Raw genomic sequence first — 68,325 nt, forward strand, 5'->3', positions numbered from 1 at the left:
GGGAACAGCTCTTAAAGGGATTGTGCACAGGCTGACCTGCTCCACAGCCAGTGTAGAAGCAGTCATTTGAAAAGAACCTAGACTTTATATAAAAGAGATTCATTTCCTAATTTTAAAGCACTGGGCTGAGGAGCAGGGGCTTGATGGGATACTCTTTAGAAACTGATGCTGGTGGGTGCCATCTTTCTGCTTTTGTTCCGCTTTGCTAAAGCCAGAGGACACCATCTTTGTACTCACACTCCCTCTGCTGTGCTTCAGAATGCTGGTATCTCCTGGAGGGGAGCTTCTACACACATCTGGTGTTCTGGTTTTTTATACTTGGTGACTTAGTTTTTGTGGCAGTCACCCAGGGGATGCCCCTTGATAACCTGGCTCCAGAGACCAAGGGCTTGCATTCCTGGGTCTGATGGGGCTATAACAAGCAGAGAGACAGTTCTTGGAAGTCTGTCATTCCCAGGGCACTGCACAGGTTGCATAATGAAACACACCACCAGTCTTTTTGTTAAAGAGGTCTATTTTCTTGTCCAGATGTGGTCTGAGGGGCAGGTTTCTAGTCTGACACACATATAGGGACCTAAGAGACTCTGTAGGACCTACAGAGGTGCATTCAGGGAACATCAACAGGTGGATGCAATCTTTGTGCTCTCTGTGTCTCACTTCAGCTCACTGGTATCTTATAGAAAGAACTCATAACCTTCTCTGATTCTCTGGCTTTTGTAGCTGCTGCCCATGGGATATCCCTTGATTGCCTAGCTCTAGAGGCCAGGGGGACTTGCATTCTTGGATATCATGGGACTAACATAGAAGCTATCACCCTCCAGGGCACCACACAGCTGACTTACATATAACCCCAGGTTTTCTGTGAAAGAGGCCTAAGTGCTAGTCCTGGAGCTTTGGCTTTAAGGGCAGGCTTCAGGTTTGGCACACATCTAGAGGGTATGAATGTGCTCTCAGGGAACACAGGCCAGGGGACACCATTTTTGCACTTTCCCTCTGCCTTGTTACAGCTCAACAGTATCTCCCAAAAAGGAGCTCATACACACATCTGGAGTCTTGATTTTTGTGAATGCTGCTCTGGGGATACCTCCAGATTATCTGGCTCTTGAAGGCTAGTGGGGCTTAGGCTTGTAGGCTTGTGGTCCTAAGCCCCACTAGGACTACATATATTTGCATACTTTAAAAGCTACTGCTTGAGGGTCTGGCTTCCAATCAGCCTAGATTCTAGGTGCTGAAAGCTTCCCCTTTGGGATACTAACTGGTCTCAGGCACTGTCAACTACTGGCAGCTATTAAAAAAAAAAAGGTTGCCTGGACGATCAAGATCAAAACTCTAACAGACAAACATAACATTAAAACACGTAGAACAATTGAAACAACTCTCAATAAATAATTAATTTAAAAGTTTTAAATGGTAATACCAACTTTCCAGGAGTAGTAGACCTTTTTAACCTCTATCATCATGTAACCAATAAAAATTATAGTTTCTAACAAAATAATCCAGATTTAAAGTACCATAAAGAAAGGGAATTCAGGCTCAGCAGAATTTTTAACAACAGAAACATGTATGTTATTTCCAGGAACAAATACTGTTTTGGTAGTCAAGATGTTCCTTTGGTACTACTGAGACTATTAAACAAAATCAATTATTTTTGACATCTATTATAACACAAGAAGTGACAGAGTAGTAACTTGTAGTTTAAGTCAACTTAATTTATAGGATGGTTTCAGGATCAAAAGATTTCTAAAGAGGAAATTCTCATGCTTCCTGTTTACTTAACAATATTCTTTCTCCCTTCTCACATCAAAGAACAGTTACCTTTATCTAGGAACCATCAATTTCAGCTCATTCTCAAAGACAATAAACTTGCATTTGAAAGTAACCATGATCCTTCATTAACTGTTATTATGAAGCCTAACAACATTCATATCCAGCCCCAGTCAATATTTTAAAGTTATTTGTACACATTTCATATACAGATTTTCCTTAAATTATTTTTCATAAGTTAGATCATCTAAAGCTTCCATAAAATAATGCTGTCATGTCACTTCACCTTATGTGGAAAATGAAATGTAATTATCTAAATACCTCCCAACTAAAAATTTTTAAGTTCCTATAACAGATACAATTTAATGTCTGCTCTACCTCTACAGGCAATGCCTTAATGCATGACCAAAACATTTTTTATTCAACAGTTTAGAACACTGCTTTCTTAACTTTTCATACCATGACAAAGATATAAAACTAGCATTACTGAACACGGGGGTAAATAACAGGCTGCCTAAGGACAGAGCTGACTGTCCAGGCCTCTAGCTGTCTCTGGGCCCACACAGACCCCTCAAAAGCTGAATAGACTGAACCCTAAATCTCCCTGTATAAGCCATCACTTATGCCAATATTTTACCTACTGTACTATTTCTCCTAATAACTGAGTTAGACTGAGGGTGAGGAGACCATGACAAAATAAAGGCCAGAGTTAAATTTCTAAGAATTCAACCTTTGAAAATATCGACACAAACTCCTGTTCTCTCATAATCTGCCCCTTCAATGAAATTTCTTTACATCTACTCAATTTCCCTCTTTTCTTTTCCTTTATTTTGGCTTGAGCCATTTCAGTAATGCATTCACACTACCCAAGATTCCTTAAGCAGATCTGACCCAACCACAGCTGTGCCAATTCTTTAACCTCGTATCTACCATCCCCTCAAACAAGCCGTAAACATTACATTAGGAGGCTCCTCTAGAAGTTCATGAACATTGATGAAATATCCCCAATCTTATAAACAAATAAACAAAAAACCCCACCTACCTAAAGCCATATTATTCTCATAATCCAGCTGTTTAAAGAACAGAATTTCTTCCCAAATCCTCACCTCCCATTAATTCCCTGACTCTGGCCAACTTTACCTCTAATATCACCAACTTTTCATTCTGTAGGATAGTGTTTTTCAAAGTGTAATAATTTGTTAAAATGTAGATTTGGGGCCTGTTCTCAATTTTGCTGAATCAAGATAACCTGGAGTGGTGTCTCTACTAAGTAACCAGGTTTGGGAATAGCTGTTTTAAGTTACTGGTGGACTTCTGGTTGCCAAATCCAGTCATCATTCTCATTGACCCTTTGTAGCACTTGAAAATGCTTATTCTATCCTTGAAATTCCTCTTTCTGATATCCTCACTCTTTATCTACCTGTCAAATAACTCCATGTTTTCTCTTATTTTTCCAAATTCAAAATATGTGTCCCTTCAGATTCTATCCCTAATGTTCTTCCTTTTATACTCCCTAAGAAGAAGCAAACATCTTCTCTCACAACTTGATTACCTCTTTGCAAGTAATTCCTAATTTTTTACCTGTACTCCAAAATATTTTCAAGGTGTTTGTCACTGTATTTCCAACTGCTGAATATCTCCACTTGATAATCTTACTAACACCATAAAAATGTATGTTAAAATTTCAAATCTTTTCAGACAAATCAGACTCTATTCTTGACTTCTCTATGTCTATTTAAATTACCTACATACAAATATATTGTATTTATGTATGTGTGTGTCTGTGTGTGTAAAAACAGAGTGCACATGCACACACACATTGTCAGGAAGAAGTTATTTTAAGTTACTTTAAAACACATTAATCTGTACATATCTGGTAGGATATATTCTAAGGAAGAAAACAATTTTAAATTGAGTAAATCATAATATTGATGGTAGTGATGGTATTGTTGTTTTGAGACTATTGCCTGTGTGTAGTGGAAAAAAGTAAATAAAAGAAAGAACAAGATCTGTCAAGATGGCAGAGCACAAAGACCCTGAGCTCACCTCTCTCCTCTCACAAGCAAACAAACATCACAACTATTTGCAGAACAACCATCAATGAAAAAGACTGGAACTTACCAGAAAAGATCTTCTAAAACTAAGATATAAAGAAGAAACCACAAAAAAGATCGGCAGAAGGGGCGGATTTGTGACAGAGTCAAGTCGCATTCCCCCAGTGGGCAACCCACAAGCTGAAGAATAATCACACTGCAGAAGTTTGCCCACAGGAATGAGAGGTCTGAGCCCCATGTCAAACACCCCAAACCCAGGAGTCCTGCAGAAGGAAGATAAGCCCCCAAAGCATGTGGCTTTGAAGGATAGTGGGACTTAATTCTGGGAGTTCCAGAGGACCAAGAGAAATAGAGATTTCACTCTTAAAGGGCACACACAAAATCACACACTCCAGGACAAAAGGCAAAAGTATTAATTTGTTATTAGCTTGGGTCAGACCTACTTGCTGCTGTTGGAGTCTCTTGGAGAGTCAGGAGGCAACTGCATCTCAACTTGGGCACACAGACACTGGTGGCAGCCATTCTTGGGAGCTCCTTCTAACACATGGACATTAGTACTGGTGGGCAACATTGTAGAGTCATCCAACTACATTAGCCCCCAGGAACCAGCCCTGCCCTGATCCAAAAACCTATAGGCGCCAGTGGGATGCTTTAGGCCAAGCAGCTAACTGGGCAGGGACACAGCCCCACCCTTCAGCAGACAGGTTGCCTTAAGACCTCCTGAGATCACAGCTGCCTCTGGTCATAGCTCTGGCCACCAGAGGGCCCAGCTCCATCTACCAGTGGGAAGGCACCAGCACCAGAATCCCCTGGGTCTCAGCCGTGGTGCCAGGAAGACTGCTATAGCCTCTGGACCAGCCTCACCTACCAGGAGGCAGATATCAGACTTGAGAAAATTACAGTCCTGCAGGTTATGGACCCAGCCTGCCCATCAGCAGGTCAGACCCTACCCTGGGACCATCTGGGCAACAGCCCTGCCCACTAGCAGGCCAGCATAAGGTTTGGGACACTCTGGACACCATACTGTGTCAGGAACTGGTCCCCACCACCAGCAATATGATAGCAGCACTGGGACCCTAGGCCCTGCAACCAGACTCCAGGACCTGACTCTGCCTGCCAGTAGTCCAGTGTTAACCCCAGGGCCTGGCTTCACCCACTGGTGGGAAGGCAACAGCCCTGGAGTCTCCTGGTCCCTAACTCTGCCAAACAGTGAGCCAGTGCTATCCTTGAGGCTATCTGCAGTTCTGCAGTCAGCTACCTGTGACCCAGCTCCACCAACCAGCAGCCGGCAGCCTGTCTACAAGGCAGGACTTGGCAAACAACTGGACTGGGGACCAACCTAGCCTAAAGACTGCCCACATGGTCAGCCTGCCAAAACAGAAGGACCTATGCAGCCTTCACAAGGGGAACCCTAGAGCATACAGTTCAAGTGATGGGAGGGGAGTGCACTGCTGGAACTCATACAAATACAGACTTCTCCAAGGTCAGGAAACATAACCTACAAGATATATAAAAATACAAATAGCAACTTAGGCAAAATGAGGTGACAGAGGAACATGTTCCAGATGAAGGAACAAGATAAAAGCCCAGAAGAACTAAGTGAAGTGGGGTTAGGTAACCTACTCAAGAAAGATTTCAGTGTAGTCATCATAAAGATGATCAAAGAACTTGAGAGAAGAATAGATATACAGAGTGAGAAGTTAGAAGTTTTTAACAGAGTTAGAAAATATAAAGAACCACCATAGATGAAAAACACAATAATTGAAACGAAAACTACATTACAAGGAACCAATAGTAGACTAAATGATACAGAAGAATGGATCAGCAAAATAGAAGACAAAGTAGCAGAAACTACTGATGCTTAATAGAAAAAAGAATAAAAAAAAAATAAGGACAGTTTAAGAGACCTCTGGGACAACATCAGGCACGCCAATATTTGCACTATAGGGGTCCCAAAAAGAGAAGAGAGAAAGATGCTAAGAACATATTTAAAGACTTAATAGCTGAAAACTTCCCTGCCTTAGGAAAGGAAACAGACATCCAAGTCCAGAAAGCACAGAGTCTGTTACAGTATTAACTCAGAGGAACACACCAAGACACACTGTAATTAAAATGGTAAAATTAAAGATGAAGAGAAAATATGAAAAGGACCAAGGAAAAAGCAACAAATAATACATAAGGAAACTCCCACAAGGCTATGCTGACTTCAACAGAAACTCTGCCGGCCAGAAGGGAGGGGCATGATATATTTAAAGTGATGAAAGGAAAGAAACTATAAGGCTCTTAACCTGGCAAGGCTCTTATTCAGATTCGATAGATCAAAAGCGTTACAGAAAAGAAAAAGCTAAAAGAATTCATCACCATCAAACCAGCTTTACAAGAAATGTTAAAGGAACATCTGTATGTGAAAAAGAAACAGCCACAACTAGAAACATGAAAATTAAGAAATGAAAAAGCTAATCAGTAAAGGCAAACATACAGTAAAAGTAGGAAATCACCCACACACAAAGCTAGTAAGCAAGTTAAAAGACAAAAGTAGTAAAATCATCTATATCCACAATAAGCAGTTAAGGGATATACAAAACAATTAGATATAAAAATATGATATAAAAATAATAATTGTGATGGGAAGAGAGTACAAATGCATGGTTATTAAAATGCACTTGAAATTAAGAGACAGCAACTTAAAATAATTACACACACACACACAGACTACTAGAAAAAGCCTCATGGTAACCACAAACCAAAAATCTATAATAGATACACATACACAAAAAGAAAAAGGAATCCAAAGATAACACTAGACATAAAATCATAAAAGAAGAAAACAAAAGAAAAAAGGAAAAAAAGATCCATAAAACAACTGCAAAACAATTAACAAAATGGCAATAAGAACACACATATCAGTAATTACTGTAAGTATAAATGGGCTAAATGTACCAATCAAAAGACACAGAGTGGCTGAATGAATACAAAATAAGACCTGTTTATACGCTGCTTACAGGAGATTCACTTCAGATCTAAAGATACACACTACAGACCGAAAGTGATAGAAAACGGCATTTTGTGAAAGAAAACAGAAATCAAAAGGAAGCCAGGGTAGCAGTATTTCTATCAGACAAAATTTACTTTATAATATAAGACTATCACAGGTGACAAAGAAGGACACTAAATAATGATCAAGGGACCTATCCAAGAAGAAGGTATAACAATTGTATATATATATCCATCCTAACTGGGAGCACTTAAATACATAAAGCAAATACTAACAAATATAAAAGGAGAAAATAACAGTATCACAATAATAGTAGGAGACTTTAACACCTCTCTTACATGAATGGACAGATCATTCAGACAGAAAATCAATAAGCAAACACTGGTCTTAAACGACATTAGACCAAATGGATTTAATATATGTAAACAGAACATCCCATCTAAAAGCAGCAGAATACATATTCTTTCAAATGCACATGGGCATTTCCAAAACAGATCACATGCTAAGCCACAAAACAAGCATAAGTAAATTTAAGAAACTGAAATTATATCAAACATCTTTTCCGACCATAATGCTATGAAACTAGAAATCAACTACAAGAAGCTGCAAAAAACACACACATGAAGGTTAAACATTATGCTACTAAACAACAAATAGGCCACTGAAGAAATTAAAGAGGAAATAAAAAATTACCTCGATACAAATGAAAACAAAAACATGATCCAAAACCCATAGGTTTACATCCCATAGGATGCAGCTTAAGCAGTTGTAAGAAGGAATTTTACAGTGATACAAGCTTACATCAGGAAACAAGAAAAATCTCAAATAAACAATCTAAACTTACACCTAAAAGAAGTAAAGAAAGAAGAATGAACAAAATTCAAAGTTAGTAGAAGGAAAGAAGCCAGAAATGAATGAAATAGAGACTAAGAAAAAAAAAAAAAAAGAGAAAAGATCAATGAAATGAAAAGCTGGCTCTCTGAAAAGATAAACAAAATTGACAATCCTTTAACCAGACTCACCAAGAAAAAAGGGGAGATGGCCCAAATCAATAAAATCAGAAATAAAAAGAAGTTACAACCAACACGACAGAAATACAAAAGATCATAAGGGACTACCACAAACAACTAAATGCCAATAAAAAGGACAATCTAGAAGAAATGGACAAATTCTTGTAAATGTACAATCTCTCAAGACTGAACCAGGCAGAAACAGAAAATATAAATAGACCAACTACCAGTAATGAAACTGAATCAGTAATTTAAAACCTCCCAACAGACAAAAGTCCAGGAACAGATGACTTCAGAAGAGAATTCTACCAAAAATTTAGATAAGAGTCAACACCTATCCTTCTCAAGCTATTCTGAAAAATTGGAGAGGAAGGAACACTTCTGAACTCATTCTATGAGGCCAGCATTACCCTGATAACAAAACCAAATATATCTCAAAAAAAGGAAATTACAGGCCAGAATCACTAATGAACATGGATGCAAAAAACCTCAACAAAGTATCAGCAAACTGAATCAAACAGTATATTAAAAGGATCATACAACCTTGATCAAATGGGATTTTACAGGGATACAAGGATGGTTCAATATCCACAAATCAATCCATGTGATACACTACGTTAACGAATTGAAGAATAAAAATAACATGATCATCACAATAGCTTCAAAAAACCCTTTTTGACAAAATTCAATATACATTTATAACACACACTCTCAACATAATGAGTGTAGATGGGACATACCTCAACATAATAAAGGCCATTTAAGACAAACCCACAGCCAACAACACAACAGTGAAAAGCTGAAAGCATTTCCTTTGAGATCAGGAACAAGACAAGGATGCTCACTCTTGCTACTTTTATTCAATATAGTATTGGAACTCCTAGCAACAGCAATTAGACAATAAATAAAAATTTTCCAAATTAGAAAGGAAGAAGCAAAACTCACTGCTTGCAGGTGAAATGATACTACACATAGAAAATCCTAAAGACACGACCAGAAAACTACTAGAGCTCATCAATGATTTCAGCCAAGTTGCAGGATACAAAATTAACTTACAGAAATTGATTGCATTTCTATACAGTATCATGAAACTATCAGAAAGAAAAATTAAGGAAACAATCCCACTTATCATTTGCATCAAAAAGAATAATATATCTAAGCTCACAGTGAAAAAGAATGCGACAATGAATATATGTATGTTCATGTATAACTGAAAAATTGTGCTCTACATTGGAAATTGACACATTGTAAACTGACTATAACTCAACAAAAATATGTAAAAAAAAACCAAAACAGAATAATATATCTAGGAATAAACTTACTTAAAGAGGTGAAAGACCTGTATTTGGAAAGCTATGAGACACTGATGAAAGAAACTGAAGATGACACAAACAAATGGAAAGATATACTATGTTCTTGGACTGGGAGAATTAGTATTGTTAAAATGAACATAATACCCAAGGCAATCTGCAGATTCAGTACAATCTCTATCAAAATACCAATGGCATTTTTCACAGAAGAAACAATTTTAAAATGTTTATGGAAACACAAAAGACCCCAAAGAGCCAAAACAATCTTGAGAAAGAACAGGTTGGAGGAGTCAACACTCCTTGACTTCATACCACAAAGCTACAGTCATCAAAACAGTATGGTACTGGCACACACAAAAAAGACATATATCAATGGAACAGGACAAAGAGCCTAAAAATTAACCCACAACTTTATGGCTAACCTGTGACAAAGAAGGAAACAATACACAATGGAGAAAAAAATAGTCTCTTCAACAAACTGTTGGGAAAACTGGACAGCTACATGTAAAAGAATGAAACTAGAACATTCTCTAACATCATATACAAAAATAAACTCAAAATGGGATAAAGAACTAAATGTAAGACCAGAAACCATAAAACTACAGGAAAAACACAGGTAGAACACTCTCTAATGTACACTGTAGTAATTTTTTTTTTAATCTGCCTCCCTAAGTAAAGGAAATAAAAGGAAAAATAAACAAATGGGACTTAATTAAACTCAAAAGCTTTTTCACACCAAAGGAAATGATTTACAAAATGAAAAGACAATCTACATAATGGGAGAAAATATTTGCAAATGATCTGACTGATAAAGTGTTAATATCCAAAATCTATTAACAGCTCATCCAACTCAACATCAAAAAACAAACAACTCAACTAAAAAATGAGCAGAAGAACTAAACAGACATTTTTTCTAAAGAGAATATGCACATGGCCAACAGACACATGAAAAGATGCTCAACATTGCTAATCATCAGGGAAATGCAAATCAAAACCACAATGTGCTATTATCCCACACCTGTCAAAATGGCTATCATCAAAAAGAAGACAATTAACAAATGTTGGTGAGGATGCTGAGAAAAGGGAACCCTCATAAACTGTTGATGGGAATGTAAATTGGTGCAGCCACTGCAGAAAACAGTTTGGAGGTATGCACCCCAATGCCACTCTTGTGTATATATATGAAAAAAACACAAAAATACTAATTCAAAAACATACACACCCCCCAATGTTAACAGCAGTATTATTTATAATTGCCAAGATACAGAAGCAACCTAAATGGCCATCAATAGATGAATGGATAAAGAAAATGTGGCATGTATATATATATATAATGGAATATTACTCAGCAATAAAAAAGAATGATATTTGCTGTTTGTAACAACATGGACAGATCTGGAAGGTACTATGTTAAGTGAAATAAGTCAGAAAAAGACAAAAACTGTATAATATCACTTATATGTGGAGTCTAAAAAATAAAACAAACTAGGAAATAAAACAAAAAAGGAGACTGATAGATATAGAGAACAAACTAGTGGTTACCAGTGGGGAGAGGGAAGTGGGGGAAGGGCAATACAGAGGCAGGGGATTAAGAGATACAACTATTATGTATAAAATAAGCTTCAAGGATATAGTATATAACACAGAGAATGTAGCCATATATTGTATAATAACTGTAAGTGGAGCATAACCCTTACAAATTGTGACTCATCATATTTTACACATGTAACATATAATACTATACATCAATTATACTTCAATAAAAATAAATTTTTTAAGTAAGTAAGAAATTGTGTTGGTATCAATAGGAATCAAGATTTTAGTGTGAGAGAAACTAGATTCAAATGTAAGATTTAAGAGTTTAAACTAAAAACCCAGTAGACCTGAATGTGAAATGGAACTATCAATGTGAACTAAATATATTATTTTATCTTAAATTAATATAATTATTTCCAAGCTCTTTTCTCTAGAAAGGCCTAAGGAAAAATAACCAACTCATGAATAGGTACCCTTAGCATCCAGATTATGGTTTCTAAACATGACTTTCCATGAAAAATGAGGCTTCTTGAGAGAAATGGCCAATTCCATGATTGGGGCAACAAATGCACAAGATGAGGCAAGAACATTGTCATAAGAGAAAGAAAGAAAGCCAACAAAGACTACTGGGATATAGACTATAGGAATTGCCTATATCAAAAGATATAGGCACCAACATGACAATGCTACATGAGACAAGGACACTACTCACAACTTCAATTCACACTGAACTGGAAAATCATAGCCAGTGGGGAAAAAAAGAAAATGAAATTAGATAATAAATATTGGGACTGAATAAACTTTTTGTTATTCACATATGACATAACTGTGTATGAAGAAAATCCAAAAAGCTATACACATTAAGTCAATCAATTTAAGAAGGTCACTGGCTATAAAGCCAATCTTAAAAGGTCACTGTATGCCTATATACCAGCAACAAATAAATAGAAAATAAAATATACAAAATGATACTACTTAAATTAGCATCAGAAACACCAACTTGCAGAAAAATACTAAGATATGTTTAGCAAAGGCTTCCATTGGTGAAAGAGAACTTAAACTTAGATGCAATTAGTTTCATGGGTTTTGAACAACTTTAGAAGTAGAGGTTTAAAAATAGCACACAAGTAATAAAATATCTAGGAATAAATCTAACCAAGGAGGTGAAAGACTTATACATGGAAAACTATACACCACTGATGAAGGATATTAAAGAAGACTTTAAAAAATGGAAAGATATTCCATATTCCTTGATTGGAGGAATTAGTATTGTTAAAATGGTCACAGTTCCCAAGGCAATCTACAGATTTAATGCAATCCCTAACAAATTACCCACGACATATTTCACAGAACTAGAACAGATCATAACAAAATTTATATGGAACCACAAAAGACCTAGAATTGCCAAAGCATTACTGAAGAAGAAGAAAGAGGCGGGAGGAATAACTCTCTCAGACTTCAGACAATACTACAGAGCTACAGTCATCAAGACAGCATGGTATTGGTACAAAAACAGACATATGGACCAATGGAACAGAACAGAGAGCCCAGAAATGAACCCACAAACTTTTGGTCAACTCATCTTTGACAAAGGAGGCAAGAATATACAATGGAATAAAGATAGCCTCTTCAGCAAATGGTGTTGGGAAAACTGGACAGCAACATGTAAAGAAATGAAGCTAGAACACTCCCTTAAACCATACACAAAAATAAACTCAAAATGGATCAAAGACTTAAACATAAGACAAGATACAATAAACCTCCTAGAAGAAAATATAGGCAAAACATTATCTGACATACATCTCAAAAATGTTCTCCTAGGGCAGTCTATCCAAGCAACAGAAATAAAAGCAAGAATAAACAAACGGGACCTAATCAAACTTACAAGCTTCTGCACAGCAAAGGAAACCATAAGCAAAACAAAGTGACAACCTATGGAATGGGAGAAAATTTTTGCAAACAATGAAACTGACAAAGGCTTGATTTCCAGAATATATGACTTAATAAGAAAAAAACAAACAACCCAATCCAAAAATGGGCAGAAGACCTAAACAAGCAATTCTCCAAGGAAGACATACAAATGATCAATAGGCACATGAAAAAAATGTTCAGTATCACTAATTATCAGAGAAATGCAAATCAAAACTACAATGAGGTTATCACCTCACACCAGCCAGAATGGCCATCATTCAAAAGTCCACAAATGACAAATGCTGGAGAGGCTGTGGAGAAAAGGCAACCCTCCTACACTGCTGGTGGGAATGCAGTTTGGTGCAACCACTTTGGAAAACAGTATGCAGATACCTCAAAAGACTAGGAATAGACTTACCATATGACCCAGGAATCCCGCTCCTGGGCATATATCCAGAAGGAACCCTACTTCAAAAAGACGCCTGTACCCCAATGTTCATAGCAGCACTATTTACAATAGCCAAGACATGGAAACAGCCTAAATATCTATCGGCAGATGACTGGATAAAGAAGATGTGCTATATTTATACAATAGAATACTATTCAGCCATAAAAACCGACAACATAATGCCATTTGCAGTAACATGGACGTCCCTGGAGAATATCATTGTAAGTGAAGTAAGCCAGAAAGAGAAAGAAAAATACCATATGAGATCACTCATATGTGGAATCTAAAAAAAAAAAATGAACATAAATACAAAACAGAAACAGACTCACAGAGATAGAATACAAACCTGTGGTTGCCAAGGGGGCGTGGGGTGGGAAGGACAGACTTGGATTTCAAAATTTGTATACGGACAGGAATATGCAGAATAGATAAACAAGATTATACTGTATAGCACAGGGAAATATATACAAGATCTTGTGGTAGCTCATAGCGAAAAAAAAATGTAACAACGAATATATGTATGCTCATGTGTAACTGAAAAATTGTGCTCTACACTGGAATTTGACTTAACAGTGTAAAATGACTATAACTCAATAAAAAATCTTTAAAAAAAAGTAGAGGTTTAAAAGTCTAAATTTAGAAGTTTGCTTTTCTTCAAGCAAAATATATTGCATAACCCCAAATACATAATTGGTCCTTGTGTCAGTCAAAAGCAAAATACTCATGAATGTGAAGAGCCATGAGAAGATGAAAAATTTTGTATTTTCAAAGTCAATTCACTATCAAAGAGAGGCAAACTAATAAAGACTGGAAATTCACTATAGGAGGAAACAACCCAGAAAAGAGACCTAAAAGATTTAAGCAGGAAAACACTAATTTAGAGAAATAAGGAATAAACATCTGATTGATGGAAACAGAACTTATTAATAGTATATTTATGTTGATCCACATAAAATTACACATATTTGATCATTTTTAACCTACCTCTCCTCCTAAAATGGCAATTTCACATGCTTCAACCTATTAATAAGTATAGAATCTAGTCTAATCTGGAAAGACATACATGTCTTCAATGTTCATCAACTAAACCCTATCATACTTTTAGAACAGACAAAAAACAAACCCTCCTAACAAAAATACCTACATTAGTCTCATCAGAGATTATAATAGTTTATTTGGGTTGAAGTGAGACTTCTTAATTTAATAAAAATCCTAGGTAAGAGGGGCAAAGTTTGAGAGCTAATGTTTAATTCATCTGTGGTTGAAATTAAGGAAGAGACTGAAGAAGCTAAAGTATGGTACTCACAATTTCACTAAAGATATATATCCTAACTAAAGAATAACTAAACTTTCTCTTTTCACCTAATCACTGTATAAACAAATACAAATATAAAGCTAAATAATCTTTCATTGATCTATTATTAGAAATCCCTACTAATCTAAATTATAAAGAGTAACATTTGGAGGATCTACAGAATACCTGAAAATGGGCAATCTTTTTTAAAGTATTTATGATAATCCTCTATTAATCAGAATAACTAATTTATCAAATTATTCCCTAACATGGTTAATATTTTTCTGCTTTTTTATGTGCAATTTGCATTCATGAGATTCTCTGACATGAGAAATGATGTTTTTTTCCCCCACTATGGTTAATGACAAATATCAGGCATTCAGATGCCTGTTGATTTAATCAACAAATTAGTAGGAATTATTATTTGTATTCTTGGACTCCAATTACTAATTAAAAAAAGAAACTTGAGTGAAATACCAGGACACAACGTTGAATATCTTTGCTGAACAAAGAACTTTTAAAACAAAAAATTAAAAGAAAATGAATTTTCTTTTAAGTTACAAAAAGGATAATGGCTTTATAATTTCTATAAAAATAAATGCAAAATGGCTACATAATGAAGCAAGTAATTGTTTTTTCAAAAAATAAAAAAATTAAAACCCTAACATTTCAAGGTAAATTAACATGAATATTTATAAATTTGCTGCAATCTCTGGACATTGCTGCTGCAAGACTCTGTGATTTTTAAAGCTGAAAACCATCAATATTTAAAAAGCATTTTTAGTAGTCAAAACACACGAAAAAAAAAGATTTTTAATATGACAATGGATTGCTTAATTCACATACTAAATTGCTCTATACAGGGAGATTTCACAATCCAGGAGCCATAGCCATGTTGCTGTAAGTAGGATTTCAACAAAGTTTTAGCTTCTTGATAGGATCCAGACATACGCTATAGAAAGAAAAAATACTGAATTATAGTACATAGGCAGAATTTGGCTTATGAAAAATAAGTAGCCCTAATCTTCTTTCTTTAGTTTGACATTTTAAAAATTAATAAAAATCTTTTTGAATTCCCATTGGTTTCCTCAGTATTATTTTTGAAACTAAAAAATTCCCTTCCCCAAAACTAAAAGGTAATTTTTCTTTTTTTAAACATTTTTAAATTAAGAGTAATCAGACTCATTACAGAAAACTTGAAAAATAGAGAAAATACAAAGAAGTAAATAAAAATCACTTGCAATCCCCAAACTACAGATAATCATTATTAATATTTTTATTTCCTCTCATTTTTAAAATAAATAAACATCAAAAAACCGAGCTTTATTTAGGTATAATTTGTATACCATAAATACACCCACTGGTAAGTATTCAGTCTGATGTTGTTTTACTAAATTTATATGGATGTGCAACCATCAACAGCCCAGTTGTAAAACAATTCCATCACCCGCAAAAAGTTCCACTGTACTCATACACAGTCAGTCTGTAATTATGGATTGTGCTTTTTGTGTCACACCTAAAAAAAATTTGTCTAACCTCAGAATACAAATATCTCCTCACATCTTCTTTGGAAAATATAGTTTTTAGCTCTTTTAGATCTATGATCCATTTGAGGGATTTTTTTTTTTTTTTTTTTTTTTTGTGAATGAGTAAGTCTAAGTTAATTTTTTAGCTTGCTCACTGACCTCTAACTATTCCAGCACCGTATGTTGAAAAGACTTATTTATCCCATTAAATTATCTTGGCACCTTTGTACAAAATCAACTGACCATAAGTATGTGAGCTTATTTCTGAACTCTTATTTTGTTCCATTGATCTATATGTCTATCATTACATTAATATGTTGTCTTGATTACTGTGGCTTTACAATAAGTTGTTGAAACTAGGTAGGGTAGCTTTACCAATTCTGTTCTTTTTAAAAATTGTTTTGGTTCTTCTGTGTTTTGGATTTTACATATTGACTTTAGAATCAGTTCTACACAAAAGTTTACAGGGATTTTGACAGTTTGCATTGAATCCATACATTAATTAGGAAAGAAATGACATTCTAAAAGTATTAAGTTCCAGTCTAATAAATTGGTATATCTCTATTTAGGTATTCTTCAATTTCTCTCAGCAATGTTTGATCATTTTTGTACAGGCCTTATACTTCTTTTGTCAAATTTATTCCTAAATTTATTTTTATGCTCTTATAGATGAATCTGTTATCCCAATTTTAATTTTGGTGTGCTCATTCACAGTATATAGATATACTACTCAGTTTCCTACACTGTTCTTATACCATGTGCTAAATTCACGCATGATATAGTTGTTTGTTTCTGGTGATTCCATAGGATATTTTACATACAAGATCATTTAGAAATAAGAAGAGTTTTTCTACTTCCTTTCCATTCTAGACGCCTTTTATTTCTTTTCCTTGCCTTGCTGCACTGGCTAGGACTTATGGAACAATGTTGACTAGAAGTGTTGAGAACAGACTTTCTTTCTTCCCAACCTTGAGAGGTAGGGAAAAGAGTATTCAGCCTTTCAGCATTAAGTGTCATGTCAACAGTAGGTTTTCACTGATGTCTTTTATGCAATTTAGGAAGTTCACTTCTATTTCTTATTTGTTCAGTGTTTTTATTGGGAATAGGTGTTGGAGCTTGTCAAATGCATTTCACACATCTACTGAGGTTAAGTACGTGGGTTTTGAACTTGAATATATTCACATAATGTATTATATCATAGAATTTTCTTTTTTTCTTTTATATTTATTTTTTATGTTTTTAATTGAAATAGTCAATTTACAATGCTGTGCTAGTCTCCAGTATATAGCATAGTGATTTAGTTATACACACACACAAACATATTTTTTCATATTCTTTTTTATTATAGGTTACTACAAGAAACTGAAAATATTTCCGTGTGCTATGCAGTAGGAACTTGTTGTTTATCTATTTTATATATAGTAGTTAGTATCTGTGAATCCCAAACTCCCAATTTATCCCTCCCCAACTTTCCCCGCTCCAGTAACCATAACTTTGTTTTCTATGTCTGTGAGTCTGTTTCTGTTCTGTAAATAATTTCGTGTGTGTTTTTATTTAGATTCCAAATATGAGTGATATCATGTGGTATTTTTCTTTCTCTTTTTGGCTTACTTCACTTAGTATGATAATCTCCAGGGCCATCCATGTTGCTGCAAATGGCATTATTTTATTCTTTTTTATGGATGAGTAGTAGTATTCCATTGGATATATTACACAACTATTTTATCCAGTCATCTGTTGATGGACATTTAGGTGTTTCTATGTCTTGGCTATTGTCAACAGTGCTGCTATGAATACTGGAGTGCATGTATCTTTTCGAATTATTAAAGTTCCCTCTGGATATATGCCCAGGAGCGGGATGGCTGGATCATATGGTAAGTCTATTTTCAGTTTTTTGTCCTCTCTCCTTATTTTGTTTTGATTTGCTTTTCTTCTTCTAACTTCTTTAGATGAACGCTTAAATAACTGATTTTATGATTCTTTCTTTCTAATATATTTAAAGCTATGCATTTCTAAGCACTTATTTGATTATAGTCCCTAAATTTTAATATGCTATATTTTCATTTTCATCCCAGATATTTCTCACTTTCCCTTATAATTTCTTCTTTGACTCATGGGTCAGAGGTTATGTTGCTTAATTTCCAAATGTATATTTTCACATTTCATTCTGTTGTTGATTTCTAATTTAATTCCATAGTGATTAGAACATATTTTGTATGACTTTAATCCTTTTAAACTTATTGAGACTTGCTTTATGGCCAAATGATCTATAGTGGAGAATGCTCCATGTATATTTGAAAAGAATGTATATTCTGCTGTTCTGTGGAGTACAGAGTGTTTGGTTTGGCTGGTCTGTGTTATTTAAGCCTTCTATATTCTTATTTTCTGTCTAGTACTACTATCAATTAATGAAAGAGGAATATTAAAACCTCCAACTATAATTGTAGAATTGTCGATTTCACAATTTACCAAATGCTGCCAGTTTCTGTTTATGTATTTTGGGGTTCTGTTGTTATACTCATACACATATACAATTGTTGTATGTTCCTCATGTACTAACCTTTTACCACTGTGTTTTGTCTCTAGTAATATTTCTCATCTTGATGTGTATTTGTTTGATATTAATATAAACACTCCAGCTGTCTTATTGCTACTGTTTGCATGGTATATCTTTTTTTATCCTTTTACTTTCAATCTATTTGTGTCTTTGAATTTAATATGTCTCTTGCAGACAGCATATAGTTGGATCTTGTTTTTCTGCCCAACCTGACAATCTGTCTTTTTTTTGGAGCATTTGGAATATTCAAATTTAATGTAGTTATTGATACAGTGGATTTATGTCTGTCATTTCACTATTTTCAAAGTCTGTGCCCATTATTTCTCTTCTTTACTGCTTTTTTGTCTTTTTTAAAATGCATTTTTAGTACCTCATTTTATTTCCTCTGTTGATATTTTATCTAGTTTCTAGTTATTTTCTTCATGGTTACTTTAGGAATTACAACATGCCTCTTTATCTTACCATAATCTACTTTAGATTCATACTGACTTAATCCTGGTAAAATATAGCAACTTATTTCAATATCGATTAATTTCTTTCTCTGTGCTTTATTATTGAGCACAGAGAATATTATAATATTCCTGCTATATGTAAAAAAATTCAGTAATAAAGTGTTAAAATAATTTTATGCAATTTTGTTTTTAAAGAAAATAAGACAAACATACACGCATGTATCTTTTATATCTACCCACATAATTACTGTTTTCAGTATTCTTTCTTTTCTGTAGATTTGTTATTGTCTGGTATAATTTTTTCCAAGCCTCAAGGATTTCCTTTGGAATTCCTTTTAGAGAAGTTCTGCTAACAAATTTTCTTAACTTTTGTCTACCTGGCAATGTTTTTACTTTGCTTTTATTTCTGAAGGATTATTTTGCTGGGTATAGAATTTCTGGTTGCCAAGTTTTTTCTTTCACACCTGAACATGTCATTTAACTGCATCCTGGTCTCTATTCTTTTCCAATAGCTTTGTTGAGATATAATCCATGTATCATAAACTTCACCCTTCTGAAGTGTGTAATTCAGTGGCTTTTACTATATTCACAAAGTTATACAATTATGACTACTAATTCCAGAACATTTCCATCACCCCTAAAAGGAATTCTGTATTCATTAGCAGTCAACCCTCATTTTCTCCTCCCCACCTCCCTGGAAACTACTAATCTACTTTATGTCTCTATGAATTTGTCTATTCTGGACATATAGTTCATATAAATGGAATCATATATGCAGCTTTTTCTGTGTGTCTGGCTTCTTTCACTTAACATAATGATTTCAAAGGTAATCCATATTGTAGAATACATCAGTACTTCAGAGTTCCTTTTATGAATAAATGGTAGTCCACAATATTGATATGCCATGTTTTGTTTATCCATTTATCAGCTGATGAACATTTGGATTGTTTCTACCTTTTCTGTGTTATGAATACTTTTATGAACATTTATGTATCAGCTTTGGTATGGATAGGTGTTTTCAATTATTTTATGTGTATATATACCCAGGAGTGAAATTCCTGGGTTACATGATAACTCTATATTTAACTTTTTTGAGGAACTGTTAAATTACTTTTCAAAGCAGCTGCACCAATTTACATTTCTGCCAGAAATGTGTGATAGCTCCAACTTTTTTTCCCACGTTCTTGACACTTGTTAATGTCATTCTTTAATATAGCCATATCCTAATGTGTGTAAAATAGTGTATCATTAAGGTCTTCAGCCACATTTCTCTAATGACTGACAATGTTGAACATCCTTCCATATGCTTATTGATCATTTTAAAATCTGCTTTGTAGAAAAGTCTATTCAAATCCTTTGCTAATTTAAAAAATTGGTCTTCTGTCTATTTATTATTATGTTGCAAAAGCTTTTTGTATATTCTGGATTCAAGTCCCTTATTAAATAAATGATTTGCAAATATTTTCTCCCAGTGTGTGCCTTGCCATTTCATTTTATTTTTGAAATGCAAAAGTTTTAATTTTAATGAAATTTAAAATATTTTTTTCTCTTATGGATTGTTTTTGTTATCACATTTAAGAAATTTTTTAACTTAGGAATGCAAGTATTTTCTCGTATGTTTTCTCCTGAGTTTTATAATTTCAGTTCTTACATAGCTCTATCCATTTTGAGTTAATTTTTGTATATGGGATGAGGTAGAGGTCTAAGTCCAATCTTTTCCATGGAGATATCCAGTTGTCCTAGGACTCTACTGAAAAGACTATTTTTCCCACTTAATGATCTTGGCACTCTTGCTAAGAATCAACTCATCATAAATGCCAGGGGTTATTTCTGGACTGTCAATTATATTCCATTGATCTGTATGTTTGTACTAATACTAGTATTATACTGTCTTGATTATTATGGCTTTGTAGTATGTTTTGAAACCAGAAGTATGAATTCTCCAACTTTGTTCTTTTTCAAGATTGTTTTGGCTATTTTAAGTTGGCTTCCAATATTGCTAATGAGAAATCAGCCTTTAAATGTATGGTCTATGGTTGATAACTATTTTCTCTCTTGCTGCTTTCAAGATTTTGTCTTCATCTAAAGTAGTTTGACTGTAATGTAGCTGGGTGTGAATCTTTACCTTTTTCTTGGGGTTTCCTGAGCTTCTTGGATCTATTAATGTTTTTCACCAAATACGAAGTTTTTTTCAGTCATTTCTTCAAATATTTTTCCCAACCCCTTGTCTCTCTTTTTCCTCTAGGATTCCTAGTATACAGAAGTGGGTACACTTAATACTGTTCCACAAATCTCTGAAGCTCTGTTCATTCTTCTTTAATCTGTTTTCATTCTGTCCTTTAAAATAACTTATTTTGATCTATCTTCAAGGTCCACTGATATTTTTATGCAATCACAAACGTACTGTTAGCCCATCTAGAGAAGTATTCACTTTAGTTATTAAATGTTTCAATTTTAGAATAGTCACTGAAACATTGTCATACTTTGTTTTCATTCTTTGAATACAGTTATAATAGCTGCTCTGAAGACTTTGCTATATTCAACATTTGGATCTACTCAGAACCAGTTTCTATTGAATGTTACTTTTCCTGAGTACAGGTTTTACTTTTCTGTTTTTTACATATTTTTTTTTGTTGAAATGTCGACTTCTTAGATAATATATTGTTGCAACTCTGAATTGCTTTATTTTTCTAAGAGGTTTTCTTTTCTTTTTTTTTAGCTTGCTGAAATTGTGAGATCTGCTTTCTCCATGGTGTGCACTGTCTCTTCCCAGTTTTTTAATGTTTTAGCCTGGCTTCCTAGTGGTTACCCAATATCTGAACAGCTTAGTGAAAAGCGAATAGCTTAGTGACAAGCAAATGATTTCAGCAGATATTATGCTCAAACAACTTAAACTTATAAGGCTTCCACCTTTTTCTAATCAATTCATTTGGGTGGGTGGTACAGTGCATTTAATGCTGCAGGCAGTTCTGTTTCAAACTTCACTCTTCACTGAATTCTTGAGACTCCCTTGCACGTAAGTATAATTTCTCAGTCAACCAAGGATATATGGAGAATTTATCTCTACCCTACCGTGGCTCTTTCATTTCCAAAATCTATCTGTTAAGTTAATAATTGGTACACCATCTGCCCCAACCAGGACTGCAACCTTGGGCCACCAAAGTTACTGATTTTCCCCATTTGGTTCCCTACCAAGCTTGGCACCCTACCAAGTTTGGCACATTTAGCTGAAAAAAAAAAACATTGTTTTTCCACCCTCTGCCCCAAATCAAGTCCACCCCTCTCTAGCAGAAAATCTACTACTTTTTGTGGCAGTCTCAATCAGATAAAACTACAGGTCTTGCCATTCAAACTAGTAGAGAGGGAGGAGGGAGAAAGGGAACAGTTTTGGGCAAAGGTGCCACAAACTCCTGTTGTTATTATCCAAAGTTCTAAAAGTTTGACAAGAATATACACTTTTCATTGTGTTTTCTCTCTTTAGTCAATTTCCAGAACTGTGAAAAAGGTGTTTTTTCTTTGACAATTTTATCCATTTTTATACTTATTTTTTAGAGATGACTTGCAACTTTTCTAATGCCAAAACCAGAAATTGTCTAGGTAAGCTTTTATACTTAAAAATACATGTGTACATACAAATAAGCCTGCAATTAATATTAATTGCTTTACAGATTGGAATTATACAGTTTGAGCATAAAGATAGTGGTGAAAAAGAGACTTGCATACAATACTGTATCATTACTGAAATTGAAGTTAGGTTATGAGAAACAATTTGTATTTAATAACTTGATTAACATGGAAATGTCATAGTATGGCATGGTTCAGGTCACAGTACTTTGAATGAAAAAAGCAGATTAAAAAGCATATCCAGTATCATCTTAATATTTTAAAATATACGCATACACAAAAAATATAAATACATGGCAAGAAACTGAAATAACATGTTTACAGGATTAGGAGTAGTATATCTGAATAGAAAGTGGTATTACAAGTAATACTTCTCCCTCTGAACTTTTAAAAAATTTCTAAATTCTCTACTTAAGTGTGCATTATGTTTGTAATACTAAAAAAATAAACATTTTTAAAGATAGAAAAAGTATATCTACATCACTTATCAAGCCCAAATTACATGCTGAAATCAAAGGTGTTTCACAATTTTGTGATAGGCAAATTAATTTATATAAATATAGTAACACATTATTTTAGAATATTTAAATTCAATAGTTAGCATATTTAACATCATACACAGGAGAAATTTTATTACCATTTTATTTCTCTAGGTATGACAGAAGGTTTTGAGCAATATTGTCAAAGTAAGTACATACCATACTGAGGTAGCTACTTTAGGTGGCAGTATTTATTTACATATCCAATTTCTGGCATATTCATTTAAAAATTAATTTTACCACTACATGGCAATATCTTATTTTCGTGTACTATTCCACAACTTTTGCTATTTATCATCATCATCAAATTACCACATTATTATTGTCTTAATTTTTTATTTCAATGATCAACTTTATTCCTTTAAAGACTTACCTTAGCTCCATGATATGTACTGGCTTCAAGTAAATCTTCTTTTTTAGCTTCTTTGGCAAGCAGGTTAAATCGACTTAACATTGCAGCCTTACAAAGCCGACTTGCCATTGACGTACCACTTTTAAATGGAGAACTAAGGTAGAAAGGAATGAAATATTTACTAATTATTATTCAAAAATTTATGTTGGCAATTGCAAGGATTAAAATCAACATAGAATCTACAATATTTTTCTCAATTATATGCATGCATATAGCACATTTTTTTACATAAAATTATTCTGAATCTTTACTTTCTGAAGCTAGTTTTTAATAAAATTACAATTTAAGTTATCAGAGTATTACATTAAAAAGTAAAGCAGAAGATGGATATCTGGAACATTTCTATTGTTTGAGGCAAAATTAATCTATGGTGATCCAAAGTAAAACACTGGTTCTACCAGGGATTGACTAGACGAGGGCATAGAAATATTTTCTGAGATGATGAAAATGTCCTATATTTTGACTGGGATAATGGTTATATACAGATGGGGTACACAGATATATACGTATATCACAACTCATGAAATTGTACAGTGCATTTAACTGTATATAAATTTTAACTCAATAAAAAAGTAAAATATGCACACTTACCTCACTACCCTCCATATATGTATGTGTGTGTATATATGTGCATGTGGATATATATTTTTGTTTCTAACAAAAGTGGGTCCACAGATCATGAGCTTTCTTGCTATTTAACTCTTTTCCTTCATTATATCTTCTTAGTTGTTCTTGTGATAGATTACAAAATTTGCCAAAATCTTTTGTTCCTCCCTGTCTCCATGGTCTTTACAATGTATCTTCTCAGATTCTTCCATCTGTAACTGTGGTTGATTCCCCTCCCCCAAGAATTTGGGCTGGCTTTGTGACTTGTTTTGTTGAACAGAATAGACAATGTACCAGTTCCAACCCTGGGTCTCAAGAGGCTTTGTGTTCTCATTCTTTTAAGACCCTTTCCTCTGCCATGTGAGCCGTATGAGATCGGTGTACTAAAGATGAGAGAACACATGGACCAGATCAGCCAGGATGCTGTTCAGTTGACCTAGAGCTTACCCCAGACACATGGGAGAGCCCAATTAAATCCAGTTCAGTTGACCTAAGGTATTGTGAGCAGCAGTAAATGGTTCTTCTTTTAAGCCACCAAGTTTTGAGATAGTTCATAAGCAGCAATAGTTAACATACACTCATGTTAATAAAATGTACTGATCTTTCTATACTAATTTTCCACCTTGATATCTTTTTTTTTGTGGTGGTTTTTCAGATGATTCTCTTGGACTTTTCAAGTATAAAATGGTACTGTATGCAAAGAGTTGTAATTTTACAACCTCCTTTCCAATATTTTATATCTCATTTATTTCTCTTGTTCAAATGCATTAAATAAAATGTTAAATGACAGCAATAACAGTAAACAATCATATCTTGTTTCAGATGTTAGTAGAAATGACTCTGTGGTTTCATCATTAATCATGATGACACTTTTGGACTAGTAAAGATACGTTTTAAATAGATAAACAAGTTTCTACTGTACAGCACAGGGAACTATAGTCAATATATTGTAGTAACCTATAATGAAAAAGAATACGAAAACAAATGTATGTATGTATATGTATGACTGAACTATCATGCTGTACACCAGAAATTGACACATTGTAAACTGAGTATACTTCAATTAAAAAAAAGATACATTTTACCATTAACAAAAATATCTTTTACTTTTTTATAGAGTATCTTTACCTAAAATAGTTGCATAGCTGTACTATAGGCCTTCTTAGAATTTATAGAGCTGAATATATGGTGTTTTCCCCTAGATCAATTAATGACAATTTAACAAGAGTTTCTAATCTGGTATTTTTTATTATGTTATTATTCTCACATTTCCAGAAAAAAATGCCACTTGGTATTGTTGTATAAAACATATTATTTTAAAGTTCTGCTTTCTGATATTTTATTTAGCAATTTTGCTTGACATAAAATTGAGTTTGGTCTATAGCTTTTGTGGTTGGGGGCAGCAATCTTCTACAGAGTTTAAGTATCAATGATACACTTGCTTTACAAAAGCATTTGAATGCTTTCCATCTTTTTAGACAGCATTGGAAATTTCTGCTATTTAAAGGTTTATAAAATTCCTCTGAACCACCTCAGAATAGTGCTTTCTTTGGAAAAGAGGGAGGGCATCTTTTTCTTTCTCAAGAAAATAATGTTAGTTTTTTTCTCCTTTTCTGTATCAATTTTAGAAATAATTTTTTCCTAGATGTTTATGCATTTCATCCAGATTTTCAAATATATATGCATGGATGAGCAAAGAAGTTTCTTATGATTTCTTTTAATTTTTTCTGTAACTACTCCCTTGTTATTTTATATGAGATTAGCTAGTGGTTTTTTTTTTTTCACAGAATCAGTTTTTTTAAATGATTATTTCTAACTTCAGTTTTCTACCTAGCTCTTTAATTTACATTTGTAGTTTTATAAATCTCTTCATTCTGTTTATTACCATAAGCCAAGCTAAAGAATTGGCTTTTCCATTCAGCTTTGCTTTAGCTATATATCTGTAAGTTCTGAAATGTAACACATTAAATACCCTTGTTTTCTAAATATTCTGTGGCTTCATTTTATATTTTCTCTTTGAACCAAAAGTTAGGAAACATTTTTTCCCAGTGAAATAAGTATCCAGTATTCTGATTTTGTTATTTATAGTTTTATTGCATCACAATTAGAGAATATTGTCTATATCACTTCTACTTTTTAGAATTTGAGATTGTCTTTGTGGCCTAACACATAGCCAATTTTTGTTAATGTTCTGCAGGTTTTTGAAAAGCAGGTGTATTTTATATTTTTATGACACGAAGTTTTGAAGAAATCAATCAGATCTATCCTATTGTTATTTAAGACTGCTATATTCTTGCTTATTGTTTTGTCTGCTCAATCTACCATGAACTGAAAGAGGTGAATTACTGTCTCAACTAATAGTGTGTTCATATTTTTCCTTTTGCTTTCTGTAATTTCTGCTTTATGAATGTTGATACTACATGAGTTGTTGCATAGTTACTCATAACCGTTCTTCCTTGTGAATTATACTGCAGAAGTGTTTTCTGCCTTATGAAATGCTTTGGGGATGAATTACACCTTGTTGAGTAATTAGATCATATCTGCTTTTTTTTGTGTTTGCAATCACTTGGCAAGCATTTATTTGCAATAAATGAGTTAAGCTCATTTTACATTAATTTCATCTGTGTTATACTATTATCTTATGTTTTCAGTAAAGTTTTTTAATGTCTTTCATAGAAGATCTTTTTCTTTGATTGTGTGTAGTCCATTACTAACAGAGATAACACTTCTTTATGCTGATTCAAAGCATAAATAGTATAATTCATCCTAGCTGAAATACTTAATAGTATGCTCAACTAAGTTCATATCAAAATACATTTATATGTGGTCTTAATTTAAATCCATCTTTCATAAAGAAAGCAAATTCAGGCATTTAAGCTTTTAACATTATTCATTACCCCATTATAAATATGTTCACACTAAAAGAAGGGTTTTAGTTTCACCTGATAATCAGTGTCAGGGATATTAAAAAGAAATGTCTAAAAGGTATAATGTATTATGGATAAGAACAAAGTCTTTGGAAATAAAATGTCCACATCAGAATCCTAGCTGTGTCACTTAAATAAACTGAGTGACGTTAGGCAAGATATTCAGCCTTGCTTGAATATCAGTTTATTTATCTGTAAAAGAACAATACCACCTAACCTACAGGATTTTTATAAGGCAGAATAACACAGTACAATACTTCTCACACTTAGGTGTGCATAAATAATACTTGAGAAAGTTGTCAAAATACAACTTTCTAAACCCTAAATCAAGACATTCAGATTCAGCAGGAAAAACTGAATTTTTAAAAACACTGGAGTTTTATATACATTGAATAATTTTAATGCTAATAATAACTAGAGAAACAAAGGCTGTGGAGAGCAATTTTGCATGCTGGCTCCACCACTCACTGTGTAACTGCAGTAAGTCATGTCATTTCTCCAGGTCTGTCTCCTCATCAGGAAAAAAAGTTTTTAATTTAGTACAATGCCTGCAACATGGTTACACTCAGTAACTATTATTATTCAGAATTCAAAAAACTATATCCAAAAAGTTGAAATAGTTTTTAAAAACTATATTAAAATATATTCTTTTGCTTAAGTAATATGTAATTTTTAAAGAAGTTAGTAATGCTAACCTTTCAGTGATCTTCCCACTTAGGCCATCCACAATTTCTAAAGAAATGTCTCCTTGTGCCCAATTTAGACTCAGGAATTTATATTCCAAGTTTGTTTGAAGTGGATATGCAGAAGGTACTAAACTAATATGAGGTTTGTTGACCAAGTAAAACATAGGAAGTTTTGAAGTGAGTGCATCATCAACACGTTGCTTTAGAGCAATCTCTAAGCCTCTTGTATCACTGCAATTCCCATCACCTACAAAGCAAAAACAAGATAAATACTTAGAAGTTCAGTATCAAAAGACTAGACCCTAAAAAGAATATAAATTAATAAGTAACTGTAAACAGGTCATTTCTCTATCCTGTATTTCACAACCTTCTCTTTCCTACTTCTACTCTCTTAGGAGCTAATTCTAGACTTTTTTTTTGCCAGAACCAGTACAAGTAGTAACAGTCAGAATTTCAATTCAAAAAACAATATTCTACAGAAAACAATATATTGACATTCCAGTGAAGAAAAGCAAAAAGCCAGAGCTGACTAGAAACAAATTGGTACTTTAACAGGGTTCTGCCAGAGAGAACTGGCTCATTCTGTCTTGATTTCTGAGATTACAGCATGAAGCCAGCACATAATGTAGCAGATATATATGGTTGAGAAATAGACGGTGAAAGTAGTTATTTTTCCACATCTGAGAGCCATAGATTACAACTGTTTCAGTACCACAACGTTCCTGTTTCAGTACCACAACGTTCCTGTTTCATGACACAAATTAATTTAAAGAATGACCATTTCTGGTTAAAATTGAGACCAATGCCATAAGCTCTGAGTTCTCAGTTAACTAACTGTTGAAGAAGAGAGCTCCAAAAGATGCAGTGTCATTACCATAAAATAATAGGCTGCATCAAACTTAAGGTAGAAGTTAGGGGACAGTCATTCCTATTTCCAAAGCAAATCTCTTTTCCTCCTTAGAGGCTCTGAAGTTCTCACAAGTGAATCTTTACATATCACTAGTCGTATTTCACACAAAGTTTTGTTTTCTCATCACTGTAATTGTTGAGATGGCTCCTGGGCTTAAATTGTTTATACTTATTTGGGGACTAGAAAATGACGTAAAAAGAACATGAGTTGTTTTCAACATTCTTTTTCTAAGCACTCCTTTGAATGTTCCAAATTAAGAGGTAATGACGAAGGCTAGTTAAGATATACTTAGATACAAAAAAAAAAGCTAGGGAGAAATAAAGTCTGTGGAATAGTCATTGTATCTATAATTAACACAAGACATGGATATGAAAGAAAATGTTATGTATTATACACACTGTACTATAGACTAAATGTGTCCCCACAAAATTCATACGTTGAAACCTAATCCTCAATGTGATGGTATTTGGAGGCGATTAAATCATGAGGGTTGTACCTGTCATGAATGGGACTGATGCCTGTATGATAAAAGAGACTCTAACCCCTTCCACCATATGAGGACACACTGAGAAGACAGTCATCTATGAATTAAAAAAAAGCAGGCCCTCAACAGACACTGAATCTGTCAGTGCCTTGATCCTGTGAGAAATAAATGCTTATTGTTTAATCCACCCAGTGTATGATATTTTTTTTCGGAGTAGCCCAAACAGACTAAGACAAACTGTAATAAGATAATGACGCTGGCGGTGCCTAAAATAGCAAGATCATATTTAGGAAAAGAGAAAAAAAACCTACCAGTGAAACTCCACATTAGGATTCCTTAAACATCAAACTGTTTCACCTATATATTTTAATGTGATGGTATAAAAGCTAATTTAATAGAAAAAGGCATGTAAATTAATATTTTATTAGAAATTTTACTTTTTCTAATTATATATGTATGCTTTAATTATTAACTATATCTGAGGTATGATTTTGATTATATCTTGAATATAATCAAATCTTGTTCCTGGACAAATACACCTCTATAAAACTATGTCATATAATTGTGAAATTTTGATTTGATTCATCTAAAATGATTTGAAATAATAACATCAAGCTCAAAGATTAACATTAAAGGTTAAATATTATCAAAGACTATAGCAAATATGACCTGTGAGCTTTTCATGCAGAAAAGATCTCAGAAGCTTAGTCTACCATAAGTTAACTTAAGTCAACAGAAACAGTTGTTGAAACAGATAACGCAGGCATTCCTCAATTTACTACATTTTGCTTTATTGAGCCTTGCAGGTATTATGGTTTTTACAAATTGAAGGTTTGTGGCAACCCTGTGTTGTCAGATGATGGTTAGCATTTTTTAGCAACAAACTACTTTTTTAGACATAATGCTACTGCATACTTAACAGACTATGGTATAGTGTAAACATAAATTTTCTATGCACTGAGAAACCAAAAAATTTGTGTGCCTCATTTTATTGTGATATTCATTTTATTGTGGTGGTCTGAAATCGAACCCACAATATCTTCAAGGTGTGCTCATACAAACTAAGGCTGCATTAATAAAAATACAATGTCTAAATCAAAGTATACAATGTTATTATAAAACTATGTACTTGTCATATCACATCTGAAACATCATATTTAGTCTGAGACAACTGCACTTTAACACCATCACCCATATATTACAGAACATCTGGAGAAAACACATCACGCTCCTGTGAAACACAACTGATGTCTAGATAGGAGAAGATATAAAAGCAAGAAACATCTTGTCTTTATTCTTAATGCTCACTCTATATTTTATGTGAATGGTGTCCCTGAGAGTTATGTAATGCACACCATCTAGCATATACTAGGTGGCTCAATAAACACCCGATGTAAAACGAATATAAAAGATTAGATTATCAGACAGCAGAAATTATCCCGGATGCATATTAAAATCACTATGGATTGGGATATTAGTATCAATGCCATTCCCATATTATTTTAAAAGATTCCCAGGTGATCCTAAAGTGCAACAAGACTAAAGAATAATAGTTAAATTTTATTTTTCAAGTATTCTAGGCAGCAGAATTAGTATTAAGAAGAAAAATAAAAGCACTTTCAAAAATAAAACATGCTGACTCAAAGCATTTATCCAGGAAACATCTACTGACTTCCAGTACAAACCAGACCAAGATGAGTGTGCAAAAGCACCTGCCTTTCAAGACTGTCAAGTTTAACAGACAAAAGGGTGAGATTCTAGTCATTGGCTAGCTCAGACAAAGTTGTCAGAGCACAATTTAATACTAAAGGCAGAAGCATGAGAAGTTATGAAGGCTGAGTCCAGGTTATGCCAATAGGCAAACTAATGATTTTGGGCATGTATTTTAATAACATTCTAAAACCTCCTATTACTGATCTGGAAAAAAAAAAGAAATGAATAACAGAATCTCTAAGGTTATCATATGCTTCTTAAAAGTCCATGAACTGTGTTTAAAATAGAGCCCTTCACTAGGAGGGAATCAGTATTTAGGATTCTCTACGATCCAATTGTACAATTCAAATCAGCATATAAAAAGGACTCCTGAATGGAACTACCTCTGGATAAACATTCTTGAAGTATTTTTTCAGATAATTTTATCTTAACAGGATAGCAAATTTGTAAATATACCTTAAAAAGCTTGAAAATAATTCAAATCCAGCTTTTTAATATCTTAGCAAAGTGAGTTTTTTCCAGGTTACTCTGGATTATTTTCTATTCAAATAATAGTGACTTTTTACATGTAAGCTTAAGACTTTTTTCCTTAAAAAAGAAAAAGACTACTATCATAAAATGACAGAATGAACATCTGAGAACATCTGCAGTTTCCACAACTTTTTTGAAAAGCTAAGTGAAGTCTTAAAGTATAATACTCTCCCCATTTGTAACTGATCTATTAAACTAACACGGGTTTTTAAGAATCAAAATAAAGAACTGCAAAAGATTTCATAAGACTTAAAAGGGGACAAGGTCATTATCATCAAATAACAAGTGTTGTCATTTAGTTTAGAATTAAAGGGAAGCAAATTTCAATTCTAAATAGAGGAATTTTTAAAAACAATTGGAGCTATCCAATTAATGGAATGAATTGCCTTTAAATCCTATACTCCACATTCCTGGATCTTTGTAAACTAGGGTTTAATGATCTTCTATAAGAAATGGTACAAAAAGAGTTTGTATAGTAAGTGAGAAGCTGTAATAGATGACTAATAAAGTTCAATGAACTCTTAAGATTCTCTTAGCTGTACATATCACACTTTTACAATTTGAGTACATCTCAAAGTGAGTCATTCACATCATCTGTATCAGAATCACATGGTGGTACTCTTAAAAATCTGGGGCTACCCTCCAGACATACAGTAGAGATCTTAAGGGGGTCAAGAAATCTGCATTTTTAATAAACACTAAAATTGTTTAGGTTATGCCAGACAGAATAACAATTAATTTTAGATATGTCCCACAAATGCAAAGAAAGAGAACTCAAACAATTTTACAAGGTCTTACAGTATTTTTATTACTACCTGGTGTTCCTATTGCTAGGTGCAAGATGGAAGTCAAAATGATGAGATCTAATTTTTAAACCTCCATCCAAACCACTAAATACTAAATCATTTTAAATGAATCTATTTAAGACTCCATCCTTTTGAAAAACTAAATACAGTGTGGAGTTATGTTATACAAACGATAAACTGTAAAATATCTTTCTTCACAAAAGTCGAAGAAAGCCTTGCTCATCAAAGTTGTGACTCTAGAGGATGCAAAGACATTTCTTAGATAGTTTAAAGACACTTATCAAGAACAAAAATAGCCTTTCCTAAAGAAGACTAAGAAAAGTTTGAAGTGTCTGAGAGAGTATCTGAACTGACTAAAAAACATCATTATGAATAATTTGGTATCCAAATTAAATCTAAGAAATAAATCATCTACAAGAATATATATTTGGAAAAAGTTAGAAATAACCACTTTTTAGGGTGTGAGCAAACAGGCATTCTCATATGGGGAATATGATTTGGAAGGCAATCTGGTAACATTTTTCAAAATTGCAAATGCATACATCTTTGACCTATAATTCTACTTCTAGGAATTCATCTTATAGGTATATTTTATCTGTGTGAATAACAAATGTAAAATAAAAAGGTCATCCACTGTAACATTTTGGTAGCTGCAAAAGATTAGAAACAATCTAAAGTTGCATCAATCCACAACTGGTTAAATAAATCATAATACATTTATATATATCATACAGAGAACTATGAATAATAATGAAAAAATTCTTCATATACTCATATGGAAAAATTTCCAAGATACACTGTTAACTGAAAATAGCAAGATGCAGGAAAGTATGAATTGTATAATCCCACTGGTGTAAAAATTTTTTTAAAAAGTATGCATTTACGTTTTTAAGCATAAACTATCTATGGAAAGAAAAACAAGAAACTAGCATGGATGCCATAGAGGTAAAATGAGTGCCTGGGACACCAGGATGGAAGGAAGATTTTTCACTGAATATCCTTCTGAATCTTTTGAATTGCGAACGAAGTAACAGATTTCCTAAATAAAGAAAATAAGTTTAATAGTAGAAAAAAATTGCTATTTCCTTTTTAAAATTTATTAAAGCCAAACCAAATAGAAATGGCAAGAAAATACAGTCTTTATATATATATACATATATATATATATACATATATATATATGTATATATATATAAAACTGAAAAAAATAAGTCTGTAGGAGAATTCCTAAAGAAATGGGTGTAAAAGGTGTAAAATATAGGAAGAAAAAAACAAGAAAGAAATAAAAGAAATAGCACTTTCTAAAAACAAAAATTTTACTCATGTGAGGATCTAAAGCTTATACATGTGCAATCATTACCAAAAATTAACAGTAAGGAAAGTAAAGCCAAGTAATGGTAGTATTTAAGTTGCTTCCCAAGGGTAACTAAAGCTTTAAAACTCTTAGGGCTTTGTGAAAACTATAGAAATGAGCGCCAAAAATGTCTATCAATGAGATAATCTCTGGAAAACCATTCAAATATGAATACATCCCATAACAACCCCTACCAAAGTAGTAAATTATGAATTCACGTTATTTGTGTTCTAGTTACTTAAAGGATCAAAATCATAACCAAATGTATGATAGACGCATAAAAGTAGGAAAAAAACAAAAGAGGCACATTTAGTGTTTTTCTTATTTCAGCATAACTAAACATAAGCTTTTAAATTTGGGAAGTTTAAGGAAACATTTTTCAAAAGAAGGGGGAGAACTGAATATTGCACAAATGCAAGTTTAAGTTCAAGATAGTATAAATCTAATTGCCTAATAACTTAAAATATTAATTCTTGGTCTCCTGACAAGATGACAAAAGTCATATTATATGAAGGTGATTACAAGTTACCATGAAATGAAAACCTCAACAAAAAATTTTTACCTTAAATAAAGCTTCATGTATGCAAACTCTAATTTTACACTGATAAATAAAATATAGTGCAACCATTTAGTGAAAGAAGCCAAGAGATACTGAAATCCCACTCACCAACAAGTATACTGTTGATATAAACTGGCTGTATGAAGTGACTCAGCAAAGCTCCCTGTACACCAAGCACTTCCCACCTTGTCAATTTGTCACTTGAGGACATACTGCTTATTCTATTAACAACATCTGCAGGACAGTAGACAGTCAGATAAATTTTGCCTTCAACAGCCACATGGAGACTCAGTTCTTCATTGGCTTCAAATGCAGATATAGAGTGTGGAGTAAGACGCCTAGAGAAAGAAAAGAAAGTTTCTTTCTTTAAAAAAAACAAGGTAAAATCACCAAGGTAAAATCTGCATGTTCTCTTATTTAACTCGTCAGTGTACATTTAATTCCAGTAACAGAAATAGGTGCAAACCCAAAGCAAGGTAGAATGGAGTGACTTGGTTCTACACGATTAAAACGAAACAGAAATCAACCACATTTAGAGCCTCTGGCAAGGACAAACTTCATATTATTGCCATTCTTCATGTCCCTTAAAATCAAATGAAAACCTAGTTTTGTCCCTACCATAGTTTTTGAGTTATTTCCTTTCTCCATGTGAAAAATTTTAAAAACTACAAAATGAGGGAAAAAAAAGAAAACTGACAATTTGTATTCAAGATTCATGTCCAATAAAATGTTAAGACAATAAAATCTAAAATTATTTTTCTTGAAGTTTCTCTATAGGAACACTCATTGCCCTTGTTTTCAAAAGGTGTTACTGGAAGGATTTTTAACAAACTATAAAACCATGGTTATCTCTAGATGTTGAACTTGAAGTGAATTTTACTTCCTTTTTGAGCTTGTCTGTGTTGTCCAGATTTCATGCTAATTGATGACAGTTGCCTTCAACAAGGCAATCAAGTTATGGCCACAGATCAACCAGAATAATAGAATGCAATCCCTAACTCCTGTGTTAGTATGTGAAGAGTGTATAAATCCATACTCCCTAAAGTTTATAAAGACTTACAACTAGAAAAAAGTAGATTTTCAATAGCATAGAAGAGAAAGTGGTCAACTACGTGGTATATTTTAGTAGTAGTAACAGATTAGATTGAGTACAGGGGAGGGAGAATCTGTGGCCACTTGAAGCATACACATAGTATCTCAAGCCTGGAGGTAGTATATGGAAAGATCTGAATTTACTTGTTCTTTTGCTATATGGATTCAGAATGTATGATATGCCCATTCTAGTTGCTTTCAAATACAGCTTCCATAAAACTTACAATTGTGACTTAATCTGGGCTGATCCTTTAGGCAACTGGTTCATGTAGAGGTAAATGTTGATATTCTGCTTGAGAGTGAGTAGATTAGAAGCTGGTTCTGTACAAAATACTGATTTTTCCATCATAGCAGGATTTTTGCTGTAGAAGAGTAGAAGTTGTCTATAAAAGTACCTAAAATAAATGAGATGTAACTTTATTGAGTAAGAAAATTTAGAAGTATCTTAAACATTATATTCATATGTCATGAGTAATGTCCTTGTAAGTCAAAAGTTTTGATATTGATAAGAACTTCTAAAATGATGTCACCCTTACTTAATGAAGAATTAAATCCCTTAAGAAGTCTTCAACTAGAGCCCAGTCTGCCCTGTGTCCTACCTTAAGGCATCATTCTTAAACTACCACTCCACCCTCATTTCATATTAAAGTCCTCAGCTATCATTTCCTGCAAAAGATGCATTTCTCTACTGACTCCTTCCTTCTTTCTCAGCTCTTTCCCAGCCTCCTAGGTAAAGTGTCAATTTCCTGCTTTACTTCTATTTTCCTTTCCCTGACAAAACAGGCAAAGAGTAACTGTGGTTTCTGCTACTTAATGGTTCTGACAAAAACACAAGAGCATAGGAATAATATAATAAAGTCCGCAGTATTAAGAAGTGAAACAGATTTCCTGAAAGACTACTAATCAAATCGGAGGACAAATATTATTTTTACTTATTCAAAAAATCATGATTTTAATCCTACCATCAGAAATACATAATAAAAAATTAAGCACCAGCATATATAACAGTGCCAGGCATGGGAAGAAAAGACTTACAAAAGAGGTAGCTTTAAAGAGGTCAAATAATTCAGTAAGCACCAAGGGGGATGGGAGGACAAGATGCTGCATAATAACTTTCATGGGCTTCCCAAAAGCTTTCCTTTAAAGATTACAGAATTCTTTCCTTATTATTAGAGAATATACGCTTAAGTTTTTCAGATAAAATATGTCTAAATTTGTTTTTAAATACTTGAGCAAAGAGAACACCATCAACAAAAAGTGAAGAAGCACAGATTAAACAAAAACAAAATCCCAATAACTATGCTAATAATTGGATATGATCATTGGATTGGTATCAGAATGCTGGTAACTGAATTCTGGAATTAACTGATTCTCACTTGTGGCTATTTGAAAAATTCAATTAAAAAGGATTCTAAAAAAAGTAAGTTCAATGACTTAAGAGAACCAAAAGCTGGTAAATACTGTACAAAGTAATACTTCTTTCCCACTTTTCCACGTTTTTATAGGAAGGGACTTCCAAAGAGTAACATTCCTGGTTTCTCTCTCTACTTCTGCTACTTAATGCCTCTTACAAAGAACGGAATGACTGGTAAGTTTGTAAAAATATACTATGCATGCTTACCTCAGCGCTTTTCTCTTTGAGATCTGTCAGCCTAAAGAATACTTTATCAACACTTTGTTATATGGTAAACTTTGTACAGACCCACTGATTTCTGCCTTTAGGTAAGTATGACTAATTCAGGGTGAATTTCTTGGTCCAGATCTACAGCTATACTCTCCAAGTACTTTAATCAGTAATAAAGACAGTATTCTTATCTTTAAAAAAGGTTGTAGTACACTTAAAACTGAGTTTATAAACTCTTGATAATAGAAGCCACTAAAATTCACAGACTAGACATTGCAATTACTATAAGGTTTCCAAAAATGTCATGGAAATAATCAGATGGCTTGGATAAGTAAGAGACTGTCACATCCTTGGTTCAATGATTAGTAAAATTCCACTTGTAAAAAAAGACTTATGTGACTACTTTCGAATAAGAGCATTAATATTTGATGATATTAAATGTATCTGTTACTTTACCTAAGGAGAGATCTCCTTGCTGTAACAACAGCATGAGTATCGTGCAACACTCTTCCATTTGGTTTAATGCACTGACTGTAATTATATTCACCTGTGCCTATAGCTACAACTTCGTGGTGTCCAGCTGAAAGGAAAACGTTAATAGTAGCAGGTTATTTTGACCTCTCTTCCCTATGTTCAATCTCCACCTCTATCTTTACCATATTCACCAAAATGATGGAAAAATAATTACACAATTTCAAGTAAGAGATTGAGAGTTTTCTAAGAAGTAAAATTTTAAAAATACTTCAATAACATCTGTTTAAAAGGCAGATGTTTGTTTTATATTATACTTTATCTACATTTTTTACTATAATCAGTAGAATCACCAGACATCACTAGTTTACAAATATAGATCTGTTTCTTCTGCATCTAGATTTATTTTGCTGGCTGAGACCTCACTTGTCATTCTACTTTGGTCTTAAATGAATTATCTATATATAATGTCTCTAATTTTTTCTTAATCCACTCAAACTTTCTACAAAGCAAATTATAGTTTCTTTCTCTGTTCTACTGAGACAGCTCTTTGGAAGAAACTAGCACCTTATGCTTTTTCTAGTAGTTTTGCTCCTTTACCTTCTGCTATGCTCCATTAGAGATGTCTTTGAAACTCTATGCTCAGAAGATATAGTTCTGTTTTCCTTTCACATCCTAACTAGGTGGCTTTTCTATATCCTTGTCACTACATCATTGCTTTTTTCCTCTAAATATTCTCCTCTGAACAACTATCTCCTTCTATGCTTTCCTCCCTGTTGATGATTTCAGAAAATGTCTATTCTTAGTCTTTCAAAGTTCACTCCCACACTTGCAACTATCTAAGAAAGGACTTCCATTCATTCAATAAAAATTGTTGAGGTCCTAGCAAACACCAGGCACTGAAGTAGATGCTAGGAATAAATTAAGCAAGACATGCCCTCGTGAAGCTTCTAAAAAGGAGAGAAGAAAAAGACTAAACAAACCACAAATTGTGGTAAGAACTTTGGAGAAAAACAAATACAGGGCTAATTTAAAGAATGACAGGAGGAAAGATTACCTCAGATAGACTAGCTGCAGAACCCCGTCCTATGAAACTGAATTTTAAGTTTCAGTGAAGAGTGAGCAGCATGAGGAATGAGGTAAAGGGTATTCCAGTCAAAAGAAATAGCTTGTGCAGACTTTGGGCAAAGAAAGACCAGGGTAGCTGTTCCAGTAAAGGCGAGTGAAGGGAAAGGCATAAGATGAGGTTAGAGAAAGAGGTATTACAAACCTCGTGAAGGAGTTTGTGGATTTCACCCAAGAGCTATGGTGAAGCTATTGAAGCAAAAATCATATTGTGTTACATTTAAAGGTCACCACTCTAAGTGGAGATTGCTTTTTGTAGGGTCCAAGAAGCTGAATTAGGGGACTTGTTTCAGTAGTTTAGGTAAGAGACAATGACTTAAGACTCAAATGATGATTTAATGGGGAAAAAATGATCATATCTGAGTTAGAGTTCGGGGATATAATAAACAGGACTTGAAGATGAACTGTAAGATGTGAGGGAAAGGGTTAAATAATGGATGACTTAAGATTTTTAGCAACTGAGTGGATGCCATTTACTGAGATAAAGAAAACTGGAGGATTAGGATTAGACATGAAAAATTAAAAAAGTTCTATTACCTCTAATGTAGCTGTTCCAATATGGGGTTTGGGGGATGGGGTGGTAAAATGAAATTATATAGTGTCAGTATAAGTTCTGGAATGGTGATTAAGTTCTGAGTTATAACAGGCAATAGTGTAGCCAAGGGCCCAGCTTCTTTCTTTGTAACTCAAACTGCAACATTTCAGGCAGATACAAGAATTTGATAGTGCAAGAAAAAGGATAACCAAAAGAAAAAAACATTCATCAGATGTAAGAAGAAATGGCAGGGAATCCTACCCTGTCCTCCACTGGGCCCACAGCCACTACATGGGGCATGGCCTTACAGCCAACTGGGCTGAGAGCCAGCCCTGCCTACTAGCATGCCCAGAGTAGTTAGCCAGACCACAACAGAAGGGCACACAGATACTAAATATGGAGGTTACCCCTAAAGCATATAGCCCTGATGACCAGAGAAGAATGTGTTTCTGGGTCCCCTAGGATGTCTCCTACGTAAGGCTACTTCTGCAAGAGAGGGGAATGTAACTGAACTATCTACCACATAGAAATAAACACAGAGAATTGGACAGTATGAGGATATAGAGAATTACATTCCAAACGATGGAACAAGACATAACCTCAAAAAAAGAACTAAATGAAGTAGAGATAATAAATCTACCTGATAAAGAGTTTAAAATAATGATCATAAAGATGCTCACCAAAAATAAGAGATGAATGGATGAACACAGTATGAATTTCAGCAGAGGTAGAAAATATAAAGAACCACCAAACAGAGCTAAGGAATACAATAACTGAAAAAAAAAATACACTAGAAAAAAATCAACAGTAGATTAGTTAGTACAAAAGAATGAATCAGCAATCTGGAAGACAAAGTAGCAGAAATCACCCAAGCTAAAGAGAAAAAAAAAGAATTAAAAAAAAGTGAGGATAGTTTAAGACATCTCTGAAACATCAAACATACTAAGATTTACATTATAGGGATCCCAGGAGAAGAGATAAAGGGGCAGAGAACTTATCTGAAGAAATAATAGCTGAAAAATTTCCCAACCTGGGGAAGAAAACAGAAATCCAGGTCCAGGAAGCTCATAGGAAACCAATACGATGAACACAAAGAGGCCCAAATCAACATGTTAAAATTAAAAATACAATGTTAAAGATGAAGGAAGTAAACAGCAAAAAGAGAAAAGCAACTAGTTACATACAAGGGAACTCCTATAAGACTTTCAGCTGACTTTTCAGCAGAAACTTTGCAGGCCAGAAGGGAGTGGCACAATATATTCAAAGTAGTGAAAGAAAAAAACCTACAACCAAGAATACTATCAATAAAGATGGGGTAGCAACACTTATTATCAGACAAAATAGACTTTAAGAAAAAGACAATAACAAGAGACAATAAAGGACTCTATGTGATGATAAAGGGATCAATCCGGAAAGAATATATAACAATTATGAATGTAAAGCACCTAGTATAGGAGCACCTAGATACATAAAGCAAATATTACTAAACATAAAGGGAAAAACTGACAATAATACGGTAACAGTAGGAGACTTAAACAGCACACTAATATCAATGGTCAGACTATGCAGACATAAAATTAGGAAACACTGGTCTCAGATGACACACCAGACCAGATGGAATTAACAGACATATGGAACATTTCATCCAAAATAGTAGAATACACATTCTTTTCAAGTGCATGTGGAACATTCTCCAGGACAGATCATATGCTCTGCCACAAAATCAGTTTCAATAAATTTACAAGACTGAATTCATATAAAACATCTTTTCTGACCATAATGCTATGAAAGTGGAAATCAATTACAAGAGAAAAAAAGCAAAAACCATAAACATATGAAGTCTAAACAACATGCTACTGAATAATCAATGGATCATTGCAGAAACCAAAGAGGAAATTAAAAAAAAATCTGGACACAAATAAAAATGCAAGCACAATGAACCAAAATCTCTGGGACAAAGCAAAAGCAGATGTAAGAAGGAAATTAAAGCAATACAAGTCTAGTTCATTAAACAAGAAAAATCTCAAATAAATCATTTAATCCTACACCTAAAGGAACTAGAAAAATAAGAATAAACACAACCTAAAGTTAGAAGAAAAGAAACTAGTAAAGATCAGAGCAGAAATAAATGAAATAGAGACAACAACAAAAAAGCCAGAAAAAAATCAATGAAACTAAGGGTTGGTTCTTTGAAAAGATAAACAAAATTGATAAACCTTTAGCCAGATACATCATGAAAAAGAGATAGGGCCCATATAAATAAAAGCAGAAATGAAAAAGGAGACGAACTGATACCACAGAAATACAAAGGATCATAAGAGATTACTAAGAACAATTATATGCCAATGAAATGTACAGCCAATAAGAATTAGATAAATTCCTACAAAGGTACAATCTCTCAAGACTAACCTGGAAGAAATAGAAAATATGAACAGAAATTGAGTAAGTAATTTAAAAACTCTCAACAAACAAAACTCCAGGACCAGATGGCTTCACAGATGAATTCTATCAAACATTTAGAGAAGAGTCAATATCTATTCTCCTCAAACTATTTCAAAAAACTGAAAAGGAGGGATCACTTCCAAACTTACTCTACAAGGCCAGAATTACCCTGATACCAAAACCAGACAAAGACACCACAGAAAAAGAAAATTACAGACCAATCTCACTGAAGAACATAGATGCAAAAAAAAATCTTCAATAAAAATATTAGCAAACCAAATTCAACAATACACGAAAAGAAGGATCATATACCATGATCAAGTGGGATTTATCCTAGGGATGCTAGGATGGTTTAATATCCACAAATCAATGTGGTACACCACATTACCAAATTGAAAACTAAAAATCATACGATCATCACATTAGATGCAGAAAAAGCTTTTGGCAAAATTCAACATCCATTTATGATGAAAAAAAAACTCTTAACTGGCTATAGAAGGAACATACCTCAAGATAATAAAGGCCATATATGAGAAATCCACAGACAACATCATACTCAACATTGAAGAGCTGAAAACATTTCCTTTTATACCAGGAACAAGACAAGGATACCCACCATCACCACTTTTATTCAACACAGTATTGGAAGTCCTAGCCACGCAATCAGACAAGAAAAAGAAATAAAAGGAATACAAACTGGATAGGAAGAAGTAAAACTGCCACTGTTTGTAGATGACATGCTATATACAGAAATCCCTAGACTCCATTAAAAAACTATTACAACTAATAAATGAACTCAGTGAAGTTTGCATGATGCAGAATATCCAGAAATCTGTTGCACTTCTATACACTAATAATGAACTATCAGAAAAACAAGTTTAAAAAGCAATCCCATTTAAAATTGCATTAGAAAGAAAAAAATACACAGGAATAAATCTAACCAAGAAGGTAAAATACTTATACTTAGATAACTATAAGACATTGATAAAAGAATTGAAGATGACAACAAATAAATAGATGGAAAGATATATTCCATGCTCATGGATTGGAAGAATAGTCTTAAAATGATCATACTACCCAAGGCAATCTACAGAGTCAATACAATCCCTACCAAAATATCAACAGCATTTTTCACAGAACTGGAACAAATAAACATACAGTTTGTATACAAACACACACATACAAAACCCCAAATAGCCAAAGCGATCTTGAGAAAGAACAAAAAAGCACAGAGGCAGGTATCATATACTCCATGATCTCAAGCTAAGGCTGACTCTTGAACAATCATAGATATCTTCTCTTCCCACATAGGTCACAAAAAATCCTTAAGAATAGGAATCAAGTATCAAATTATCTGTATATCATCTATATCAGAAATGCATATAAAAATGCATTATGATTTCTTGATCATTAGATCTATTTATCTATTAGGATAAACAGAAGATAAAATGTAACTGGAATCACATCATAATATTCAAGGAAAACCAGAGATTTATGACTTTTCATATTTTAATATTTTCTTACTTGAAAATGAAAAAAAAGTTACTTTTTATAGAGGTCTTCTCAATAGCTTCAGGTTGGTAGTGATTCCAACACAGTTATTGTTTAAAATGTTATGCATTTTATTATTCTGCAGTTCTCTATTGGTTCCTGATTAGAATACTTAATTCCTACCTTTGATAATCTTTGTGTTTAATGACCCACACCTACTAGAAAAGGCCACTTAAAATCAATGCAGGACCATTTTCAACAGGAGCAAAGATAGTTAATAAAAATATTACTATAGTATAGTTCAGATCATTAAATTATTTAATAGTTTTCTTACAAACACATCCCAAATACTCACTTACCTCTTTCAATTATAAAAGCAGCTAATGAGTTGCTACATTTCAGATATTCTGAATGATTAGAAATTAGTTGATTAAATGTTTCTTTAACAATCTGTGAAATCTTTGCAAACTGAATATGTCTCCCTTCTAGAAAAAAAAAATCAAATGAATTTGAAGAACACTGTGCTTTCTCCCAGAGGCCCACTATTATTTCTTTTACGTTTTGACTGAATGGGTTAATAATTTATAGAGATATGTAAGAAAATTTATAATTCATGTCTTGACTGAGATTTTAAAGTGTTCCACTCTTACTGAGCTTTTTGGATAGCTTCTTGTAAAAAGACGTGTTAAGTATTACATATTAGGAGATTACTAATTTATATTTGATGAAATATTAAAAAGTCATACACGACACAAGACAATTCTCTGTTATATAAAACTGTCTCACACTGCTGGACAAGCAACATCTCAATGAATGCCAGCAGTCTTTTCTAATTATTTTGACAATCAAAATATACCCCTTAGTATGTGCCCCACTGAGAACCACTGCAAAGCACTTAGTATTTGCCCCACTGAGAACTGCTGAAAAGAACTAAGCACTTACACTCTTGATATAGTTCCATGTTCCCACTAAAAAACATTCCAAACTTTGACAGGAGATAGTTTTAAGTAATTAGGATTACCATAGAAGTTATAACCAAAAAAATATACCTCAAAAGTTACTCATGGATTTTTTTTTTTTTAGTATGACAGATCTTGAGGTTCTGAGAGAGTGCCTTGGCCATCTGTTGCTTTGTGTGTGTATGCCTGCGTATTCCTAAGGAAGAACCATTACTCTAGAGAATGAGAAGTTACAGAATCACTTAATATAGTATTTCTCAAAGTTGAGCTGTTTACTAAACCACTGATAGTTCCTGATGTTGCATGATGGTTGCTAAGTAGTCTATCAAACTGTTCTCAGTCCATCTTATCTTCAGAGGAAAAAAGTAATGAAACAGCTTTGCTCTCATGCATTGCATATACATATGAAGTGTATAATTAACTATAGTTTTCACAGAAATCCTTTGTATCTGCTTAATAATTACATTAAAGAGGCACACAAATGACAAAAATTTAACATTAGTAGTCTCAGCTAATATAATTCATTTCATAGGCCACCTACATATTTTTGTTTATTATTTGTCAAACTGGAATGTTTCTTTGTTAATATCATTAATGCTCTCTTCTTGGCAAAAACAGGTAAAGTCACAGTATCAAAAAGAGTGAAAGAACATCACAAACATAAATACAAAATGAAACTGAGGGAAAGAAGAAAGAACTACTGGCTATATCCTTTTATCTAATCACAAAGCATACAATGTGAAGGTGTAAATTATTACTATAATTGCATGCTGGCATGTGTTTCACTTAAATTGGTAAAACCATAAACATGTGGTATAAAAATTAGTTTTTTGTGTTCATGTAGTAAAAATATGAATAAGAAGTAATCAAAAACTTGGCTCTGCTTATTACCAAAACTTACAATACAGGAGAAGCAATTTGTTTACTGATATTTTAAAATTAAACTTTTTTTCATTGAAACAGCAATACAAGAGATATGTATTCTGAAGTTTCCCTCTCCAAATGCAACCACTATTACCAATCTGGATATTCTGATAAACAACAACATAAACAAATAAATAATATATATCACTTTAAAAAATAAAAACTGGGGCTTGCTAAAACCCACTTTTTGTATTTACTTGGTCTTGGGCATCATTCAAGGGTAGTTATTAGTGTTACCTCCTTCTTCTTCATGGCTCAACAGAATGAATGAACTATAATTTATTTAATCATGTTCTATATAGATAGCAGAGTCAGCAATTATTTTGTGTAATGACACAGAACAGAAAAATACACTGCAATTAGTACTGACAGAACAAGATTACGTGTGTGACAAGAAAATGTTTTGCTGTATATTAAAAAGGTTGTACTTGAATATCATAAAAAACATCTGAAAGTTAACAGCATCCATCATGATATATCTTTTGACCTAAAATTTGGTGTTGAAGGAAGTAATGAATATTGTGAATATAATCAAATTTTAGTTATTATATCTATCTCTTATTAGCACGCATGTGAAGGAATAACAAGTAAGTGCAATACCATTTTTCCTATATATACGTGCTGGCTGCTGAGGAAATAAAATGTTCTCACAAATAACTGGAAGTGAAGAATGAGACAGAAAATACCACATATATAATGCTAATTAACACCATCTCTTTGATTTCAAGTTGCTAATTTCAAGTGATCTTTAGTATCAGGAGTAACCTGAACCTATCTTCAGAGCCAAAACATCGCTATATTAAGTGAAGACACAGTCCAGTAAAAATAAGGCAAAGTAGACAGGCTGTGAAATAGTGATACCCTCCATAACTGGCCCCAAAGGAGCTGTTCAGGAGATTTTCTTGAGTCTTAAATCTTTCTGTCTTCAAATCGGTAACATCCAACTCCTGTGTTTACCCATAGCCTGAAGAATTCTTGCTCTCCTTTTTCTGACTAACAGAAAACTGTCAGTTTTTAACTTTTTAACTCCTTACCTGAGCCTACCAAACCTGACTTTTTAAACATAGTACTTCTTTAAACATATTGTGAACCACATATTCTTTCTTCCTCACAGATTGATGTTTTCTCAGGGTAACAGTAATCTAAATTACTTGCCAATCACTGACATGGGATTCGATCCCACTATTTATTAAAAACGTCCACAGAGGTTGAAAAGAAAGACTAGAGCCCCTTCCCATATCCACTGCTATTAGACTGATTATTCACTGTCCTTCCGTTCCTCAATTCCTGTGACTGTTAGATCAAGTGACTATATTTAACTATTTGGAGATTTTGCCTTTTGAATGTGCCTATTTTCCCTGGTCTGGTCCTTTTAATCCAAACAAGCACACAAACGTACACAGCCTTTCTGTGTCTCAGAAAGACAATGGAAAACCAAGCTGGAATAGGTATAAAAGTGTTTTCAAATTCTAATCCTCAGACCTGAAAAAGACAAAGAAACACTCTTTTTCATTTTAGTTATATAAATACTCTAAACTTTGAAGTCTGAAGTGTTACTACCATGTGGGGAGTATACAAATTAAGGATAATTTCTTGCTTTTCAGGGGATTCACAATCTAACGGGAAAAGCATACAATAATTACCAAATAATGTTGAATAAAATAAAATATTATAAAAAATTATAGTACTTACTGTTTGTAGCTCACAGAGGAAAAAAATGTGACATTGAATATATGTATGTTCATGTATAACTGAAAAATTGTGCTCTACACTGGAATTTGACACAACATTGTAAAATGACTATAACTCAATAAACAAATGTTAAAAAAAATAGTACTTACTGTTTAGTGAGCACCCTACTGTGTGCCAGGCATCAATCTAAGTATTTTACATGTATAAATAATTAAATCCTTACAACTATCCTATAAGGTAATTATTGTTGTAGCCATTTTACAGACAGAGAAATTAAGGTGTATAGAGAAGTAACTGGTCCTAGGTCACACAACTAGTAACTTCAACTGCAGTTACAGTTTTCTTGGGCTTGAGTGCCAACTAACATTAAAAGAAAGTGAACAGATTAATTGAAATGAATACCCCAACCATCAAGCACCAGAAAGCCACTGGCTTTCATTAATGACAATCCCACTAAAGCAAAGAATTCTCAAAAAAGCAGTTACATGATATGATGAACCATTTCTTTATAAGAAAAAAGCCATTTCTTCATAATCATTCCTTTCCAATTTTATTATTTCTTTAATTTTTAGCAGAGTATGGAAGGAAATACTCCTCTTTGTAGAAGTGTGACAGGTTCGAGTAAAAATAGAAACTAATGTATATTTTCAGACTTATGCATATTTTAATTACATGTTGTTATAATTTTTAATTCAGTTAATCTTCTTTAAAAATTATAAAGGTCTTTCCTACCATAATGTACTTTTGAAACATATACTGGCTCAGGTGGGGCAAGAGGTTCGGCAGGAATAGGAGGAGGACCTGTAAATAAAACAAAAGTGTAAGGAAAAATGAAACCTCAATGTTCCAAAGAGCAGTTATCATACTATTCTGTATAAAATAGCAATCCAAGAATGATCATTTTTTACTGTATACTTCTGCCAACTCTAGGCCATCAATTATTTATTTGCTCAGCCTTGCTAAATGTCTTTCCTATATTGAAATCAATTATACAAACACCAAATACATTTCTGGGTTCCCTAGTCTTATGCTACTATATAACTTGCTTTGTAATAGATGCAACATTCTGAAAATCACTTAACTCAAACTCTGTTTTGAATGCTTATGAACAATTTCATATTTACAGTAACAGCAGGTAAACATTTAAATTTAATATTCTATCAAAAATTTAATAAGTAAAAATTATCATTTTAATCCTATTTTACCAGAGTATTTTCTAAGGGAATACTTCAAAGTTCTCCAAGCTTTCAGTCTCAATCAGAGAAGCAATGGCTTTCCAATTTGGTTCCTAAGTTAGGGAATCCAGGAAAAACAAGAAAGAAACATGACACTAAACCAAAGGGACAAAAAACGATGAGAAAAGCTTAAATGAGTAGGCTCCAAGAGAAAAGGTTCAACTAACGTAGTCAGTATCTCTCAAGAATCATTCAAAAAGACAAAACAAATAGAACTGCTACTCTGGACTTCATTTTGAGTAAAACGGGAAGCTAGCTGAATACACAGAAATCAGCAAAGAAAGGTTGACAATGTCATCTTGGGGTTCACATTAGTTAAGCAAAAAAAAATGTTGACTATAGTTAGGTACATACACTTTGGACTTTAGATAACAGAACTTTAAAAACTGAGAAAGATGGATTTTTTCCCCATTTACTCAGTGAGTAAGGATCAAGTGGAATTAAAACTAAAGATACTAAAACTAAAAATACTAAATCGTATTTATCAAGCACAATACTTTCAATAAATAAGAAAATGTGACTGCATAAGTTGGTTTGCATTTTGAAACACCATACACAAATAGGCAAAAGTTGGAGGACTCACACTTCCTCACTTCAAAACTTAATACAAAAGTGACAGTAATCAAAACAGTGTGGTACTGGCATAAAGACAGACACACAGACCAATGAAACAGACTAGAGACCCAGAAATAAATCCTTACATATGTTGTCAAATGATTCTAAAGAAGAGTGCCAACACCATTCAATGGGGGAAACAACAGTCTTTTCTATAAATGATGCTGGAAAAACTGGATATCCATATGCAAAAGAATGAAGTTGGACCCTTAGCTAAAAATATATATATATAAAAATTAACTTGATATGGATCAAAAACCCAAGTAAAAGAGCTAAACTATAGAACCCTTAGAAGAAAACAGGGGTGAAAAGCTTCATAACACTGGATTTGGCAATGATTTCTTACATATGAAACCAAAGGCACAGAAAACAGAGGAAAAAACGGAAAAATTGGACTTATTCAAAATTAAAAACTTCATAAAAGGAGAAAATATTTGCAAATCATATTATCTGATGAGGAAGTGTTATTTGGAATATATAGCGGATGCCTAAAACCCAAAAGAAAATGAAACAACCCAATTCATGAGAATTGGACTTGAGTATGACATTTCTCCAAAGAAGATACAAATGGTCAATAAGCACCTGGGGAAAAAAAGAAAAAAAGAAAAAAAAAAAAAGCTCAACATCACCAGTAATTAGGGAAAGCAAATCAAAGTCACAATGAGATACCATACCTCACCCATTAGGATGGCTACTATCAACAAATAAATAAATAAATAAAAATAAAAGGAAAACAGGAAGTTTTGACAACGATGTGGAAAAAGTTAGAATCGTTGTGCACTGTGGGTAGAATGTAAAATGGTGCAGCCATTATGGAACACAATATGGTAGTTCTTCAAAAAAATTAAACATAAAATTACCATATGATGCAGCAATTCTACTACTGGGTATAAAACCCAAAAAACTGAAAGCAAGATATAAAGAGATAGTTGTACACCCACGCTCATAGCAGCATTATTGACAACAGCCAAAGTTGAAGCAATCCAAAAGTCCATCAACAGAAGAATGGATAAACAAAATGTGGTTTATGCATACAACAGAATTATTATTCAGCCTTAAAAAGGAAGGAAATTCTGACACAGGCCACAACATGGAGAAATTTTGAGGACATTATGCTAAGTGAAATAAGTCAGTCACAAAAAGACACATACTGCATGATTTTACTTATATGAGGTAACCAGAATGGTCAAATTCATACAGACAGAAAGTAGAATGGTAATTGCCATGGGCTTGATGAAGGGGTGAATAAGGAATAATTGTTTAATGGGTATAGAATTTCAGCTTTGTAAGATGAATTCTGGATATTGGATGCACAACAAAGTGAATGTACTTAACACTATTGTACTATTACTATCAGTACTATTGGATTGTACACTTAAAATGGTTAAGACAGTAAATCTTATTTTTAAACATAGCATTATAAGAAGTTTACATTACTTTCACATTATTAAATGATTTTTTAAGAGGTGCTGAAATAAACTAAGTTTAGAGCCAGATTCATTGTGTCAGACAGTGTTAGATTTTCAAAACCTATCATAGCATCATTAATCATATTGCCCTTGAAAAAAATCAGGGCAAAAAAGTTTTTATATAGTAAATTTAAAAAAACCATAATTTTTAAAACACCATGTACAAAATGTGAAAGAAGATATACATGAAAATTAATTCTGATGAATTTAGAATTTAAAAAAATTTGTAAGTAAGTTTTTAAAATTAAAATTTTACATTATGAATGTGGAGGAGACTAGAAAAACAAATGTAAGGTTAACAGCTAAGAAAAAAAAATACTCAACACTTACTTTCCATATCTCTCCACAAGAAAAATAAATTATTAAACTTGGCTGTCTAAGACAAACATTTTAAATAAGAAAATGTGGCTCATTATAAGTGAAAAGATGACCTTATTATTTCCAGGCTTTATGCCAATAAAAAAGTTTTACTAAATAACTTCTAGTCATAATTAAGGCACTACTGGCAATTTTTGAGAAGACGGTGAATATAAAAGTGGCATCAGTGATAACGGGAAAATGTTACCTTAATTTTCACAAAGAAGGGAAAAGATAAATGTTTGGACACTAAAAATCATTGCTCACACGGCAAAACATCTACTATCCCTAGACAAACATTTTGAAAACCCTTAGGGAAAACGCATTTATCACAAGAAGCCAATCATAAGTATCATTTTCTGTTAATTAAATTAGATGCTTGGGAAATTCTGTAGCTCAGTTTTAACTTGATTTCAACAAAGCATTTTAGTTCCCTGAAGGTAGAGGACAGGGCTTATTTGTTTCTGGATTCCTGGTATTTACCATAGTCTCTGAACTCAACACATTCTCAAAACACAGATTTATTGATTCAAATGCACGTTATAGTTGAAAGGAAACTGGGAAAATATTGCTGGGGACATAACTAGGTGGGTTAATAGCTGATAAAATAATCACATATAAGGAATTTCCATTAATAAACTGCCACCATGTTTAAGACACCAAAAGCATCATACCTAGCTCTAAAAATTTAATAAATCTCAAAGATAGTGAACAGAAATATGAAAATTAAGAAAATATTTTCCTAAGTACTTATTATAAATCAAAAGTATGACAAACTATTTGAAAACAACAAAAAAGACTACATATCAAAACTTATGAGATGTTGCAAAATAAATCATTTTAAACTATTAAATAATGGTTTTAACTAAATAGAAAAATTAAAACATATGAAATAAGAATTGAGCTTAAAGAAAATAACCTTAAGTATTACAAAAGAAATAATAAAATAGGTTACAAATTTTACAAATCCAGCAGTAAAATAAATTGATGATTTGAATTTAAAAAGAATTTACTGCCACTGTTTAAATCAAAGTTAAATGTTTTTCTTCATTAAGTTGCCTCATTTATAGTTAACCAAAATGTAATCTAACATGCAGTCAATATTGACAAAAACTGTTTACTATGCTAAGTTTACTATATTCCTCAAATTAATAAATATTTACTAAGAACCACTGCCGTTTGATTATGTTACTCCTCACCAGGTACTGGTTAAAAGCTCTGCATGCATTATTTATTTAATCCTAATGATAGACATAGGAGGTATCTATCCTTGTCTCCATTTTTCAAGTGATGAAACTTAGGTTTAGCAGGCAAATAACTTGTCTGTCCAGGGTCAATACTCAATGCTTAGCACTCTAATTCCAGAGTTTACACCCTCAATCTATTTTCTATGCTACCTCAAACCTTTATTTTCTCAAATAAATCCTGCTACTTCTTTGTTGTAGTTGACAAGTAACCCTTCATTAACGTAAATCTTCCAGGTGACTCTTTCTGGAAAATGATACATTTTACAAACTCTACTTTATAATCAAGAATATTTACCTGATGTTTCTGAAATTCTTGATTCAGGTTCATCCAATTGTAGAAGCTCATCAAGAGCTAATTTTGCTGCATTGGATCTAGACTCCTTTTTATTTTGTCCCAGTCCAGTCTTGTACTGAATACCATCCACCACAGCACAAAAAGCAAAATACGGTCCCATAACATTACCTTAAAAAATAACTCAGAGTGAATGCTGTAATACTTCACAACATGATCCTGCAAAAGATGTCTGTCACATAGGAAAATATTCCAGTACAATTGTAGAAAACTATCGCAGCCTATCAGTTTTCTTATAGGGCCAATACAGTTTAAAAGCAAAGTTGAGTGGGCCCCTAAGCTAGTTCTGAGGAATCCTTCAAGTTCTGGTCCCAGATTTAGCATGAACAGTAGGGCCAGCTTCAGGGTACATGTCACACATGGAGCAACAGTGTCTTGCATAATGCCTGGCAACGGTAAGCATCCAAATATCTATCAAATGACCAATGAGAGGTAAATGTGGAGCCTCTAGCAACGTTTCTCTTCTTTCAAACTTCAATATTGATGAAGTTGAATTTCTCCTACTCTCTGAGTGCCTCAGTACTGTTATAAGCTCCAGAACAGAAGGAATCCCTGTGAAGAAATCTTATGCTCCTATCAGGGAGTCATGGTAAGCAACTACCCATCATAGCCTTAGAGTGGTAGGGGGATTCTCAAGGAAAACCGAAAAATAAGTAATAATAAAAAATATGCTAAAGAATTAAACTGAATGTCCAGTCATCCAAAATTCTCAGAAAAATTACCTTTATACAATTAATTACATTTACCTTGTCTTCCTATCTGCCTGATGAAACAGTATCATTTATATTAAAAGGCCAAAGAATTTCCTGGTTCAAGTTTTACTTGCTGGTATTCAGACTACAGAAGGTCTTTAAGAAACTTAAGTCTCCATTCTGGTTACGTTACGAATGGCTATGTACAATGTTACTCCACATAAGCCTCATTATTATTTTATTATCTTATCTTTTCACACATTACATTAACTGCTGGGTTTTCCTCTAAGATGTACACCAAGATTTTACAAGCAACTCCAGACTGTATCAGAATAAACTGCTTTCCTTCCAATATCTAGGACCTGTTTTCCAAGTTCCTTCCTTCACGATCAGCTGGGTTCCAAACCAAATTTACTAAACCTTAGACTATTTTATACTTTTAACAAATGGCCCAGATGATTCTAATGTGGGAGGTACCGCACATCAAATTTGTTAGTGAGTACTGTGTCAGAGCCCTTAAGCTCCATTCTATTTATATCTCAGGTTCTCAAACCTTATGATCATCTAAATCCATACTAAAGAGCTTGTTAAATACTGATTCTCTGGTTTTTCTACCAAACCTACTGAATTAGATTATTCAACTAGTACTATGCACATAAAATGAGCACCATTAACAATCACTGAGTTATATTTTTTAGTAGTTTCTGCTCAGATCAATGAAGATTTGCCCTAAAATTTTTTTTTTAACTGTGACCAATAGTTTACATTTTCCAAGGGCAGTGGAGAAAAATGGAGGAAAGCAAACTAGTTATACAGAAATTCAATCCATAGTATTAATCACATGAAGTAATCCAAACTATAGTGACAGGATCTAGGAAAACTCCATCTTCTATATTAAGACCCTATTTTTGCCACCTGTTAATTTACTGTTATTTCATCCAAAACAACGACTAGAAACTTTGCTTCAGTATGACAATATTTACTAAAAATCTCGAAAGCTTTAAATTCTTTGCAAAGATACTAACTCTGAGACACCCTACCAGCAAAAGTTAGTATCAGGAAGAGAAAATTAAACAAAACTACCTGATTGTGTGTGTATAAATATACACACAAGTACCCACACTTATATACACATACACAGATTCTTTTTTAAAAGATTGTGCTTTGATTCTCATGCTTTAAGCCTGCCAATGCCTCTTAAGAGCACTTTATTCTCTTGTCCCTCCACTTTCCAAAAGTTTTTCCACATCACTAGTCATAAAGTGACAAAATCAGAAGCTTCTTCCCATCTTTTACTAATCTGTACTCCTGCAGCCTTCCACAGACCCAGTATGATAACAGATTCTTCTGGTGGGAGAGCAGTTTAGTAGAGAATGGAGAAAACAGAAAAGTTTGCAGAGAATCAATAATGTGCTATTTTCACTTCTAATTTTTAAATTTCAGAAGCCAAATTTGACTATAATTTTTGTCAGGCATCATTATCACAGAATACTCATAAAACAATCATAGTCCAAATATGTAACATTCACACAAAAGCATGTTTGTGCTACGAGGAGTACTTATTTACACCTGAAAATCTACAACGCTGATAAAATTTCCATTAAACTAGCCATGTATAATAAGAAAAATTCAGTGATTGTAAAAATTTTGTATAAGTTAAATGTAGAGGCTTAGAAGGCTAAAGAAGTATGAACATAAAAATTTCTTAAGTATACTTGCAAAAACATACTAGTAGTTATCTAACTCCAATATTAGGTAAATAAGGAAAATAACCAAATTTAGTACTACTTATATACTTTGCTTTTAATAGGAAAGTTTTTCCCAGTACTGTAACAACCAGATACAAATTTGCACTTGCCTGTTGTTACTGTTTCCTTAAGGTCAAGCTGAACCCGCTGCATCTGTGCAAACTGGTGCAAGGCTGACACAGGATTTATCTCTCCACGTTTGTATTTCATTATAAATTCCTTAGGTATTTTTTTCGGAGGAAGGACAGGATTTGAAATAGATGAAAGGCCTTTGGAAAGCAATGGTTCTGGAAAATTACCTAAGAATAAATATTTATGCTTGTCAATTTGGTTAAATTAAAAAAAGAAGAAGACAAGCAAAAGCACTAAACCCTTCCCTAAAACAGATGATTTTTCCAAGACACAATCATATGTGTTTTTCATTAAAAATAAGTTTCCACTGCTAAAGAAGTGTAACCTCTTACCGGATATATCTTTTGGAGTATTAAGACTGTTTTACAAAGTGCTCTCACTGCCGTATCATAAGGGATATCAAAGAATCATAGAATTTTAGTGAGGCCAAGGCCTTCAGAGGCTCTCTAAGCCATTTCTACACATGACTTCACTAAGGCCTAGAACGTAAGACAGATTTGGGGCTAGGACCCAGTTTCTGCTTCCTATTCACTATTTTATATAAACTTTCACGTTGAATTCAATCGGATTTTTAAAGTATGTTTGTCTCTGCTTTACACAACACTATGTTAAGTGATATGTGGAATATAAACCAGTACAAGTCCAGCTCTGTTCCTTGAAGGGGAAAACACAGCCTCACCTCAAAAAGGCAAGACATGCTGGAAATTGTTTAATCTCATGTGGTAAAGAACAATTAAGTGAGCAGCCAGGGGAAGAATTTCCACAGTGTTAGGAGTCAAATTCAAGTTTCAGTCGGTACATGGCCACAGGTAAACGGATATATATCCAGGAAACATTTAAAGCAGAGGCTCAATAAAACTTACTGGCCATCCCAGAATCTTAAAGAACACAGGCATTATGACAAATGTAAAAGGGTTTGTACCCGTCACTTGAGTAACCTTGGATGCCATATTCGACAGGCTGTAACTCTCCGAGGAGTATCCTGCAGGTATAGATACCGTCTGGGCTGATGGCTGAACTGGCAAGTTCTTTTTCAGCATCTGAGCAAAGCTAGGGACCCGAGAACCCTGAAACCAGTCGTTGTTGCCAGACATTTTCTCACCTACAAATTATAAGAAAATTGGCAGAAAACAAACAAACAAACAAAGCCCAAGGTACTAGGTAGAATAAAAATACCCTGAAATAACCACATTCCCATAAACAGCCTTTACATACACACTCACAAGTCAAAGCTTCTTAACTGACGTCATGACTTCTTTGTGACTGGAGTCTTTCAGGTTTTTTGTTATTATTTTTTTTTTTACAGAACTGTCTCCTAAATCCCTCCCCACAGTGCTACCACAAAGAGAAAAAAAGAATGACGCGACCTGTGGTGAAGAGCCCTTACACCTACTCGGGGGTCAGGGAAAAAGAAAGAAAAGAAAACAAAAACATGAGACCCGCAGCGGCCTGTTGGCAGCCTCCCAAGTCCCTCCCCAACTCCCACCCACCAAAATTGTCCTTCTTGCCCTGCTGGCCGGACCCCGCAGGCTGGTAGTTCTGACTGAGCCGCAGACAGGGCCGCAGGCCTGGGGCTCGCCGGCCTGCCGCTGACGACGACGCCGTTGCTTCTCCCGGATGGCCTCAACCTCTCTCTTCAGACCGCTTGGCGTGAAAGCCACGCGACCAGCGCTGCGTCTTTCAAAAGCGGTCTCGCGGCCTCGCTGCAGGAGCGGGTCAGACGCGCCTGCGCCTGCCGCATCCAATCACCAACCGCCTCCGCGGCCCGCGCTCCCACCCCTGCGCATGCGCCAGCGCGTGCCTGCCGCGCTCCACGGCCTGCGTCGTCGCCAAGTTGTGCGACGCGAGCGCCTCGCACGTTCAGGGCCACGTAATGCCCGTGCGGGTCTCGTAGCGTGGGTGCTCAGGCCTATTGGCCACCTTCGGTGCTGGAGAAGGTGGGTAAGTCGCGCAGTTGGGTTTAGTCACTCTCCTGGCTGATGCCCTGCGCACACACCTCCTTCTCACCCTGCCTTTCCCTCTCCGTCCTGACAGAGCGCTGTAACGCGGCCTCCTTATCTAGTGGGCTTGGGGGCTGTCCTAGGGAAACCTATATGTGTGGGTGGTTTCTATTCTCTTTGTCCCAATTATTCTCAAAGATTGCACCTGTGGACAAGGTTTGGCCTCACGGTGTCTCTCCTGTTTTCAGAAAAAAACACCCTGGACTCCTGCAGGAGCCTCAGTGGTGGAGCCAAGCAAAGAATAATCAATCATGAAAACAGGTGAGGGCGTTCAGAGCTAATGGCTCTAATATAGAAGTGACAAACCCAATGTAGGTGTTCTCAATTCTTTACTCTTGTGAAAGTTGAAGGAGGCCCTAGTGGAGGTGTTAGTCGATAGATCGCTGAAAATATTTTAAATGGTAAATTACTAAACCAGTTTTGGCATGTAGTCCACAAGGACGTCAGGGAATTGACCGACATTGTTATAACAAAATTTAAATACCCCTCTAATTTTTTTTGTGTGTGGTAAAGGTTTCTCAAGGATTAAATCACTTTTAAATAAGAAATAGAAAACAGCAATAGAATTGATGGGAATGGCATCCATCTACGGATACATGGGCTAAATGGGAGGAAAAAACAGCCTTATTTCATTACGCAATGTATTTTCAATAAAAGCGGCATATTTTTCTTTAGTGACTATCAGAATGTGTTATGTTGCTTTGATCCAGTGCTCGTTAATAATTGTAACGATAAAAGCCTAGCTTTCTCCCCCTTTAACACTTATAATCTTTTTCTTATAGGAAATTTAAAAATTAAAATGTTAGTGCCAAGAAGTATGCTAAGGATGGTGAGTAAAACTTAAAAGTACAAAAATATATAATTACATTAGGGTCAAATTTGAGTAGAAACAGAAGCTCAAAAAGTAAAAGGAATGGTTAAAAATTATTCTTAGAAAGCATATATGTATAATATTTTATTTTGAAATAATTTTAGAGTTATAGAAAAGTCATAAAGTTTCTCTATATTCTTCCATCTAGTTCCCCCTAATGTTAACGTCTTGCACACCAATACATTTATCAAAACTAAGAAATTAACCTTGGGTGCAATACTACTAACTACACTATATACTTTATTCATATTTCACCAGTTTTTCTACTAATGTCCACTTCCTGTTGAAGAGTCAGTCCAGGATACTGCATTGCACTTACTGGTCTTGCCTCCTTAATTTTCTGTGGTCTATGATAAATTTTCAGTCTTTCCTTATTTTTCTTGACCTCGATACTTTTGAAGAGTCCTTTTTGGATGTTTTGTGAAATGACCCTCAATTTACATATACCTGATGTTTTCTTATGGTTATACAAGAGTTAAGGATAATTTGGGAAGACTGCTACAGAAGTCAGGTGCACATCTTGTGGCATATCAGAGAGTATGTGATATCAACTGTTAGTGGCAATGCTAACCTTGAGGACTTGGTAAAGGTTGTGTCTGTCAGGTTTTTCCACTATGAAGTTACTGTTTTCCATTTTCTATACTCTTGTTAGGAGGAAGTCCGACATACACACAAGGGGAGGGAAATAGAGGTCCACCTCCTGGAGAGAGGAGTATCACAGAATTTGTGAACATATGTTAAAACCACCATATTTATAAATATTTTGAGAGAGATAATTTGAGGCTATGCGCGTATCCTGTTTCACCCTGGAGTCTAATTTTCGTTTTGCCTGAAGCAGTTATTACTGTGGCGTTCTTTTTTTCTTAGATATGTTTTCTCAGTTAAATTTCTTCTTTTTTATTGAACTATAATGGACATATAACTTTATATTAGTTTCAGATGGAAAACATGATTTGGTATATGTGTGTATTGCATATTGATCACCACAACAAATCTAGTTAACATTCATCACCACACACAGTTGCAATTTTTTTTTCTTGTGATAAGAACTTTTAAGATCTACTAACTTAGCAAATATACAATACAGTATTATTAATTATAATCACCATACTGTGTATAACATCTCCAGGACTTATTTATTTTATAACTGGAAGCTTGTGCCTTTTGATATTCTTACCTCTTGGTTCTGGTAACCCCTAATCTGTTCTTTGTATCTATGACGTCATTTAAGTGAAATTATATAGTGTTTGTATTTCCCTGTCTTATTTCACTTATCCTAATGCCCTCAAAGTCAATCCATGTTGTCGCAAATGGCAAGATTTCCCTTTTTTATGGATGAATGATATTCAGTTGTGTATATATACCACATCTTTTCTGTCTATTCCTCCATTGATGGACATTTATGTTGTTCCATGTCTTGGCTATTATAAATAATGCTGCACTAAAAATGGGGGTGCAGATGCCTTTTCCAGTTAGGGTTTTCATTTCCTTAGGATAAACACCCAGTAGTGGAAATGCTGGATCATATGGTAATTCTGTTTTTAATTTTTGCAGAACCTCTGTATTGTTTTCCATAGCCACTGAACAAATTTACATTCCCTCCAACAGTGTATGAGGGTTCCCTTTTATCCACATCCTCGCCAACATTTGTTATTTCTTGTCTTTTTGATAGTAGCTGTTCCATTAGATGTGAAGTGGTTATCTCATTGTGGTTTTGATTTGCATTTCTCTGATAGTGATGTTGAACACCTTTTCATGTACCTATTGGCCATCTCTGTACCTTCTTTGGTATACACGATTTTAAAAATCAGATTGTTTGATTTTTTTGGTATTGAGTTTCATGAGTTCTTTGTGCATTTTGGGTATTAAACCCTTATCAGATATATGATTTGAAAATATTTTTTTTTCCATTCTGTAAGTTGCCTTTTCATTTTGTTAATGGTTTTCTCTCCTGTGAAGAAACTTTATAGTCCTATACAGTCCTGCTTGTTTATCTTTGCTTTTGTTGCCTTTGCTTTGGATGTCAAATTCAAAAAAACATTACCAACACCAAAGTCAAGGAGCTTACCACCTATGTTTTCTACTAGGAGTTTTTTGGTTTCAGGTCTTATTAGGTTCATGTCTTTAATCCATTTTGAGTTGATTTTTGTATATGGTGTTAGATAGTCGTCCACTTTCATGTGCCTGATTAGGCAAGTGCCACTGCTCTGTCTTCGAGTACACTGATTTTTTCTGCTGTTTCATCTAGTCTGATGAACCCCTCTATTGTATTTTTTAGTTCAGTTATTGTATTATTCAGCTTTGTCGGTTTTATTTAGTACTTTCTTGTATTTTCTATCTCTTTGTTGAAGTTCTCACTTTTTTAATCTATTCTTCTGAGCTTGGTAAACATTTATCTTATTTTGTACTGTTTCTCAAATAAATCACTTATCTTCCTTTTTATTAAGGACTTTTTCTAAGGTTTTATTTTGTTCTTTCATTTGAAACACATTCCTTTGTTTCTTTGTTTTTCTTGAGTCTCCAGTTCACTTCTATGCATTAGAAAAAACAGCCACCTCTTCCAATCTTAAAGGATTGGCCTCATGTAGGAGATGAACGTTATTGTTCAGCCCTTCCCTAGCTCATTCATGGTTGCTTCTCAAAAACTTTGTGGTTGTCTAAGTAGTTTAGTTTGTTCTTAGTGCCTCCGTATAGTTGAGGGTGTGTCAAGATCTATCAGTGACCCAATGGAGGGAAGATTTTAGTCATTACCTAGATTTAGTCTGATCGAAAGCTGAATCCTGAGGTAGAAACTTTGAAAGTATGCAAATATACCTCTTTCAGGGGGAGACTGGGTGTTGGGCTTTTCTGTTTGCCCCCTCTGCACTGAGTCTGGGATGATAGCCAATTAAGAACTTTTTCTTTGTTTACCGCCATCCCATTAAACCCATGAACCCAACCCATGCACTAGCCACCAGAGCCAGGCTATTAAGAGATGTGTCTTCTGGGGTGCCAGACATGTGCACAGGCTTCTCAGAGAGACACTGGTGATCTGGGGTGAGGCGGGGGAGGACATGAAGATAGTGCCACCAGCCTAGCCTCCCTGGTCTCTGGAGAGGATTGCAGTGGGCCCTTATATGTGTGTTTAAGTAGAAACCTGCCCCTCAGGCCACAGTATGAAGATAAACTAATAGGGCTCTTTCACAGTCTGCTGCTTCTCCACTGTGCCCTGGGTGGATAGCCAGTTAATAATTTTGTTGTTACAGTCTTGTGGGACCTGTGAACATAAGCCCTTCTGAGTTCACCAGAGTCAGGCAATCACGAGGTGACCTCTGGGTGGTATGCACAAAAACTAGGGCACCAGACATTTGCACGAACTCCTTTCTGGGAGGTACTTGTGACCTGGGGTGAGGCAGAGGGAGGACACAAAGATGGTGCCTGCTGGCCTCTATGATCTTTGGAGAGTATTTAGGTAGACCCCTAGATGTGTGTTAAATTAGATGCCTTCTCCTTAGCCCAAAGCTTTACGATAAGCAAATAGTCCTCTTTTACAGAAGGACTGGATGTTTCAGTCAGTTACCTCAGTGCTGGGCCTAGGATGTAGTCACAGTGAGTCCATGCAAACCCTTTCAGGACTGTTTCTCTGTTCACTATGGCTTTGTGTGTCTTGTGGATGCAAGCCTTATTGGCTTTCATAGCTAGATGTTTTAGGGGCTCATCTCTTAGGTGCAGGTCTTCAAAGTTGTCAGATGTAGGATTCAAACCCTTTCTTCTTGAGCAGAAGCTTGGAGTTGTGAGTTCCTTACTGATTGTGTGCCACCACACTAGGGGTGGGGTTTATGGCAAGATTGTGTCTCAGCCTCTTCTGCCTGTGTAGATGTGGGGATTTTTTGGTTGCCCATTGCGTAGGCGTCGCTCAGCTAGTTTTGTGGGTTTTTTCAGAGGAAATTGTTCTATATGTAGCTGTACATTTGGTGTGTCTGTGGGAGGAGGAGAGTTTGGGATCTTCCTATTTCATCATCTGAACCAGAACTTCTACTATGATGTTCTAATGGTGATTTTCTATTTCCCTCATTCCTTCTACATTTATTATTTGTAATATTTATAAGAAAAAATTGTCCCCTTCCCTTATGTATATTCAGTCATTTACACCAGTTTGGAGTCATTTTTAAAATTATTACATGGGTATAATCCAGTACTGTTACTATTTTGTTGCTCTGATGTCCCAGCTTCGGCAGCTCTTTCATGTTGACTCCTGTGCCCTTTTGACATCTCCCCATTAAAAAAAAAGTATTTCCTTACTTTCTGGCACTATAAGTTGCTTGTATTTTTCATGCCCCAGACCTAAAATTGGCCATTTCTTCAGGAAACCCTGGTTATTTTTCATTGGATAATCGTAAAGAGAAGCTAAGATCTTGGAGCTAGTGGTACTTGTTGCTATTGAAGTGTCATTGCTTCCGTGCCTGCACAGAGAACAGAGCTAATAAATACTAACTCATATATACAGACACATTTGTATTTTGGTATCTATACATAAAGATGTGTTTGTACCTTTATCTTTGTCTGTAATCCAACACCACAACATTCATTCTAGAGTTCCCCTTGCTTATGTGTGACTTCTTTCTCTCATACCAGGTGGACTACAATAAAAATGACTTTCTAGTGACTGGCTAATCCCATTTTGAATATTACTTTTATTCAACAAATGTGTATTAAGCACTAATTCATAAGGCCTTATCATGGCAAACCTGCACCCAAGTGGATGATTTTTTATATAAAGATCTTTGAGAATTAGGAGAAATCAGTTATTTTGGGTAATTAAGATGGCCTATGATAGTTACCATCCCCTTCGCATCTAAAACTGTATCAAGTTCTGTTTTAAGAACTCAGATCAAAACACATTATTTGCAAGCTTTTATCTGTGATGCTTTTGGTTTCTTCATCAATCTGAGCGAGAGCCTTGCTGGGTAGAGTATTCTAGATTGTTAAGCTTTTCCCCTTCATCGCTTTAAATATATTGTGTCACTCCCTTCTGGCATATAAAGTTTCTGCTGAAAAATCAACTGATAACCTTTTGGAAGCTCCTTTGTATCTCATTTGTTGCTTTTCTCTTGCTGATTTTAATATTTTCTCCTTATCCTTAATTTTTGTTCATTTGATTACTATGTGCATTGGTATGTTCCTTTTTGGGTTGATCCTGTGTGGAACTCTGAGCTTCCTTGACTTTCCTTTCCCAAGTCAGGGAAGTGTTCAGTTATTATCTCTTCAAAAATTTTCTCAGGTCCTTTCTCTCTCTCTTCTCTTTCTAGATCCCCTATATTTCAAATATTAGTTTGCAGGCTTCATGTTATCCCAGAGTTCTTTCAAACTATCCTAATTTCTTTTCATCTTTTTTTTTTTTCTGTTCTATAGTAGTGATTTCCACTGTCTTTTAGCTCACTTATCCATTCTTCTGCCTCATTTAGTCTATTCTTGGTTCCTTCTAGTATGTTAGTCATTTCAGTAATTTTATTCTTCAACTCTGTGTATTCTTTATATTTTCCAGCTCTTCGCTAAAAACTTTGCTCTGGATCTGTATTCCTCTTGAGTTCTCTGAACATTTTCTCCATCATTATTCTAAACTCTTTCTTGGATAGGTTGCCTGTCTCCTTATCACTTATTTCTTCTTCTGGGATTTTATCCTTGCCTTAGCCTGGAAGACATTTCTCTGCCACTTCATATTGTCTGTCTTTCTATTTGTATTTTTAGGTAGGTTAGTTATATTTCTTGACCTTGGAGAAGTGGCCCTCTGTGGGAGACATCCTATGCATCCCAGCCTTATTCTCCTCTCTTGTCACCCTAGGGCCAGGATCCATCCAGTCCCTGGGTAGTGTCTGGCCTGTGTTTATGGATTCCTTCTGCAGACTTTGGGATTGTTGTTTTCTTATTTCTAGTATCTGCTTGCTGGTAGATGAGGCTGGATTAGAGGCTTGTGCAGGTTTCCTGGCAGGAGGAGTTAGTGCCTCCACACTGCTGGGTGAAGCTTGGTCCTGGTCTTCTAATAGGTAGGACCATGTCTAGGGGCATGTCTAGAGGTGTTTGTGGGGCTGAAATCCCTCCCAGTATGTTATTTGTCCTTCACTTAAGCCTGCAGGCTATTGGGTGGAGCTAGGTCTTGGTGCTAATGATCCAATCAGGATGTCAGCCTCCAGGAAAGCTCTTGTAGATGAACACTCCCTGAATGTCTGCCACCAGCTTTTATGTCCCCAGGGTGAGCCACAGCCCTCTCCTACCTCCCCAGGAAACCCTCCAAATCTAGCAGGCAGATATGGCCCAGGTTCCTATGAAATCACTGATTCTGCCCTTGGACCTGGTATGTATGAGATTCTGTGTACTCTTCCCAAGAGAATGAAAGTCTCTATTTCCCCCAGTCCCATGGGGCTCCTAGAGTTAAGCCCCACTGGCCTTCAAAGCCAGATGTCCTAGGGTCTCCTCCTCCCAATACTGGAACCCCAAGCTGGGGAGCCTGATGTGCGGCTCAGAACTCTCACTCCTGTGGGAGGGCCTCTGTGACTTAATTGTTCTTCAGCTTGTGGGTCACACACTCGGGAGCCATGGGGCCCAATTATATCATGAGCATGCCCCTCCTACTATCCCACTGTGGTTCCCTTTTTATGTTTCCAGTTGAAGAAGATCTCTTTTGCTAGGTTCCAGTCTTTTTTTTTTTTTCCCAATGGTTGTTTAGCAGTCAGTTGTGGTTTTGTTGTAGTCACAGGGAGAGGTGAGCACGTGGTCCTACTACTCTGCTATCTTGACCCTCCCCTGGAGTCTCTTTTATAAGGGTACTAATCCCATTCATGATGGCTTATTACTTAATCACTTCCCAGAGGCCCCACCTCCAATTACAATCACATTGGGAATTAGGTATCGACATATGAATTTTAGGGAGACACATTCAGTCCATAGTATATATTTAAATTTAGAAGAAACTGCCAAAACTTTCTAGAGTGACTATAACATTTTTTCATTTCCACCAACAATAAATGAGAATTCCTATTGCACTGCATTTTTACCAGCATTTGGTATTTTGTTAGTTTTTTAACTTTTATTTTAGCCATTATAGTAGATATGAGGTGGTATCTAATTGTAGTTTTAATGGGCATTTCCCTAATGTCTAATGATGTTGAGTATATTTTCATATATCTTTGCCATCCATATACTTTCCTTAGTTAAGTATCTGTTCAAGTCTTTTACCCATTTTCTAAATGGAAATTTTCTTTTCTAAGTTTTTATTAAGTTTGAAGAGTATTTATGGATTCTTTATACAAACCCTTCATTGGATATGTGATTTGCATATATTTTCTCCCAGTCTCTGGCTTGGGTATTCTCTTAATAGTGTCCTTGTAGATGAGAAGTTTTTAATTTTGATAGTCTGATTTACAGGTATACCTTGGAGATACCGTGAGCTTAGTTCCAGATCACTGAAATAAAGCAAGTATCACAATAAAGTGAGTCACACAAATTTTTTGTTTCCCAGTACATGAGAAAGTTGTATTTGCACTATAATGTAGGCTGTTAAGTGTGCAATAGCACTATGCCTTTAAAAATGTGCATAATACTTTATTGTCAAAAAATTCTAACCATCTCCTGACAGTGCAGGGTTGCCACAAACCTTCAATTTCTTAAAAAAACTAAGTAGGATCTATGAAGTACAGTAAAGGAGAGCTGTATAAAATGAGGTATTTCTGTGTCAATTTTTTCTTTTATGGTTCATTCTGTTGGTATTGTATGTAAAAACTTATCACCAAATCCAAGGTCACACATTTCCCCTATGTTTTCTTCTAGACAATTTTATAATTTTAAGTTTTATATTAGGTTTATATTTTTCGAAGTTGAGTTAATTTTTTTTGTATAAGTTGTTAAGCTTATGTCCGGCTTCTTTTTGTGTGTGTGCGCCTATGGACATTTAATTGTTTCAGCACCATTCAAGAAAACTGTTTTTCCTCTATTGAATTTCTTTTGCACCTTTATCAAAAATGACTTTGACATGTTTACGTGAAGGTTATTTTACCTAAAAACACTGGTTACAACTTCCAGTATGATGTTGTAGAGGAGCAGTGAATCAGGACATCCTTGCCTTATTCTGAATTTTAAAGGAAAAAAATTTATTCTTTCATCATTAACACGTTGATCTCCCACTGTGGATTGAGTGTGTTTCCTGCAGGGCCCAAATTCACACTTCACCACAGTGTGAATATATGTGCTTATACTTAATCTTGTTTATTTTTCCAGTATAATTGGAATTGTTTAAAAATTTTTTTTCTTATTTTCAATTTTTGACCTCTTCACCATTTTATTTCTTTTTGGAATGTCATTATTCTGCACGGAATAAATTCAGGTAATAGAATAGTCTGGGATGCTGTGGCATTATTTTGATACTCATTAGCTTGAGAATGATGTGTGATCTGACTAGTAGAACCGGTAGATAAGTGGTTGTTTAGAATGGTACTCTGTTCGTTGGCCTGCTCTGTTTGACTTGGCTCAGCAGTTTTATTCTGCATCTCAGAGTCTGTGCATCTTTCAGTATCATTCTGTGATTTTTCTTATCCTTACAGTATCTGTCAGACAATGTGAAAATACAGTTGACAGCAGTCCTAGCAGTGTTGATGAAGTGATCCATGTCAGAAGAAGATACATAAATAAAATTTTGTCAAGTTCAATCTCAGAGAATGAGGAGAAAGGTGATGTTGAAGTTGAAAACATTGAGGAGGTTTTAGAACAATTAGTTGTAGAAGAAGAGGAAGAAATAGATGATGATGTTACTGGACAATACTCAGTGGAAAGAGTTTAGTGGCAGACACAAGTCGTTTATATTTACAGGAAAAAGTGGACTTCTGACAGAATTACCTTGTGATACCAGCTCAGGTGAAGTTCTTTCACTATCTTTAGATAGTGAAATACTAAACCTTTTGGTAAAGGAGACAAACATATGCAGAACAAAAATTACTTCAATATCTAAATATGGAATATAGTCAAATTAAGAGGTGGAAACCTACTTCTGAAGAAATTAAAAAATTCCTTGCTCTTCTGATTTGGATGGGTCTAGTGAGAAACCAATATTTATAACTAAATATTGGTCAAAAAACTCCCTTTACAATTTCGCATTGCCACATACCATGATATCTCGTGATCATTTTGATTTATTATCAGATTTGCACTTTGCAAATAATGAAGCTATTGAAAGAAGTGATAGATTTGGAAAAATATCACTGTTGATAATTGATGGATTAATTCTTAGACTGAAAATTATCAAAGAACTTTTTCACTGGGCCCAGATGTCATAATTGATGAGATGATGGTTCCTTGCAGGGGAAAGCTTATGTTTAGGTAGTATATACCAAATAAGACACACAAATATGGAATAAAATTATTTAAGTTATGTTCGACTGAAGGTTATACATGGTCAATAAAAATATATTCTGGACGAGAGAATAGTGGAGTCAGGCAAATTGGATTAGCTCAAAATGTTTTCAGTGAGCTTGCAGAAAAATTACTGAATGAAGGACATACCTTGTATGTAGATAACTTCTACACCAGGTACTAATTGGCCCTGAAATTTTTCGTTTGAAAACTCATGTTGTTGGGACTGTATGGCACAATAAGTTTATTTTGAAAGATGTTATGTCCATCCACTAAAAAGAGGTGAAATGGTTTTGCAAGAAGATGACAATGGAATTGTCATCCTGAAATGGAAAGATATTCAGGATATAAGAATACTTTCGACAAAACACACAACCATTATGGTACTGGTTCAAATTCATCTGCTCGTCGCCGCAATCTTACAAAAATGAAGCCACTAGCCATACTTGATTATAATAAAGGAACGTGTGAAATCAATAGAAGTGACCAGATGGTTTCATATGCAGTGATGTTATGAAAAAGTATTAAATGGTACCAGAAATTAGCACTACATCTACTTATTGGTATTTCTGTCATAAGTGCACATACTGTATATCCAGCAAAGGCAAATAAAAAGATTAAAATATCAGATAGGGAACTTTTAGTTAAGGAATGGTTATAGTCTCCAAATATTACATTCAATAATATGCAAAGCGACAAAGCAGAAGCAATTCACAAATTCACAAAAATCTGCAAAGCAAAATAAGAAGAATGTGTGTTCTCTGTTATCAGAAAAGCAGGCAAACTTTGGAATGACAAAAAACTAGAAGAGATGTAAAAAAGACAGGAATATATTGTCCTAGTTGTCCAAAAACACTGCAATTTTGTATAAATTGTTTTAGTGAATATCGTAAGAAAATAATGTAATGTATAATTTTGTTCAAAAGAAATTTTTTATCTGTATATATATTTTTATGTTGTTACTATTAAATACTTGTATTACAAATGAAAACTGTTGCAAATTACTTGTAAAAACCTCCATAATTGTATGAAGGAAAGTGTCACCCATATCTGGGTGATGGGGCCTCTGAGGAAACACAACTGTCACCTAGATTTGGGTGACGTGGCAATCAGTGTGTTAAGTATGATTGTTAGCTATAGGTTTTTCAGCTTAGAAAAGTCTTTTCTGTTCCTAATTTGGTGAAGCTTTAAAAAAAATCATTAATGGATGTTGAATTTTGTTGAATGCTTTTTCTGTATCTATTGAGATCTTCTTTTAAAAGTTAGTTTGTTAACACAGTGAGTTATATTGATTTTCAAATGCTGAGCCATCCTTGAATTCCTGGGGTGAACTTCATTTTGGTGTTACATATTATGCTTTTTATATATTGCTGGATTCAATTAGCTACTATTTTGTTGAGGATTTTTGTGTTCATGAGGAATATTGGGCTATCGTGTTCTTTCCTTGTGATGTCTTTGGTTTCAGTATTCGGATAATTTGGCCTCATAGAATCAGTTGGGAAGTGTTCAGTATTCTTTTACTTTCTGAAGAAGATTAAGTAGAATTACTATTATTTCTTCCTTGACTGTTTTGTATTTTCCAGTAAATTTTTTGGACGGTTTTTAACTACAAATTCAATTTCTTTAATCAATATACAACTATTTAGGTTATCTGTTTCTTAGATGAGTTTTGGTATTTTGCACCTTTTACAAGATTAGTCCACTTCATCTAAGTTTTGTGTAATTGTGTCAAATTTATGGCCAGATAATTTTTAATTATCTTAATATGTGTGGGATAGTGATATCCTTTCCTTTATTTCTAATATTAGTAACTTGCATCTACTTTACCTGGGCTAGAGGTTGATCAATTTTATTGATGTTCTCAAA

At 34.2% G+C, this 68,325-nt stretch overlaps 1 protein-coding gene across 1 annotated transcript; it reads right to left on the reverse strand.

Annotated features, from left to right (window-relative positions):
• Window positions 1-23,332: 23,332 nt before the first annotated feature.
• On the reverse strand, window positions 23,333-55,336 carry ADAD1 (adenosine deaminase domain containing 1). The gene is made up of 10 exons (XM_010985552.3): window positions 55,133-55,336; window positions 54,189-54,377; window positions 51,582-51,749; window positions 47,096-47,164; window positions 43,148-43,273; window positions 37,181-37,304; window positions 35,325-35,495; window positions 34,117-34,346; window positions 27,661-27,898; window positions 23,333-23,526 (listed from the first exon to the last, which is right to left on the reverse strand). The coding sequence occupies exons 1-10, from the start codon at window positions 55,302-55,304 to the stop codon at window positions 23,382-23,384; spliced, it is 1,632 nt and encodes a 543-aa protein (XP_010983854.2). The 5' UTR covers window positions 55,305-55,336; the 3' UTR covers window positions 23,333-23,381.
• Window positions 55,337-68,325: the final 12,989 nt, after the last annotated feature.

The sequence above is a fragment of the Camelus dromedarius genome, chromosome 1, assembly GCF_036321535.1.
Source record: "Camelus dromedarius isolate mCamDro1 chromosome 1, mCamDro1.pat, whole genome shotgun sequence".
NCBI classification, from domain to species: domain Eukaryota; kingdom Metazoa; phylum Chordata; class Mammalia; order Artiodactyla; family Camelidae; genus Camelus; species Camelus dromedarius.

Bases quoted from the DNA above. Each gene is read 5' to 3' on its own strand.
- ADAD1 (XM_010985552.3), bottom strand. From the start codon at position 55,304: ATGTCTGGCAACAACGACTGGTTTCAGGGTTCTCGGGTCCCTAGCTTT. The intron at 54,378-55,132 runs GTACAAACCCTT...ATTTATTCTTAG, and splicing joins CAAGGTTACTCAAGTGACGG to GTAATTTTCCAGAACCATTG. The intron at 27,899-34,116 runs GTGAGTGGGATT...TTTGCTTTGTAG, and splicing joins TATCAACAGTATACTTGTTG to GTGATGGGAATTGCAGTGAT.